Source organism: Schistocerca gregaria, chromosome 1 (genome assembly GCF_023897955.1).
Source record: "Schistocerca gregaria isolate iqSchGreg1 chromosome 1, iqSchGreg1.2, whole genome shotgun sequence".
NCBI lineage: Eukaryota > Metazoa > Arthropoda > Insecta > Orthoptera > Acrididae > Schistocerca > Schistocerca gregaria.
Genome location: NC_064920.1, coordinates 1,181,561,734 through 1,181,633,822, shown reverse-complemented (window position 1 = coordinate 1,181,633,822; position 72,089 = coordinate 1,181,561,734). Strand labels below are relative to the sequence as shown.

Here is a 72,089-nt window from a genome sequence, read left to right as displayed (position 1 = left end):
GCTGAATGCGTGATTTCTGCTGCGTGCCGCCTGTCGCTTACCGCTCTCGCGTGCCCTCAAAGGGCGCCCCGGCGCAGACTGGCTCTGGCTCTCCAGAGGCGGGTGGCCGGCGCCGCACCAGCTGACACCTGCGACGCCGTCCCACACTGCAGCCCCTGTGTCGCCCGCATTCCTAACAAGGGAACCTCCCCATCGCACCCCCCTCAGATTTAGTTGTAAGTTGCCACAGTGCATAGCCCTTGAAAAAACCAAACACAGATCAATCGAAAAAACAGGAAGAAGTTGTGTGAAACTATGAAAAAGTAAGCAAAACGTACAAATGGAGTAGTCCATGCGCAAGATTGGCAACATCAAGGTTAGACTGAACTCAAGAGCGCCGTGGTCCCGCGGCACTCTGGTTTCCCTTCAAAACGAATAAATCTTTCGCCTTTTACTAAAGATTTCCGTGGAGGGGAACATGAAATGAGTCTGTAAGGTATTTTTTGTAGTGCTCGGCTATTGCTGAGCCATACGACAAATTTTGAAGTTAAGTGAGGGTAGAAACAAAATTGAAACGAAATTCCCAAATTGTGACTGGAAAGCTGTATGGCGGAACATCAACTATTCCGGGCTATCTACAGACGCTATTTCCGCATGGTACAAAACAGTTAATAATGTCATCAGTACCAATGAGAGACTCTATGGGAACATGCGATCTGGTGGATACACTCAGCCACAGATTCACCTGTGGTGGCAATGTGCATAACTGGAATTGGATCAGGCAACAAATCGCCTTTCTCACCAGATCCTCTACCGAATATATAACGCCATCGCTCCTCCTGAGACCAGACATGACATACTTTCCGAAATTAAAAACCAACGCCATTAGCTGGTTACTGGGAAAATATGTTGGTTATGTCATCCAAAAACTTGGGTCGGACAACGAGATAGAATTCCGCGTTTACATGAAGCGTGAATATGCAAAAATCAGCACGTATCGCAACCACAAGAAGCACTACGGCAACATGCTGAAGATCATTTTTGAAAGAATGGGTGTTGGTTAAATATGTCGAACCACTACAACACCTTGAACGAAAACGAACAGAAGAAAATTAAAAGTCACTTTGTTTCTTATTATTATTTACTATTACCTTGCTTCCGGTACTTTTTTTTTCAAAACATTTTGTTTAAAATTACTCGCGTTCGATTTCCAAAGTGTTTGTGTGATTCGAGAAGAATTGTTAAGTTTTTATCAGTGTTCAGTTTCTACTCACAGAAGTGGTTTCTTTGTCTTTCTTACATCAGAGAATGGGAATTTTGTGTTAAGATTTCTGCACACCTAGTGCTATGACCCAACAGGGAACATGAAAATGGGGTGGGAGGGGTTTGGACCTCGACGCACTGGCAGTGCCGTGAAGAGACCCCAACGCTAGTGTGGCGTGTACCACTCCCTGACCATCCTAAAAATAAAATAAATAAATAAATAAAAAATAAAAAATAAATAAAAAATTAAAATAAAGTGGTTAATAAAAATTGGATTGCTGAAAAAAAAGGAGGGATGAAAAAGTGGGTAGTGAAAAAAAGAAAAAACAAAAAATATGGAAAAAAGAAAAAAGTGGTTATTATGAGCAGATGCGGAACGAGAGGTCCTAGGTTCAAGCCATTCTTCTAGCGAAAAGTTTAATTTTTTATTTTCAGACCATTATCAAAGTTCAGTCACTCACACACAATCAACTTCGCTCTCCAAAATTCCAGGCCATGTTCATATTTGCTTGGACATATGCAGGATTTGACGGTCTACACACGGAAAAATTTGAAAACGTTAGAAACATACGTTTTGACAGAGCACAGGGAAAACTGTGCGACTGTGAAACTGTTGCATTCATTTGTTGCAGTTTATGTGTGAAACCCTTATGTTTTCATCACTTTTTGGGAGTAATTTTCACATCCACAAGAAATCCTAAATCGGGCAACGTAGAAGAATCTTTTTACCCATTCGCCAAGTGTACAAGTTAGGTGGGTCGACAACATACTCCTGTCATGAGACGCACATGCCGTCACCAGTGTCGTATAGAATATATCAGACGTGTTCTCCTGTGGAGTAATCGGTTGACGTATGACCTTGCGATCAAATGTTTTCGGTTCCCATTGGAGAGGCACGTCCTTTCGTCTACTAATCGCACGGTTTTGCGGTGCGATCGCAAAACACAGACACTAAACTTATTACAGTCTCGTCTCGTCAATGAACTAATGGACAGATCATAACTGTGCGAAAATCAAGAAAACCTTTTCGCTCGAGTGGAGACTTGAACCACGAACGTCTCATTCCGCAGCTGCTCACGACAACCACGGGACCTCGGCGCTCCTGATCTCAGGTTAACCTTGATGTTGCCTATCTTCGCGTGGACTATTCAGTTTGTATATTTTGCTTATTTTTTCATAGTTCCACACAACTTCTTCCTGTTTTCTCGATTGATCTGTGTTCAGTTTTTCAAGGATTATCCACTGTGCCAACGTATTACTAAATCTGAGGGGGGTGCTATGCGGAGGTTCCCTTGTAAGAACATCTCCTAACACATCGAAAGTTTTGCTGTGACTGGGATTCGAGTGTGGAGCTCCTCCTTATTGCAGATAACAGCCCCGATTAGTGAGGTACCTAGAGCACACTTTCATAACCGGATCTGGCCTTCCACAGGCTGTATAAAAACGTGCCAGTATCAAAACAATACAAAAAAATCCGTAAGAAATGGCTCAGAGCACTATGGGACTTAACAGCTGTGGTCATCAGTCCCCTATAATTTTGAACTACTTAAACCTAACTAACCTAAGGACATCACACACATCCATGCCCGAGGCAGGATTCGAACCTGCGACCGTAGCAGTCGCACAGTTCCGGACTGCGCGCCTAGAAAAAAAAAATCCGTAAGATCATGGGTCGGAAAAACCTTCACTAAGGAGATTGTTACTGAACCTAACGATTTCACATGTAAATAAATCGACTTCTAGTTTCCTAAGGGGGGTAGGACGTGAAACGGGCCGTCTTAGAGCAGGAGAGGCACCACAGGACATTTTAATTTACACTGTCTTTACTTTTACAAATAAATTCGTAAAATTTTGTCAGCATGACCAGGAAGGATTCAGGCTTCACACTCATAGCAGAGGAAGTTCGAAAACATAACAAAACAAATTTCGTTTACATGTGAAATTTCCTCATTTTTTCACTTGGTATGGGCTGCATTTGTTGCTGTAGGTACACTTTCCTTCATAAGTAAGAGATAATCTTCGATGAATTTTGCACAGCATACAAACCATACTTACAGGTGTACGAAACTCTAGAAGTTCCTAAACCTGTTAAAAACTGTGGTAATAATTGATATAATTAACTATAAAATTCGAGTTTTCTCTAAACACTAAGTTTAAAACCTAACAGCTCATTCATTTTTCCATAGATGAAACAAATTATAGAGTTTCATACTCCTGTATGTATGGTTTGTAAGGTGTGCAAAAGTAATCGAAGAATCTCTCTTACTTATGAAGAAAAGTGTACCTATAGCAACAAATGCAACCAACAGTAAGTGAAAAAAATCATGAAATGTCACATTTAAAAAATATTATTTTTTCGTGTTTTTGGACTACCTCTGCTATGAGTGTGAATCCTGAATCCTTACTGGTCATGTTGACAAAGTTTCATGAATTTATTTCTAAAAGTATAGACAATGCAAATTAAAATGTCCTGTGGTGCCTCTCCTTCTCGAAGCCGGCCCGTTTGACCTCCTACCCCCCTTAAAGTTTTCATAGCAGGGAAAATATTTCTTTTTAACTACAAAAAAATCAGTTTCTGAGCTGTTGTAATAGCTGCGCTTTCTTTAATATGGTACAGAGTTGTAGTGGGGCAAAGAGGGTTCTGGGACACTTTTTATATCAGATTGATAAGTTAATGAATTAAATTGATTAATTAAACCACTCGTCTCCATCCCCTCAACCTATAGTTATGCTAAGTAGTTTGTGACAACCTTGGGGTTCATTTATGATCCCTTGGAGGTAATCTGTCCTTCTGAGGAACCTTCATGACCTCATCCTCTCCCACCCTACTTGGGTAAGGGACACTTTTTTTTGTCATACAGCCCAAGTTCAGTTATTAACCTCTTTTCTTCATTTCCCCTTCTCCACTTCTCCCCCTCCCCTCCTTCACTTTTTGTCCTCTCTCCCACTTCGAAATTGGAGGGAAAAAGGTGCAGTCTGTGCTGAGCTGCTGGAGAGAAAGGGTATAGATCAGTGTCTTTAATTATTTACTTTACTTTTGAGGGTGTTATACTGCTGATGCGTTATCCTACAGCTGCCCCCATAGTCCGCCCTCCCCCGACCCCACTTTGTGCCACCCCCACCCCACTTTTTCCGATCGTGCTTGTACATGTCTGCCTCAGAGGTTGAAGACCGACTGTTGTAGTCCACAACACCGCTAACAGATGGTGCTCGAAACTGTCCTACAGCCACCCAAACCCATCCCCACACTCGTGATCTCGCAGGAAAAAGACTAGGATGGAAGGTACTGTCTTTATTTTTGGCAGGAAATGTGTTCAATTGATGAGATGCTGGTGTGGATGAGTCTAAGGGAAATACTTCTCTCCAAATAACGGTGACGTAGCAGGATGAATTGAGTATGCAATTCGCAAGTCATAGACACTACTGCCTGCACAAGATCAGTTTGTGTTTTTTGAGGCAACGGGAAACAACTTCGTCCTGTTCCTCTGTCCCAGACTGAATGAACTAGAGTTGCTTGCCTTGGTTATGGGGCTCAACTCAGGATGCTTGAAATGGGTTTTTTCCCTTTCTGATTGGATGTGTGTGTATATTTTCACCTTGCTGTGTTATCTAGTCCACAATACAACTTCAATTTAGTGGGAAACTTCCTACAGCCACTGCCAGAAGAATTATCTCCTACTGATCTACAAGAGCTCGAAAATGGAACCACGGTAAGAGGGGATAGGAAAGCAAACTATCACTGAGGTGTAAGTAGAGCAGCCGCCTACCAGTCTACAAGTGCATAGCTGTTGAGGAACTTGTGTGCAGGTACACATTAAGAAGATATGGGCCAGCAAACTATCACTGAAGCGAAGGAAGGCCAATACTAACTACCACAAGCGATGGAAAACGGTACATTGCTCGAATTACACATCAAAATTGTCATGAAAAGAGAAGCAACACATGAATGGATTTCTACTAGCCCTTGTCTTTTTACCTACTTCGTCCTCTGCTGCCTTCACTACTTCATCCCTCAAAGCTACCCACTCTTCTTCTATTGTGTTTCTTTCCCCTATTCCTGTCAATTGTTCCCTTATGCTCTCCCTGGAACTCTGTACAACCTCTGGTTCTTTCAGTTTATCCAGGTCCCATCTCCTTAAATTCCCACATTTTTGCAGTTTCTTCAGTTTTAATCTACAGGTCATAACCAATAGATTGTGGTCAGAGTCCACATCTGCCCCTGGAAATGTCTTACAATTTACAACTTGGTTCCTATATCTCTGTCTTACCATTATATAATCTATCTGATACCTTTTAGTATCTCCAGGCTTCTTCCATGTATACAACCTCCTTTCATGATTCTTACACCAAGTGTTAGCTATGATTAAGTTGTGCTCTGTGCAAAATTCTACCAGGCGGCTTCCTCTTTCATTTCTTAACCCCAATCCATATTCACCTACTACGTTTCCTTCTCTCCTTTTTCCTAAACTCGAATTCCAGTCATCCATGACAATTAAATGTTTGTCTCCCTTCACTATCTGAATAATTTCTTTTATTTTACCATACAATTCTTCAATTTCTTCGTTATCTGCATAGCTAGTTGGCATATAAACTTGTACTACTGTAGTAGGTGTGGGCTTCGTATCTATCTTGTCCACAATAAGGCGTTCACTATGCTGTTGGTAGTAGCTTACCTGCATTCCTATTTTCCTATTCATTATTAAACCTACTCCTGCATTACCCCTATTTGATATTGTGTTTATAACCCTGTAGTCACCTGACCAGAAGTCTTGTTCCTCCTGCCACCGAACTTCATTAATTCCCACTATATCTAACTTTAACCTATCCATTTCCCTTTTTAAATTTTCTAACCTACCTGCCCGATTAAGGGATCTGACATTCCACGCTCCGATCCGTAGAACGCCAGTTTTCTTTCTCCTGATAACGACATCCTCCTGAGTAGTCCCCGCCCGGAGATCCGAATGGGGGACTATTTTACCTCCGGAATATTTTACCCAAGAGGACGCCATCATCATTTAATCATACAGTAAAATTGCATGCCCTCGGGAAAAATTACGGCCGTAGTTTCCCCATGCTTTCAGCCGTTCGCAGTACCAGCACGCCAAGGCCGTTTTGGTTATTGTTACAAGGCCAAATCAGTCAATCATCCAGACTGTTGCCCCTGCAACTACTGAAAAGGCTGTTGCCCTCTTCAGGAACCACACGTTTGTCTGGCCTCTCAACAGATACCCCTCCGTTGTGGTTGCACCTACGGTACGGCTATTTGTATCGCTGAGGCACGCAAGCCTCCCCACCATGGCAAGGTTCATGGTTCTTGGGGGGAGGTTGTTACATATGTCTCTTCAGAATTGGTTAATTTGTCGAAATCGCGATGGTGATGCAAATCAATACGTTAAACTCCGTCCTGGATGGCCCTGCGGCATCGACCGACCGCCGTGTCATCCTCCGCCGTGAGGCATCCCTTGATGCAGAGACGGAGGGGAATATGGTCAGCCCACCGTTTTCCCAGCTGTTGTCACTTTTCTATACAATACATTGAAAACAGTCTAAAATACTGAGGTAAGATAAAATACTGAGGTAACAGAAAGTAACAAGCGTCATTGACCTTCTCTACGAACGCTCTCTATCTCTAATGCTACAGAAAGAAATCCAGCTTTGCATTTTTATAAAAGGTGGTGTTATAATTTGACAGCTGTAAACATTAACAATGACAAGCATGCATCAGAAAATTTGCCACACTTATGCTACAGGTTAACGAATATTTAGATACTAGCAGTGAAATATCCTTTGACTGACAGTAGATACGATCCACATGAGGCCTCTACAGCTCTCCCCTTCCTTCCACCCCCTACCACCGCCCCCAGGCATGGGTACATCGAACCGTGAGTTGACCGTAAAGCGCCATCATAGTGCCGATCGACAAGTCTTAAATCCTGCAGCAGTCTTTACGATGTTGTCTGTTGTATGGCTACCAGTTTCTCCAACCATCATACACCATCGTTGTTGCTAGTAGTCTGCGAAAATCTATTCATAGACGTTTGCCGGAACTGAGTCCGGTATACGATTGGAGTCAACCCCCTGAGCGTCAGTTAAGAAGATGGCGCACTGAAGTACCGAAGCTGGTAGCCGTATAATCAATAACATCGTAAGGACGGCTGCAGGTGTTCCATTTTATTACACTACTGGCCATTAAAATTGCTACACCAAGAAGAAATACACATGATAAAAGTGTATACATTGGACAAATATATTATGCTAGAACTGACATGTGTTTACATTTTCACGAAATGTGGGTGCATAGATACTGAGAAATCAGTATCCAGAACTACCACCACTGGCCGTAATAACGGTCTTGATACGCCTGGGCATTGAGTCAAAGTGAGCTTGGATGGCGTGTACAGGATCCAGAAAGGCCAGTACAGGACCTGCAACATGCGGCCGTGCATTATCCTGGCGAAATGTAGGCTTTTGCAGGGATCAAATGAAGGGTGGAGCCACGGTTCGTAACTCATCTGAAATGTAACGTCGACTGTTCAAAGTGCCATCAAAGCGAACAAGAGGTGACCGAGACGTGTAACCAATGGCACCCCATACCATCACGCCGGGTGGTACGCCAATGTGGCGATGACGAATACACGCTTCCAAAGTGCCTTCACCGCGATGTCCCCAAACACGGATGCGACCATCAAGATGCTGTAAACAGAACTTTGATTCATTTGAAAAAATGACGTTTTGCCATTCGTGCACCCAGTTTCGTCGTTGAGTACACCATCGCAGGTGCTCCTGTCTCACGTAGCGTCAAGGGTAACCGCAGCTATGGTCTGCGAGCTGATAGTCCGTGCTGCTGCAAACGTAGTCGAACTGTTCGTGCAGATGGTAGTTGTCTTACAAACGCCCCCATCTGTTGACTCAGGGATCGAGACGTGGCTTCACGACCCTTTACAGCCATGCGGATAAGATGCCTGTCATCTAACTGCTAGTTCCGTATTACCCTCCTGAACCCACCGATTCCATATTCTGCTAACAGTTATTGGATCTAGACCAACGCGAGTTGCAATGTCGCGATACGATTAAACGCAATCGCTATGGCTACAATCCGACGTGTATCAAAGTCGGAAAAGTGATGGTACGCATTTCTCCTCCTTACACGAGGCATCACAACAACGTTTCGCCAGGCAACGCCGGTCAACTGCTGTTTGTGTATGAGAAATCAGTTGGAAACTTTCCTCATGTCAACAGTCGCCACCGGCGCCAACTTTGTGTGAATGATCTGAAAAACTTATCATTTGCATATCACAGCATCTTCTTCCTGTCGGTTAAATTTCGCGTCTGGAGCACGTCATCTTCGTGGTGTAGCAATTTTAATGGCCAGTAGTATAAATACTAGCAGTGAAATATTCTTTGACGGAGAGTGGATACGATCCACATGAGGCCTCTACGGCCCCTCTCCTCTTCCACCCTTTACCACCGCCTCCACGCATGAGCACATCGGACGTTTATGAATGTAAAGCGCCTGCACTGTACCAATCGACAAGTTTTAAATCCTGCAGCAGTCCTTACGGTGTTGTCTGTTATATGGCTATCAGTTTGTCCAAGCATCACACAACATTGTTGTTGCAGGTAATCTACGAAAACCATTTCATAGGCGTTTGGCGCTACTGAGTCGGGTATCCCTGGGCGGATTAACGACGACGGCCGGTGTGCCATCCAGCCTGAATGTGGTTTTTAGGTTGTTTTCCACATCCTGCTAGGTGAATACCGTGGTGGTCCCCACATTCCGCAGACAATTGTAAACACGTTTGCACTATTTCACGATTTACACTAGACACAGACCGTGGGGGTACACTAATTCCATCCTGGGGGGGGGGGGTACAGGGTGGCGGCAGGAAGGGTATCTGGCCACCCCATTTACCATGGCCGACCCTGCGTAACCGCGGGACAAGGCGCAAGCGATTGATAGAATCAGTTTTGCTGAAATGTTACGTGTTCCTGGCCTCCAAAGGAGCTCTGGTCATCAGCCAGCATCTTATATTGGAGAAATGAAATTGAAGTGGTTGCAACAGGGGCCGCGAAGAATGACGCAATCGCGACAGCCATAAGAGGTTTGTACATCACAATCCTCAGCGGAGATTGTTTCATTCTTCGCGGCCTCCGATGCGTCCCCATCAGGTTCATTTCCCCTGTGCAAGACGCTAACTGATGGCCAGAGGATCTTTGGAAACCAGAAACATGAAACGCTTTTGAAACTTCCTGACAGATTAAAACTGTGTGCCGGACCGAGACTCGAACTCGGGACCTTTGCCTTTCGCGGGCACGTGCTCTACCAACTGAGCTACCCAAGCACGACTCACTACACGTCCTCACAGCTTCAATTCTGCCAGTACCTCGTCTGTTACCTTCCAAACTTCACAGAAGTTCTTCTGCGAACTTTGCAGAACTAGCACTCCTGAAACACTTCAATTGCACTGATATAAATTTAAGTTGACAAACCAGAAAAACTCGAAAAATAACCTTCACACGAAAAAATGTGTAGAATCCTAAGCTGCTTATTTTTGAGGGGACATGTGCTAGTGCTGGTACTAAAATTAGCCCGCCACCCCAGCTCCTTGGGAGTGGGGCGGGAGGCAACCTTAAATTTTCAACTGGGAACGCCAATTTTTTATTGCAGAATGAGCATTTACATACAAAACTACGTAAATTTTGTCTTAAACATTTTTTTTCATTCTTGGTAGTTGGCACTGTAATTCAAGAATATCCATGTTCTCATTTTTGAGTGGAAAATGGTTGTTGTTGTTGTTGTTGTTGTTGTTGTCTTCAGTCCTGACACTGGTTTGATGCAGCTCTCCATGCTACTCTATCCTGTGCAAGCTTCTTCATCTCCCAGTACCTACTGCAACCTACATCCTTCTGAATCTGCTTAGTGTATTCCTACGATTTTTACCCTCCTCGCTGCCCTCCAATGCTGAATTGGTGATCACTTGATGCCTCAGAACATGTCCTACCAACCGGTCCCTTCTTCTTGTCAGGTTGTGCCACAAACTCCTCCCCAATTCTATTCAATACCTCCTCATTAGTGATGTGATTTACCCATCTAATCTTCAGCATTCATCTGTAGCACCACATTTCGAAAGCTTCTATTCTCTTCTTGTCCAAACTATTTATCGTCCATGTTTCACTTCCATACATGGCTACACTGTATACACATACTTTCAGAAACGACTTCCTGACACTTATATCTATACTCGATGTTAACAAATGCTTACGGATAAATAAAAAATACTTATTTAGTTAGTAAATTTTGATTCGCTTAAACTAAAACTCTCTCTCTCTCCCCATAGGGTGGGGTTTGAGTTAGAGGACTTAGTTTTGCAAATGTTGACTACAATAAAAAATGGGGGTTCCCAGTTGAAATTTTGAAGTTGCCTCCCGCCCCATCCCGAAGCGCTGGGATGGCGGGCAAATTTTAGCACCAGCAGATGTCCTCCTCGAAAATAATAAACTTTGGATTCTAAACATTTTTTCGTGTGAAGCTTTTTCGGGTTCTTCTTGTTTGTCGACTTAAAATTTACATGTTTTTTCGTGTGAAGCTTTTTTGAGTTATTGTGGTTTGTCAGCCCTGTCGGATCAGGGAAGGATTGGGAAGGAAGTCAGCCGTGCCCTTGCAAAGGACCCATCCCAGCATTTGCCTGAATCGATTTAGAGAAATCACGGAAACCTTAATCAGGATGGCCGGACGCGGGTTTGAAGTGTCGTCCTCCGGAAAGCGAGTCCATTATGCTAACCACGGCGCCACCTCGCTCGGTAGAGACAGAGGGAAAGGGAGGGAGAGAGACAGAGAGAGAAAGAGAGAGTTAACATTATATATTATGTTTTAAGTGAGCCATTCGTTGTTTCATGTCGAAATTGGACTCACGAATTTCCTTGTGCCAGGGAGCAATTTATTTCTTCACAGGGTGAAATGAAGAACTCAGCAGAGTATCAGATAGGCGAAAGAAAAGATCACAGCGGAAATCTTTCAATAACACGGGAGATACTGAATGTAACTGACGAAAGGAAAAAAATAGAAGAATGCAGCAATGCAGTTACACCGTTGTCGATGATTAGATTGACGGAAATGTCAAAATAGCTGTGCAGGAATGGCTACAGGACAAATGTAAAGCTGCAGAAGTACGCGTAACTAGTTGAAAGACAAATACCACCTACAGAAAACTTAAAGGCATCTTTGGACAAAACGGAAGCAGCTGGTTAAATATCAAGAGCTCAGACTGCAAGACGGTAATCAGCAAAGAAAGGATGAAGAAAGGTGGAAAGAATATACAGGGTGATCCCATCACGATGTTACAAACTTTCAGGGATGTTAAAGAAGCGTAAATCTGTTAATTTGAGGTAAGGGACTGTAGTCTGGAAAACAAAGCTACAAGCGAAAATCGTTCTCGCATCTCTGGTTGTGGAATACATTTACCGGTCCAGTTGTTACTTAGACGCCAGGGTAGACAACTTTCAGATGTGGAAGTATGAACCAAAACAAGAAACCAAGTCTGGCAAACAAGGGCTCTGAAATGCATACCGAAAGTGCTGTGAGCACTTGTTCATCTTCGATACTGTGAAACACATCTACTGTAAGCTCTTTGGTTTTGAAATGGACCAAATCAAGAAAAAAAGTCTAGTGACAGGGCTTTAAAATGCATACCTTAAGAGCTATTAGCATTCATTCAGTATAAGAAACTGAATGATACTTGTTATACTCAAAACTCAGTTTTTTTGGAAATTTGGATATGCTGAACAAAACCTGTACTTGACTAAATTTCCACAACCACTATGCAGAAAAAGAGCTTACTTTCGTTTGCTTTCGGCAAGTAACAGACGCAAACATTTAGATTGGTGGTTCAGATTACTTTCAGTACTGGTTAAATGGACTGCCGAAGAGAAACATCACTTCTGGGATCGTTATAAATATCCTCGTACTGGATACACAAGACAACGTAACAAAACTTTTCTGGTCGTTATTAATGGAAGATGAAAACGGAGTGATTTTAAGGACCCTGACCAGAAAGTGGGGCTGTGCTGTGAGATATACGAGGGCTATTCGGAAAGTAAGGTCCGATGGGGTTGTTTCAAGCAAGTTGTACCTTAACTGTCTTTTGCCCCCAAAATGGATTCAATAGGGCCGTAAATACATTGTGGAGGGAACGTCTATCAACAAGTATCTTTGGACTGGAGAAATTCTCTGCTTTCTCTCCTTGTATGATACTATTCGATATACTGTTATATCACACCATAATATGACGAAAATACACTAATGGAAGAAAAATCACAACACCAAGAAGGAGTCTGCGTCGTAAACGAAATTTGGTAGGCATGTTTCTACATTTGAAGGATTATTTCTGTTAAATGTTTGCGCCTATCGAATAAGAGTGCGCTACTATCGCCATTATGGGGCAGCAAATCAGAGTTGCTTCAAATACACGCTCTAACAGTCTTGAACGTAAGGCACCTTTTGGACTGGACGCGGTGAGTTGGTGTTAATCAAGAATGCCTTTAAGGCGACAAAGATACCATTATCAGCACCTCATTGAGTTTGAACGAGGTAGTGCCGGGAAAAGTTGGATGTTCCTTCTGCGATACTGCACAAAGACCTAGCAGGAATGGAGCCACTACACATGACTGCTGCCAGCGGCGGTCACGAGAATCTACGGTCGCAAGCAGACCGGACACCGGACGGCCAAATGGCGCTACCGAGAGGGAAGACCGCCGGCCGGTGTGGCTGAGCGGTTCCAGGCGCTACAGTCTGGAACCGCGCGACCGCCAGCGTGTGTGACGTCTTTAGGTCAGTTAGGTTTAAGTAGTTCTAAGTTCTAGGGGACTGATGACCTCAAAAGTTGAGTCCTATAGCGCTCAGAGCCATTTGAACCTGTACAACACAGTGCACGCACGTCTGCATGCTTGCGTTCAATATTCTGGACATTACGCCGCTTATTAATGTACTAGCATCTCAGTTTTGGAATGGCTTATCTCGCGCTTACGTTAGCCTGTTATCTTTCCGTGTTAATTACTTAAATATGTTACCTAGACAAACATATTCCTCGAAGTTTTATCACGCTACATTAAATATATTTTGGTGTTGCAACTTTATCCATCAGTGTACAGTGGCCACCTCCTATTCTTCTAGAAAATCATCTTGACACTCCTTTGTTCCACTAATTATAATCTCTTATGTACTCCACTTGTTACTAAGTCCTGACTCACTGCTGGGGTACAATGTTTCAGGTCAGACCGCTGTCCGGTAATGTCTCAATTTTGCATTGGTCAATATGCTCGCCTGGTTGTAGATCTAGTATATTGCGTATACTCGTCTTATTGGTTCAAAGTTGCCTAGAACTTAGAACTATTAAACCTAACTAACCTAAGGACATCACACACATCCATGCCCGAAGCAGGATTCGAACCTGTGACCGTAGAGGTGAAGCGGTTCGAGACTGAAGCGCCTAGAACCGCACGGCCACAACGGCCGGCGCTCGCCGTTTTGTAGTAGGAATTAAAATCCATGGAAAAGAAATGAAAACTTTTACGTTTGCGGATGACATTGGAATTTTGTCAGAGACAGCGAAGGACCTGGAAGAGCAGTTGAAGGGAATGGACAGTGACTCGAAAGGAGGATATAAGATGAACATCAACAAAAGCAAAACGAGGGTAATGGAATGTAGTCGAATTAAATCGAGTGATGCTGAGGAAATTAGACTAGGAAATGAGACGCTAAAAGTAGTAAATGCGTTTTGCTATTTGGGGAGCAAAATAATTAATGATAGTCGAAGTTGGGAGGATATAAAATGTAGACTGGCAATGGCAAGGAAAGCGTTCCTGAAGAAGAGAAATTTGTTAACATCGAATCTACATTTAAGTGTCAGGAAGTACTTTCTCAAAGTATTTGTATGGAGTGTAGCCATGTTTGGAAATGAAACATGGACGATAAATAGTTTGGACAAGAAGAGAATAGAGCTTTCGAAATGTGGTGCTACAGAAGAATGCTGAAGATTAGATGGGTAGATCACATAACAAATGACGAGGTATTGAATAGAACTGTAGAGAAGAGGAGTTTGTGGCACAACTTGACTAGAAGGATTGATGGGTTGGTAGGACATGTTCTGAGGCATCAAGTGATCAGCAATTTAGTATTGGAGGGCAGCTTGGAGGGTAAAAATCGTAGACGGAGACTAAGAGATGAATACACTAAGCAGATTCACAATATCGTGTATGAATGGCAGACAACCTAGTCATCTTATTTTTGTCTTGCACCATGGTCGTATTCCAACCACTCCTCTCATTTCTCGTCAACACTCCCTGGTCACCTTTGTGCCTTGCAACTGAATTAAGCGGCACTGTTGCCTTCCTTACTTCCCATCCTGCTGCTCTGGCGCTAATTTTTCGGTGTATCGTTAAGAGTGTGTGGAGTTGAACGTTCGCCTAGAATTGCAACGAGGTAAGGAGAATTTACACACGGCTGGACACTAGCCGGCCCAGGGCAAAGGACGTGCCATGGCCAGCCCGGCTAGTTGATGAGCGTTTCCGGTCATAGAGGCGCAGAGACAATGAGCACATCGCCGGAAACGGGTAAATCCGAGAGCTGGGAATCTGGATGGCTGGTGCTCGTATTGCCTTTGGGCAGAATAAGTTCCGTGGAATAGTGGAATGTCAGACACTCTTAATGATGTCCAAGTTACAGCTCTTTAAGCTTCGACAATAACTAACATCAAATATTAATGCAAATCTGAATACTTCTGCGATCTCAGAAAGTTAGACGCATCCAATGACAACAATATCTCTATATCTTAAAACTTCAGAAGTTAATATCTCACAGCGAATAAACATTTTCACACTGACCCTCTGAATTAACAAATTTAAATCGCTTAATGCGATTTCAACCAACGACAGCATTGCTCTGTAGCTATCATCCAAGAAGGTTATGTATCTATATCTAATTCGTTTATCGATATACGACGTCCTTACATCTTCGCGTTTGAAAAGTCCGCGCAAAAATAAATAAATACTTACGTGTCTGGGATAAACCTTTTTTATTTTTCGACATAGTCTCCTTTTAGACGCTGTTTTAATTTGCTGATCCCTTCCAAATAATAGGAATTGTTCAAGTCTGCAAAATAGCTATTAGTTGGTGCAATCACCTCCTAGTCTGAATAAAATCTTTGTCCCGCCAGCCATTTCTTCATATTTAAGAAGAAATAATTGTCCGAGGGAGCCAAGTCTGGAGAATAGAGGGGATGTGAAACGTGTTGGAATCCGTTTTCCAATAATTTTGCAACCATAACTGCTGAGGTGTGTGCTGGTGCCTTGTAGTGATAGAAATGGACTTTCTTGCGGTCCAGTCACCAGCGTTTTTCTTGCAGCTTGGTTTTCAAACGGTCCAATAACGATGAATAATCTGCACCTGTGATAGTTTTACCCTTTTTCAGATAGTCGATGACAATTACCCCTTGCAAATCCCAAAAGACAGCCGGCCAGTGTGGCCGAGCGGTTCTAGGCCCTCCGGTAAGTCGTCAACTTGAATGAGATCATTTCTGTAGAGCTTAAGGACGACGCGGTTTGGCGGGGATGGCCTTCAGCCAATGGAAGCTGGACAGGGGCGGAACACTCCCGGAGTCAAGTGGAGATAGGGGACATCCGGAGTGACGAGTTCAAGCGAGCAGTTTTTGACAGTTCGAAAATGGCTCTGAGCACTATGGGACTCAACTGCTGTGGTCATTAGTCCCCTAGAACTTAGAACTACCTAAACCTAACTAACCTAAGGACATCACACACATCCATGCCCGAGGCAGGATTCGAACCTGCGACCGTAGCAGTCGCACGGTTCCGGACTGCGCGCCTAGAACCGCTAGGCCACCGCGGCCGGCCTGACAGTTCATGTCGAGCTCTTGAAGAATGTAGACCTGCCTGAGTTAAAGAGCGTGTTTTCGTTTTTATTTATTCTTTACATTTGGGATGCATACATAGCTATAAAATGTCCTGATGATGACACAGTGGTGCCGAAACATGTTTGGGTACTGAGAAAAACAGTGTTTTGCATAACTGGCGGACCTTAAATCCAAAAAATTTTAACTGCAAACACGGCCAATACAAGGAGCTGGAAATCAAAAAGGTGGGTATTAAAGAGTGTGAATATACACTCCTGGAAATTGAAATAAGAACACCGTGAATTCATTGTCCCAGGAAGGGGAAACTTTATTGACACATTCCTGGGGTCAGATACATCACATGATCACACTGACAGAACCACAGGCACATAGACACAGGCAACAGAGCATGCACAATGTCGGCACTAGTACAGTGTATATCCACCTTTCGCAGCAATTCAGGCTGCTATTCTCCCATGGAGACGATCGTAGAGATGCTGGATGTAGTCCTGTGGAACGGATTGCTATGCCATTTCCACCTGGCGCCTCAGTTGGACCAGCGTTCGTGCTGGACGTGCAGACAGCGTGAGACGACGCTTCATCCAGTCCCAAACATGCTCAATGGGGGACAGATCGGGAGATGTTGCTGGACAGGGTAGTTGACTTACACCTTCTAGAGCACGTTGGGTGGAACGGGATACATGCGGACGTGCATTGTCCTGTTGGAACAGCAAGTTCCCTTGCCGGTCTAGGAATGGTAGAACGATGGGTTCGATGACGGTTTGGATGTACCGTGCACTATTCAGTGTCCCCTCGACGATCACCAGAGCTGTACGGGCAGTGTAGGAGATCGCTCCCCACACCATGATGCCGGGTGTTGGCCCTGTGTGCCTCGGTCGTATGCAGTCCTGATTGTGGCGCTCACCTGCACGGCGCCAAACACGCATACGACCATCATTGGCACCAAGACAGAAGCGACTCTCATCGCTGAAGACGACACGTCTCCATTCATCCCTGCATTCACGCCTGTCGCGACACCACTGGAGGCGGGCTGCACGATGTTGGGGCGTGAGCGGAAGACAGCCTAACGGTGTGCGGGACCGTAGCCCAGCTTCATGGAGACGGTTGCGAATGGTCCTCGCCGATACCCCAGGAGCAACAGTGTCCCTCATTTGCTGGGAAGTGGCGGTGCGGTCCCCTACGGCACTGCGTAGGATCCTACGGTCTTGGCGTGCATCCGTGCGTCGCTGCGGTCCGGTCCCAGGTCGACGGGCACGTGCACCTTCCGCCGACCACTGGCGACAACATCGATGTACTGTGGAGACCTCACGCCCCACGTGTTGAGCAATTCGGCGGTACGTCCACCCGGCCTCCCGCATGCCCACTGTACGCCCTCGCTCAAAGTCCGTCAGCTGCACATACGGTTCACGTCCACGCTGTCGCGGCATGCTACCAGTGTTAAAGACTGCGATGGAGCTCCGTATGCCACGGCAAACTGGCTGACACTGACGGCGGCGGTGCACGAATGCTGCGCAGCTAGCGCCATTCTATGGCCAACACCGCGGTTCCTGGTGTGTCCGCTGTGCCGTGCGTGTGATCATTGCTTGTACAGCCCTCTCGCAGTGTCCGGAGCAAGTATGGTGGGTCTGACACACCGGTGTCAATGTGTTCTTTTTTCCATTTCCAGGAGTGTATAAGATGATGATTGACTTTGAGCGGTGAACGACCACTAACATACCTTAGCTTCTGAAGGAACGTTATATCTCGAGAGGTCTGAATGTGTTCTAGAATAGGACTCTCACGTTCGCGCTTGATTCACGGAACTGAGGACACACCCACTATCAGTTACTATTCTGGGTCTCACTTGTGTTAATTTGTGAATCTTCGTGTTGGATTCTGAACTATTTTGAGCTGATGAATCTCTCATGTATTGTGATCATCAAATGAACTTGGTTTTCGCGAGTCTTTGATGACAATTTGGGGATTTTGCTACTTTCCTCTTATCACTTTCAACGTAACTCTACTGTATTTGACTAGAGCATTTTGTGTCTCCATTGTAAATGAATATTGTAGGACCACTCCCATTTATTTGAGGTATCATTTCTTGAATAAGCATTGTATAACATAATCCTCTATCGTCTACGTCACTTACGGACGTTAGAACCGAACCCTTGATGTCAGCCGGCCTCTGTGGCCGAGCGGCCTGGGCGCTTCAGTCTGGAACTGCGCTACCGCTACGGTCGCAGGTTCGAATCCTGCCTAGGGCATGGATGTATGTGATGTCCTTAGGTTACCTAGGTTTAAGGATTTATAAGTTCTAGGGGACTGATGACCTCCGATATTAAGGCCCATAGTGCTCAAAGCCATTTGAAACTTGTTATCAAGATAATCATTTAACTTCTATTTTTTTATTTTTGTGTAATTTATTGAATCGCATTTCTAGCCAATCCATAGACTATTTGACTGCAGCATCACAGCTACAAGTTATTATTTGCAGCGAATTAGCGGTGGGGCGTGAAAGCAGACATGCATGGCTCGACCATATGACTACATCGAGCTACGAAACTTCCTACCAGATTAAAACTTTGTGCCGGACCTAGTCTCGAACTCGGGACCTTTGCCATTCGAAAGGCAAAGATCCCGAGTTCGAGTCTCGGTCCGACACATAGTTTTAATCTACCAAGAAGTTTCATATCAGCGCACACTCCACTGCAGACTGAAAATCTCATTCTGGAAACATCCCCGAGGCTGTGGCTAAGCCATGTCTCCGCAATATCCTTTCTTTCGGGATTGGTAGTTCTGCAAAGTTCGCAGGAGAGCTTCTGTAAAGTTCGGAAGGTAGGAGACGAGGTACTGTCAGAAGTAAAGCTGTGAGTACCGGGCGTGAGTCGTGCTTCGGTAGCTCAGATGTTAGAGCACTTGCCGGCGAAAGGCAAAGGTCCCTAGTTCGAGTATCGGTCAGGCTCACAGTTTTAACCTGCCAGGAAGTTTCATATCAGCGCACACTCCGCTGCAGAGTGAAAATCTCATTCTACATCGAGCTTCACTTTTTAAACAGAGCTGTTCATAACCCCAGTAAGTGCAGGTGCAGGTAAACACGCAGCTGGTTTGCTCGTATGGACGGCTGTTTAGAAGAGCACCACAGCAGCAATGTAAAAAATGGAAGTCAGCGTATGACATCGTTGGCCGAGAGGCCCCTAGTGGGGGAAGTTAGGCCGCCTAGTGCAAGTCTTATTTCATTCGATACCACTTTGGGAGACTGGCGTGCCGGTCATGAGGATGAAATGATGATGAGGACAACACAACACCCAGTCCCCGAGCGGAGAAAGTCTCCGAATCTGCCGGGAATTGAATACGGGCCTGCTTGCATCGGAAGCGAAAACGTTACCACCCAGCTAAGCAGCGGACAGCAGGTGATCGGTAGGTACCGTCGAATCGGCCAGAGGACACGGTTGGAGGCGTTTGTGCCACGGCAGCGCCGTTCATAGCCGAGATGGGGCGGCGCGACAAGGGAGAGGAGTAAGCTTCTGCCAAGTGGAACCAACATCTTCTGGGGGTAGAGCGACGGCGTGGAAGCGGCAGACGGTTCTGTGGGCCGCAGCCGGGAATCGGACTGGCGCAGCGGCCGAGTTGTCCCTGACAGTGAGCTGCGACTGGTGTTGGAGTGAAGGGTAATCCAGCTGCACTGAGTGGTAACAACAACATCATCTGTAGGCCAGTGCCGCCCCTACAGTGGAAGCAGAAGACAAGCCGGCAGCATATCACTGTGGCCAAGGATCGGTGTGGCGACCAAGGTTGTTCGTATCCGTCTGGCCGTGGATTTGTCAGTCAGTGAAACAAAGAGATCCGATGACTTTAACCTCAGACATCACTAGAGGCCTCAGTGGTTAGTGGTGGGCAAGTCACGGAGAAATACTGGTCTGACTGCAGCGTGCTGTCTGGTTTTGTTTTCGGTATGGCTTGATGCGCTCAGGTTGTTGCCATGGGATACAGTTGGAGCAGACCAGAGATTTCGTGGATGGCCAGCAACCGAGACGGAAGTTCAGCTCGAACGTGATTTCCCAAAGAGCCGAGCAGCCTCTGAAGTCAAATCTGTGCATGGCCAATCTGTTGTGGACATCAATTACCTGGAGATCAAAAATGGTTCAAATGGCTCTGAGCACTATGGGACTTAACATCTGTGGTCTTCAGTCCCCTAGAACTTAGAACTACTTCAACCTAACTAACCCAAGGACATCACACAAAGCCATGCCCGAGGCAGGATTCGAACCTGCGACCGTAGCAGTCGCGCGGTTCCGGACTGAGCGCCTACAACCGCTAGACCACCGCGGCCGGCACCTGGAGATCGGATGTGCATTTATCCAGTTTTCAGAGAAGACAGCAGTCACCACCAGCTACGGAGAGGAGCTGTTCTGTTACGCCCGTGAGATACGGAGAAAGTCAAAGAAGCCTTCGGTGAAATTAAAAGCAAGAGTGGTATCATTTAGAATGATAACGGATCTGATGGCTAAATTTGGGAGAGGGGACCAAACAGCGAAATCATCAGTCCCGATATCGGATTTCCACTGTTAAATGCCGAGGAACGGATAGGTGGGGACAGTACAGCGAAGGCCTCTAGGTGGGGGATGACTTCCTTGATGACGTAATAGAGTAAGGAGTTCATATGGAAGTCATAGGTTTTCAATGGTGTGGGGTTTGGGCTAGGGTTGTTCCAGCGTGGGTTTATTTTATAAAAGCATTTGTTAACGTTGTTGTTACACACAAGCTCAATGATGTGCAATGGATGTTAGCATTTAATAAAAGGGGTGACTCCAAAATGCACACTATTTTTGTAAAAATACAGTTTTCATTCTGCATGTGTGAACGTTTCACAGTGTGTAGACACAAAAAAAAAGTTCAAATGTGTGTGAAATCTTATGGGACTTAACATCTAAGGGTGTAGATACATCCTTCCTGCTTGTTTTCAAACTTAGTCCAACCTGTTACTGTGAATGGCACCGTCACAGTGTGTCTTCAAGATGGTTGCTACACTTGACGTTCGTCAGAACCAACGTGCTGTCATAGAATTCCTGTGCTGTGAAAACGAGATACTGGTAAACATCGACAAGAGGTTGAAAAAGATGCATGGAGATTGTAACATTATGTGATTGCCTTATCACTTTAAATCATTCACTAATCGAGCAGTCGCTCGTCAACAGCTACAGTTAGCAAATAATGTTGCGAGAATGTAAAAGGTGAACAACCTGTGACGTAACTTGTTTATTGTCGAAGCGCCGTCAGAGATGCAGTGAGTTATTGACTTTGAAAACCGCGGCGCGAAAAACGGACAGAAGAAGAACACTTTTACACATTTTCTTATTTTATTTACAAGATATTCTCGATGAGCAGTTACTCATTCTTCTCTTGTCTCTTGTAACTTGTGTCGGACGCGCATGTCTTGCCGCCGTAATATTATCGTTAAAAATAACATTATTTTAGTGTAAAGTAAAGTGCAATACTAAAAGTGCAATACTGCATAGCAGTAAATTTATTGTGCGACGTGTATGTGAAAACGTAAAAGGAATTTTTGTCATTTCCAGAAGAGAAGTGCCGGTCAAAACGGCATCCATGTTAAATCTTTCATTGCAATGTAAGTTCTGCTATTAATTGCCATAAATTCAGATTTAAATGGAATTGGTGTATGGACTATTTATTTAGTGTAGAATCTATGGCTCACTCCTTCATGAAGTTATTTAATTTTCTGTATGTTTCTGCCAAATAGAGTTCACAGTCACGAATTCTTTCGTCGAAATCGGACGGAAGTTGTATGCGGCGAAATATTTTCTCCGCGCCACATTCTACTGGTAAATGCATCATAAACTACGGTCCCTTAGAAAATTCATGTTGAGCTATCCAAAAATAATTATATTTTGAATAAGTATTTACTCTCCACCGCGGATTATGGCTATATGTTGCAGCTTAAAAGAAACATATTGTTATAATTAGCGACTACGAACGGGGACGTTTATAACGTGTGTTTATGTATACACATTACGTAAACATATCGTTATAAGATGCTGCTGTCGATCGCAGTACAGTTAGTCGGTGGGCAAGCAGGTTACGTGATGAAAGCGGGCCCGGCAATATTGAGGATTGTCCTCGCAGCGGCACGCCTCGTACTGCACACACTCCAGACAATGTGCAGAGAGTTGACGAATTGGTGACTGCTGACAGACGCATCACAATGAATGAATTGTCACTCTACTTTGGGATAGGGGAAGGAAGTGTTTGCAGAATATTGAAAGTGTTGGCTTTCAAAAAGATTTGTTCGAGGTGGGTTCCAGGATGTTGACACTGGCTCAAAGAAGAAAAATGGTATGCAGCGAACTTTTAGAACAGTACGAAAATGGTGGAGATGAATTTCTTGGGAGAATTGTGACAGGTGATGACACATGGCTCCATCATTTTTCGCCAGAGACGAAGAGGCAATCAATGGAGTGGCAGCATGAAAATTCACCCAAGAAAAAAAAATCGAAACTACATCTTCTGCTGGAAAAGTTATGGCTACGGTGTTTTTCAATTCCGAAGGACTCTTGCTTGTGGACATCAAGCCAAGTGGAACCACCATAAATTCTGATGCATATGTGACGACATTGAACAAACTTCAAGCTCGACTGAGTCGTGTTCGTAAACATCGGCAAAAGCAGGATGTTTTGCTGTTGCACGACAATGCACGGCCACAAGTCAGTCAGAAAACCATGGAAGCGATCACAAAATTCGGATGGACAACACTGAAACACCCGCCTTACAGTCCTGACCTGGCTCTATGTGACTATTATCTCTATGGGAAACTGAAAGACTCTCTTCGGGGAACAAGGTGATGATGACTCCCTTGAATACGTTGCCAAACAGTGGCTCCAACAGGTTGGTCCAGAATTTTACCGTGCGGTTATACCGGCGCTGGTTGCAAGATGGCGTAAGGCAGTTGAGAGGGATGGATATAATGTGGAGAAATGAAAATATTGTTCCTAAAGGATGTATCTACACACTGTAAAACTTTCAGACATGTAGAATAACAGATGTATTTAAAAGAATAGTGTGCATTTCTTTTGGAGTGACCCTCGTAATAAACAAACAACATTCTCGCTCGAGCTAATGAATGTGTACGAACGGGCATAACACAAAAATAAAATAAACAAATACTTTCTAAGCAATATAATATATTAGGTTGGTGCAAAAGTTTGTAGCGTTTTTCGAAAAGTTTGATAACACAACAGATACACATAAGACAGACTTTTGTCATTAATAATCTGTTTTCCTTCACTATTTACAACAGTCTGCCAATACCGGGGTTACTTCGCATTTCCGCGACTGTACAAACCACGTCGTTTTGAGGCGAAGACGTCGAGCCATGTTCTGAGTGCATTTTCAGCCAAAATAGATGAAAACCTGAGGGAGTAAGATCAGTGGATTGTCACATGCTCATCTCTACTAGGTTGTCATCAACTGCATTGTTGCTGGTGAAGAGAAATCGTGTCTTAATGCTAACGTAACGAAAAGAAAGAAATGGTTGAGCCCAAACAGTGCAGCAACTCCCTGTACAAAGAACTTCTGCATAGATTTTTTGTCAGTCTACCCGAATGAGGGCGGCTGTTGTTGTGTAGTGACGTCACTTCAAGCAGTTTTCATGGCCGTTGTTCTTAGATTGCCTCGGGAAGTTGTCTCAGTTATTGACAATAAATGTCTGCAGCGAGAGTTACATCTCGGGGAAGTAAATGTTAGTCACCACACCGTCGTTGTTCCACCATGGACAAAACGTTAGCTTTTGTGAATGCGCCCAGTTCTTTGTACAGGGAGTTGCTGCACTGTTTGGGCTCAACCATTTCTTTCTTTTCCTTACGTTAGCATTAAGACACGATTTCTCTTCACCAGCAACAGTGCAGTTGATGACAAGCTAGTGACAATCCACTGACTTTTTAGAATTTGGCTTAGAGCATACGGTACCCAAACACCCGATTATTGAACCTTCCCTGTCGCAAGCGAATGCCACACGATGGTGCAACGAGACCAATTCATCTCTCTTGCCAGTTCTCGGTACAGTGACATGGATCATTATGGATTAATGCGGTTAAATGATTTCCATCGAATACCGAAGGACTTCCTGCACAAAGCGAGCCAGTAATGTCAAAATGGTCCTCTTTAAAACGAGAAAACCATTTTTTTGTCATGCTCTGTCCCGTAATATTATCTCCAAGCACGGCGCCAATGTAGTTTGTTCCCTCCGCTGTCGTCAGCTTTTTAGTGAATTCAAACCGGAGATTATGTCGGAAATATTCTGATTTTTCCACTTGGTACTACATTTTCTAGCATCCACAGATCCACTCAGTATCTACAAATGACAAAGTGATATTATGTAAATTCAGGTAGCAACTGTGTACAAATAGAAAAAGGCAGTTGATAAAGAGACCCATAGTAACCGGAATAACAAAATGCAAATCAAAAACGCTACGAACTTATGCACCAAACTAATACGAGCGTTTAAATCCCGGTTAGACATAAGCAGACAACAGTCAAGGACAACAAACAGAAAGAAAAGTATTTACACTGTCAATAAAATGAACACAATCTCTACTGCGTACTACAAAAACGGCTGTTCTTCGCGAAAAATGTTCTCAAAAATTACACATTCACACTATCAATCTGAATTCCGTTCCAATCGGTCAGTCATATACAGTACAACAAATAAATGAAATGCTTTTGATAATATGTCAATAGGTCACAAGTACTAACGATATTCTTCTGCATTTCCCAGGTACGGCTTATCTCCACTTTTGTGCTGAGGCTGTAGCAGCTGTTACGTGCGGCTGCCATCGAGTATCAGTAGTCTTGTTATAGTGAACGATGGTGAGTAAGTAATGTAATCTGTATAGCACACAGCAACCAATGAAAACATTTTCACAAATATGAATTAGGCCGAAAACCAAGAAATAAATCCCTTTTTCAAAGAGTAATTATTTTTCCTAAACGCCATAATATTCTTCAAATCGGCAAGTATCTTGTACTACACATTTTCTAAAGCACGCATGTGCTCTCCCTCACAGTTCAAGCTGTTTCCATATAAAATTTCACCGAAATCGAAAGTACCGACTGAGCTACCGCACTATTCAAGACTCGCCCTCACAGCGTTATTTCAGCCAGCATCTCGTCTCCTGCCTTTCAAATTTCACAGAAGCACTTCTGCGAAACTTGCTGAACTTGCACTCCTGGAAGAATGGATATTACGGAGTCATGGATTAGCCACAGCCACAGCCTGGGGGATGTTTCCAGAATGAAATTTTCATCTTACTGCGAGTGTCCACTAACGTCAGTTTTCCGAGCACATTGAAACTGTGTGTAAAACCGAGACTCGAACTCGGAACTTTGCCTTTCGCGATCCAGTTCGAGTCTCGGTTCGGCACACAGTTTCAATCTGCCCGGAAGATTCATATTAGCGGACACTCCAAAACAGAGTGAAAATTTCATTCTAGATTCGTCAAAATCTGTTCAGTGGCCACGCGGGGTAGTCGCGCGGGCTTGGATGCCTTGCCACGGTTTGCGCCGCTCCCACCGTCGGAGATTCCAGTTCTCCCTTGGCCATGGATGTGTGTGTTGTCCTTAGCGTAACTTGGTTTAAGTTAGATTAAATAGCCGGTCGGGGTGGCCGAGCGGTTCTAAGCAGTTCTAGGCGCTACAGTCTGGAACCGCTCGACCTCTACGGTCGTAGGTTCAAATCCTGCCTCGGGCATGGGTGTGTGATGTCCTTAGGTTAGTTAGGTTTAAGTAGTTCTAAGTTCTAGGGGACTGATGACCTCAGATGTTAAGTCCCATAGTGCTCAGAGCCATTTGAACAATTCTTTTTAGATTAAGTAGTGTGTAAGCCTAGGGACCTATGACCTCAGCAGTTTGGTCCCACAGGAACTTACCAAAAATTTCGAATTTCTGTTCAGTGGGTTAGTCGTGAAAACGTAAGGGATAGAGTTACTTCCTCATTTATAGTATTAGTATCGATCAGTGCCAACGATCACCCTTCTGGAAGTTGCCGTCCTTCCCAAATCTTACTTACAGTATGTGTAAGTTCGCTGAAGGTATCCTCGTTACTATAATTCAAGAATTTTTCCCCAAGTGTTTTATGAATCTTCACTCTTTTTGTGATGCTCCTAACTTCTTCTACAGCTGTTGGGTCTGAGACGAAATTTGGTTCTTACTGGCTGCAGCTGAGAATGTCTGGTGGCACTTCACACTTTTGGAGCTCTGGAAAGTATTTGGCGAAGATCGGACTGTTTTTCATGTCACCGTTTACTACCTTCTCTTCTTTGTTCTTACATCTGAGGTCTGGAGTATAATATTTACTCAAGGCAATCTTGAATGTTCTGTAAAGTCTCGCGTATTGTTTTGTCGGAAATCCTCTTAGTGTTTCTTCATCAGTTTACTCTTCAGATCCCTGAAAGTCTTGGAATTGTTTTTCCCCGAGAAAAGAGAGAGGACGCTGTTGTTAAAAATCGAAAGCATGTAATATTGATTACTTTTTCTCTTTCCTCTCAGTAGAGTAACTTTATTTAAAATAACAGTATATAAAATTCAGGACAACTTTTATTCCGTTACCAAAAAGTGAACCCTGTTTGGAAACGTGCCACTAGAACTCACGCATACGAAATGTCGACTCTAAAGAGACAGGCCACATTAGCAGCCACTAGTAGCTTATGTCAGTCACAGCTCGAAGTCCTTTGCCCCTTGATTAATAAAACACAAAAATAATTTTTTTCTATTTTTTACGATTCCTTAATTTGCGAAACACAAAAATAAAATTTCCGAATTTCTTATGATTCTAACGATTAAAGCTTGCTCGAAATGTATCCTACGTCACCACCTTTCACCTCATCTCCTTTACAGGAAATACTTGCGTATCGTCCTAGGCTAGTATACCGAAGCTCTTAGTAATCGATGAGTCACGGGGTGTAGCCTCTCCTTGATTGCCTGATCAAATGCTAGTTTCAGTTGCACAGAATACAAACGAAGACGACTACGAGCTTCATAATTTCAATAGTAATTAAGTACAGAAACTAACGTCTATTTTTATGGTCAAATTCACAGCCCAAGCGTAAGGCATCGGGAAGACAGTACACTGACTGCAACTAATTGTTATGTGCGCTTCCTCTTCTTCTGCACTTTCCGTGTTAGGCCAGTTGTGGCCTGTTACGGTTGCCATCTTTTCCTCGGTCTGCCAGGATCTCTTTCTCCCTTTTGATTAAAAATTCTTTATCTGATGTGGTAGCCTCTCTGGACCCATTTGTTAAAGATGTTCATTCCATTTCTTTTTGTTTTCTTCCAGTTTTCCTTTCACAGTCTTAATCTTCGACTTCTTACAATATCTAATTTTCGGACTTTATCTGTTCTTTTACATTCCTCTACTGCTCTAAGAAGTCTCATTTCTACTCCTTGTATCTGTTTTTCCGTCTTTTAGTCAACGCCCACGATTCACTTCCATTTCATAGGTTTGGCCAAACAACATTTTATAAAATTACAGTCATTTCTTCTTTTATGCGTTAGAGTTCTGTTAATTGTTCCATGTTGTTGTTGTTGTAGTCTTCAGTCCTGAGGCAGGTTTGGTGCAGCTCCCCATGCTACTCTATCCTGTGCAAGCTTCTTCATCTCCCAGTACGTACTGCAACTTACATTCTTCTGAATCTGCATAGTGAATTTATCGGCTAGTCTCCTTCTACGACTTTTACCCTCCACGCTTCCCTCCATTACTAAACAGGTGATCCCTTCATGCCTCAGAACATGTCCTACCAACCGATTCCTTCTTCTAGTCAAGGCCTGCCACAAACTCCTCTTCTCCCCAATTCCATTCAGTACCTCCTCATTAGTTATGCGATCTACCCATCTAATCTTCAGCATTCTTCTGTAGCACCACATTTCGAAAGCTTCTATTCTCTTCTTGTCCAATCTATTTATCGTCCACGTTTCATTTCCATACACGGCTACACTCCATACAAATACTCTCATAAATGACTTCCTGACACTTAAATCTATACTCGATGTTAAGAAATTTCTCTTCTTCACAAACGCTTTCCTTGCCATTGCCAGTATACATTTTATATCCTCTCTACTTCGACCACCGTCAGTTATTTTGCTCCACAAATGGCAAAACCCCCATACTACTTTAAGTGTCTCATTTCCTAATCTAATTCCCTCAGCATCACCCGACTTAATTCGACTACATTCAACTATCCTCGTTTTGCTTTTGTTGATGTTCATCTTATATCCTTCTTTCGAGGCACTGTCAATTCCATTCAACAGCTCTTCGAAGTCCTTTGCTGTCTCTGGCATAATTACAATGTCATCGGTGAACCTCAAAATTTTTGCTTCTTCTCCATGGATTTTAATACTTACTCTGAATTTTCCTTTTGTTTCCTTTACTGCTTGCTCAATATACAGATTGCATAACATCGGGGAGAGGCTACAATCCTGTCTCACTCCCTTCCCAACCACTGCTTCCCTTTCTTGCCCCTCGACTCTTATAACTGCCATTTGGTTTCTGTACAAATTGTGAATAACCCTTCGCTCCCTGTATTTTACCCCTACCACCTTCAGAACATTTAGAAAAGCTTTATATAAGTCCACAAATGCTAGAAACGTAGCTTTGCTTCTTCTTAATCTATCTTCTAAGATAAGTCGTAATGTAAGTATTGCCTCACGTGTTCAAACGTTTCTGCGCAATTCAAACTGATCTTCCCCGATGTCGGCTTCTACCAGTTTTTCCATTAGTCTGTAAGGGACTCGCGTTAGTATTTTGCAGCTGCGACTTATTAAACATTTGCTCGAAGATATTTCCATGTTATGTTCTTTACATATTGTTTTGGTTCATAAATTCCTTTTTGTAAATCGACTTCTCTCAAAAAAATCATCGTAAGGTCAGTGCGTAGAGGAGTGATTTTAGGTTTACCAAATTTTTACCCCAGTTTTTATGTTTAAATTCCATCTGTGAATTACATCGTCAGTGTAATTATTAAAACAGCTTTTGGGATAAACTACTGATGTTTTTTATTGTGGACTTTTGATGTCTGATATCAGTTTCGAAGGGTAGCCCCTGATACTCCACAATTCTCTATAACTTTACTCTAACCACATTTTTAAAAAGCTTTCTTAAGGTCTCTAAAATCAGTTTGTGTCTCTTCGTTAAACTTGTTCAGCTTTTCAGTGAGCTGTCGTAAAATAGAAAATGCATCACTCGTTGATCGCCCCTTTCTAAATCCGACTTGTTCCTTCTCAAGCAAATACTCTGCTGTTCTGTTTAGACTTGTGTTTAAAATTCTTGCATGAAGATTCTCACTGTGTCAAGGAAGCTTGTTCCCCTGTAGTTTTCACTTTTTTTTGTTTATGTTTTCTCGGTTCTTATATATTGATATTACCTCTGGTTTACTCCAACGTCCTGGTACATCTTTTTGCTTGCAGCGTATGTTAGAAACAAGAGTAGCAATGTAAGGTATAGTGATAACATTCCATTATTAACTAACCATTAATTCCTTCTTAACCTGTTCCTTTTGATTTTCTGTGGCTTTCAAAGCTGCTGTGATTCTTTTACTGTTCTTTCATCTAAGTCTTTTTTCTTCTACTCGTAGACCTTTTTCTTTCTTCTGTCCCATGTTAGTGTCAGTAATATTATTCAAGCGAATTGTATTCTTTTCTGTTCTATTTCACGTTCTCGAAGTCTTACCCACTGTCTGCTGATGGCCATGAATATCATGCTCCATTCTACTAATGTATTTGTCTCAGGCTGACTGGTGGGCTCTTTTCACTATTCTTTTTTTTTTTGTAAAGCCTTTTCTGGTCATAGATCTCTCTTCTAGGACAGCCTTTCAAACTTATTTTTATATGCTCTTTGTTTTTCTTGTATTTCTTTCTTAATTCCTGTTGACCCAGTTTTTACCCCCGGATTTGGCGATTTTTTCCTTACCTAATGTCCCATTTACAGCTGTTTTATGGCTTTTTCAATATTTGTCCATTCTTCTCCAATAGTGTCCGTAGAAGATAATTATTCTAATTATTTTTCTAATTTATTTTGATAAAGACCCTTGACACATAAACCTGTGGAAAATGTACTTTATAGACCTCTTCTTGCTTCTGTGTGGTAAAGGTTCTCTTCTACATCCATTTAGCCAAAGCGTTACTAATCAGCCCTTGGCACGTTCATACAAAAACATGCTACGTAACGCAGATTTTAAAAACATATAAAATACATAAACCTTAGGTGAATGAAGTATCGGATTGCTAAACCTGATCGTAAACCCAATGAAGTACGTAAACAGAACGGAATCTGCCCCATGTTTGTCATAACCGCAAAAATCGCTCCGCTTTTGTTTCGACCTTAGTGCCTAAGAAATCGCAGTGCTCCAACATGGTTCGTCAAGCTTATAGTAGTACAAAAATGTCAACTTGGGTTCCAGAGTTCCATGGAAAGAGCTGTATATAATTCTGATTTGATATAACTTCATCAATGGAAACCCACTACTGCTGTCGTACGTAGCAGTAGATCTTTCCGAAGATAATCCAATGCAAACACGTTCATCAACACACCGTATCACTTACAGGCAAAAGCACACCTCCACTCAAGAACAACCTCTAACGGAAGAGAACTGAAGAAGAACGCTTTGTTTACTTTCAAAATTCACAATCCATGTGGAATGTCTCAGAGCCTCACTTCTGTCTCTCGAGGCCGCACTCACCACAAAAATTTTAGGCAGAGAAATTGATGCAGCAGACGTAGGAGTGGGTATACGGAAGTGGATCACTGGGAGAATATATGGTGACAAAAATTGCTTACGATTAGTAGATACGTAATAAACTTAATACATGGAAATTGGTACATATAACAGACGAGTTTCGAAGTGTACCTGTTCTTTTTTTTAACTGCGGTTGTTCCTTCGCTTTTCCAGTTCACATTCATATCGCCAGCAGTCAACCTGAGCAGCTTTAGAATCGTAGAAATGTCTGTGATGGATTTGTTATTCAGCTGACATCCAGTGGCTACTCCTCATTCGAGGTCGCTTAGCTCTCCTGACTGACTGCTTCTACCGTGACACCCCAGCACTCCCTCACTGCGTTTACACTGCCAGGTCAGACACTGATGACATCTAGTGGTCAATTCTGCTTTCTGTAGCAGTGTTCGGATAATTTGTATCAGACAGTGCATATCCACAGTACTGGCCATTAAAATTGCTATAGCCTGAAGATGACTCACTACAGAGGCCAAATTTAACCGACAGGAAGAAGATGCTGTGATATGTAAATGATTATCTTTTCAGAGCATTCACACTAGGTTGGCACCGGTGGCGACACCTACAACGTGCTGACATGAGGAAAGTTTCCAACCGACTTCTCAAACACAAACAGCAGTTGACCGGCGTTGCCTGGTGAAACTTTGTTGTGATGCCTCGTGTAAGGGCCGGCGGCGGTGGCCGTGCGGTTCTGGCGCTGCAGTCCGAAACCGCGGGACTGCTACGGTCTCAGGTTCAAATCCTGCCTCGGGCATAGATGTTTGTGACATCCGTAGGTTAGTTAGGTTTAAGTAGTTCTAAGTTCTAGGGGACTTATGACCTAAGATGTTGAGTCCCATAGTGCTCAGAGTCATTTGAACCATTTAAACCTCGTGTAAGGAGGAGAAATGCGTACCATCACGTTTCCGACTTCGATAAAGGTCGGAACCTATCACTTACCTAAGTACTTAATTCCATTTCAATTATAGTCATATTCAATAATTCAATTTACAATATCAATATTCTATAATCAACTGAGAAGTTCCACATTTTCCCACTATCAGCGTGGTGTTCCTTTATGACCTAGCACCTTCACCCCCCCCCCCCTCCCCTTGAACGCTGCACTCCTGTTGGCCACGTGATTCGACTTCATATAGGTATGAAAAGGTGTTCACTATACTTTCAACTATCTAGTTTCAACTACTTTTCAAGATCCAGACCGCCACTTGTTCCTAGGAACGGGCGCCGAAAGGAATTCTGGCAGTAAAGAAAGGTCACTTGCACTTTCACCATCAACCTAAGAAAATTGTTGCAAACAAAGCTCACCACCACTAACCTAAGCCTCAAGGGCGCAACCTATTCATAGGGGTTGCTGGTAAAAGGACTCATCCCGCACTAGGCTGATGGAGAGGGCAAGGAATGTACTTTATTTATTTGGGAGCAACTTATTTAGGGATCGAGTATATGTATCACAGAATACACGCTCTGATATCCACAACATCATACAGACCTGCTAACTAGTCCTACAAAACGCATCTATAACGCTATACACACACGCTTGCTAATTGTAAAACATCACAATTAACACATTGCACAACCTACAGCCATGCGAACCACTCATAGATAATGCAAAGCATTTACGTCTAGATAGCCAAACAGCTCGTAAATTGTCAAAATAATAATCCATCTAAAAGACTCTGCTTGCTAATTGTCAAGTGTCGAAATCATACACCAGTCTTTATTTAAACAATTAAAGGCAGCGCCACCACCAAGTGTATTCGCCACTGAGTCCATAGCCCAAGTGACTTAGTCCATATCTATACCACTAGAGGACGCTGTAGTGAGTGTCAGGTGATGGCGCCACCTAGTGGGTTCCCCACGAGTTCCAGACCACAATTGTCTTAGCACATTTCGCCGCCTCCAGAGGACGCCTCTGTGACACCAGCTGATGATGAAGTACAGTTATCCACGATGGCGGTAAACCGTGTGTTTTCAGTGAGGTCTAATACTAAGTATCACCAGCAGAGGACGCTCTCACCCGTTTCGTGACATAAACCAAGATGGTGGGGAAACGACTCAGCCTACTCTAGGCGGCTGGGGAGAGTAAGGTTGGAGTGCACTCTATTTAGTTTCAAACAACTTATTTAATGGTAGAGTGTATCTATCACATTGATACAAAAGATCCACACAGATAAGTAGGATTCTCAGCCACGTGTGTAATACCTCTTTGGAGCAGGGTGTTTTCCCCGATGGACTGAAATATGCCATTGTAAAACCATTGCATAAAAAGGGGGATACGTCGGATGTCATCAACTATCGCCCAATCTCTCTTATGACAGCTCTATCAAAAATTTTTGAGAAAGTAATGTATTCAAGAGTAGCCTCCCATATTTGTAAAAATAAAGTACTAACAAAATGTCAGTTTGGTTTTCAGAAAAGCTTTTCAACAGAAAATGCTACATATGCTTTCACTGATCAAATATTAAATGCTCTGAATAACCGTAAATCACCCATTGGCATTTTTTGTGATCTTTCAAAGGCCTTTGACTGTGTAAATCATGGAATTCTTTTAGATAAGCTAAATCATTAAGGTTTGAGGGGGGCAGTGCACAAATGGTTTAATTCGTACTTAATTGGAAGAATGCAGAAGGTTGAAATAAGTGGTTCACGTAATGTTAATACAACAGCTGATTTCTCAAACTGGGGGGGGGGGGGGGGGGCTATCAAGTACGGGGTCCCAAAGGGTTTGGTCTTAGGTCCTTTACTGTTCTTGATATACATTAATGACTTACCATTCCATATCGATGAAGATGCAAAGTTAGTTCTTTTTGCCGATGATACAAGTATAGTAATAACATCCCAAAACCAAGAACTAAGTGATGTAATTGTAAATGATGTTTTTCACAAAATTATTAAGTGGTTCTCAGCAAACGGACTCTCTTTAGATTTTGATAAAACACAGTATATACAGTTCCATACAGCAAATGGCACAACTCCAGTAATAATTATAGACTTTGAACAGAAGTCTGTAGCTAAGGTAGAATTTTCAAAATTTTTAGGTGTGTCCACTGATGAGAGGCTAAACTGGAAGCAACATATTGATTGTCTGCTGAAACGTCTGAGTTCAGCTACGTATGCTATTAGGGTTATTGCAAATTTTGGTGATACGAATCTCAGTAAATTAGCTTACTATGCCTACTTTCATTCACTGCTTTCGTATGGTATCATATTCTGTTGTAATTCATCGTTGAGCAGAAAAGTATTCATTGCTCAAAAACGTGTAATCAGAATAATTGCTGGAGCCCACCCACGGTCATCCTGTAGACATCTATTTAAGGATCTAGGGATCCTCACAGTAACCCCCCAGTATATATATTCACTTATGAAATTTGTTGTTAATAATCCAGCCCAGTTCAGAAGTAATAGCAGTGTGCATAACTATAATACCAGGACAAAGGATGATCTTCACTATGCAGGGTTAAATCTGACTTTGGCACAGAAAGGGGTAAATTATGTTGCCACAAAAGTCTTGGGTCACCTACCGAACAGCATCAAAAGCCGACAGATAGTCAACCAACATTTAAAAATAAATTAAAAGAATTTCTAGATGACAACTCCTTCTACTCATTGGCTGAATATTTAGATGTAAATTAAGGGAGGGATAAAAAACTAACTTAAGCATTAGTGTCATGGAATATATTGTGTAATGTAATATCTTGTACAGACATCTTTCATTAACCTGGCACGTTCCACATCATTACGAAGTGTCGTATTCATGATCTATGGAACAAGTATTAATCTAATCTAATCTACTCGTAATTTCAGTCCACAATACCAAACTGCTCCAGAATAATTCTTCACGCTGATGGGTAGACACGCTCAGTACTCGTAAACTGTCCAAATAGCAGGGCTACAAAGCCGCTCCCGAAATAATGCATCAACGTGTGCAAGCACCCTGTCCAGTAGAGTACACAGGAGGTAGCGATAAGTGACGCATCACTCAGATGTCAAACCATGCACAGTCCCTGCTCGGCTTCCACAAGCATGAGGTGGCGGGACACCTATTCATACTTAAAACCTGAGAAATTCTTATCCACTTGACGCCAATGATGACGCGATCGCACCTACAATCGACGCAGCCGTCAGCTGCTAAGGCACTCACAGATCTCCATTTAGGGCTGCCGCCACAACACCCATGAATTGAGGCAGCCGCAGGTCGGGTACCGCGGCTTCGTCGAACACCGGTGAAATTTGCATACTTCTATACAGTCACCGTTATACTGTCATAGCACTCCAAAGCGCGTTTACGCCAGTCACATATTCGAAGCATTTCAAGCCATCACTTATCTATACCATTGAAGGCACAATAGTACAGAGCTTGTTGACACATGCATTCAACTGCACGTACCCTCCCCAGCCTGACTGATACATCGTCATTTAACGCCACATGGCTTTTATATATATATATATATATATATATATATATATATATATATATATATATATATATATATATATCAGCCAAGTCCAGCTCTGTAATTTTTTACTGCATCAGAAATAGTTAATCTTCACTCTCTGCCCTAACAGAACCTGTTTATCAAAATATCGCCCAATCCATTCTTTCTCCCGGATATAAAGTGATAGCCTTCGTGTTCTCAACATACGCAGATGTTTTCACCGCTCCTATATTCCGCCACAATCAATCGATTATTTTCTTTGTGGGGTTGTCTGTCGTTATTTTGCAAAGATCGCTAAATTGCACAGACAGTTCCCTCAATACATACACCTCTAACCTGTTCTTTCTTTCTACAGACGCTACACTCAGTGGTAATAAACAATTTTACACTGATCACCATATCGCACCGAGAACTAAACATCGCAAAGTTGTCTGAAGGTCATCAAATACATACGACGCCCGCAAGAATATTGGAGCGTCAAACCGATCTCCAACCAGGGAATACATCACCGTGTACTGTCTCCATCTAGTAAACATGCAGTTCATATCCCCTGCCATACAAATCATCCCCTTTACATCAGCGAACTGAAGTCACTCTCTGAACCGATGTGCAAAGACAGGCTCATTCCGACCCCTGGCACAAACGCGTTACTATTTCTGTTTTCTTGCTTGCATTTCTACAGACATCTCCAGGCTCCTCTATTAAACGAACAACCATATTTCCGGCATAATATTATACAATTTTCGCTGCACGTGTCGATATGAAGCACACAGCAGTAGCCCCCCCCCCTTCCCCCGGATCGCTAACGCAACATAATGCACAAGATATAGACTGTAAATTGTTTCTCCACAAACAACGAACTTTAGCGATGTGCAGCGTGCTGCCGACCATTGGTTAACTATAAACAAGTATAGTAAACTGATATTTGCACTCTCGAATACCGAAGTCGGCGATGTAAGTGATTTCAGATCATCAATATTGTTTACAAACCAACTACAGTCTTTCACACGTCTAGAGAACAGGCAAACGTGTGTTCAACACACCCCAGTCGATATTCCCTCAACTAAATAAATGCACCAAATGTACAGAAGCAGTCGACCGAACAATTTACATGTGAGGGTATAGCACTCCACCGCAAACGCTCCATCTTTCCAAAGTTACACTTGATCACGAAAGCCGCCCAGCACGTAGAAAGTATTAGTTCGCTATTCAGTCGTCTAGAAGATGGTAAAGTTTACTATGATACATTCCTACACCCAAACAGACCTCTGCATTCAGAAGATTGTTACTATTAACATGGGAACGCGAATCAATACCACCACAGACTTTGCATACACGAACACATTCTATAAAACCCTCACATATATCTCCTGTCATTATACTTACAATTAAATCTTACAATCGTGGTCTCAACTAAAGCATATTCGGCAATGTGCGAAGTATTGGAAATACATTCCGATGAACGATGTGGCTCTGGAAATACTTGTTTGTACCTTCCCTACCACTAGACATACTCTCCCAATCGCTATCACACTGCTCCAAGTTCACCGGATCTGAAATCCCCGGATTTCTTTCTGTGGGGGAAGTTGAAGGATATTTGCTATCGTGATCCGCCGAAAACGCCTGACAACATGCATCAGCACATTGTCAACGCATGTGCGAACATTACGGAAGGCCAACTACTCGCTGTTGAGAGTAATGTCGTTACACGTATTGTTAAATGCATTGAAGTTCTAGATATCGATTCCAGTATATGTGGAATTCCTTTAGCTGGAAATTGATTTTTCTTTTAGAATTCAGTCTGTCGGTTTCTTCACATTTCATGCTACTGTTTCGTATTCATTTCAATGGCCCGCTTTTTTGCTACATTTCCGATTCTCCCCGTACAGCTTGCCTGCGCTTCTCACGTGTGACTTCAGTAAAATTAATCCTATTTTCTAATGGTATGATTTCACCGTGCGCTTTACTGTAATGCACTTTAAAGGTTTTCTGTGTCTTTCTGCTCGCATAAGTTACGAGAGTAAGGCATGAAAATAGGTTTTTAACTCTTGTTATTTAGTTTCGTTATCTCCTATTCGTTTCGATATTTTCACGACTAATTAAATAACTGCGTGTATGTCATTGTAATTTTATCGCATGCTACAATCATTTGTTTACTAGTATAATCCGCTGCTTTCATAGACTGCCTACACGTAGCGTCTTTGCCGTAGGTATGACTCACTGCTCAAAGCCGACGAGAGGAATCGGACACTAGAATTTATCCGATTTCCGCAATTGTGGCCCGTATCTTCTCTATAATGACTGACCATTCGTCTCTCTTCTGCTTACATTATTTTTTCTAGATGCGCCACGTTCCGCAACACCACTATGAGGCATTCTGTCTCGCCGTGGACAGTGTTTTTGGCTCGTCAGTGTAAATATGTACGTCTTCACCAGTCTGAACAAGACGCAAATTTGGCGGTAGATGTTTGGAGGGATGTATTGTGATCCTATGATGCCTGGCGCCGTGAACTTCGGCGGCCAGCAATGGCTTTCAACCCGCAATGTGTGGCCGATGTAATTCGGACCATAGAAGGTTCCATTATGTTTTTCGTAGAATCACCAGTTTGTGTCACCGTGATTTAATTACAGGACGATTATTCCACCATTACCGGTATTCGGTTGTGGCCTACCTCCATATCGCCAAGTCATGAGCCACTCTATTGCGACACGTCCCGTTTTAACCAAAAATTAGTTCCTGTAGAATCACCATTGTGCCTTGTAATCTAGTGGAGTAAATATTGGTAACAAAGTCACAAGCAATTTATACTGCTCAAAAACTTGTTGTGACTGCGAGAGACGGATTATCTCTGACTAGTGATACAATGACTGTTTATATAATGTGCAACATTACGTGCACAATGGACTGATTACTTCTGGTGTAGAATTGCGGAGAGTTGGATCTCACCGAAATTGTGACTAGCGGCATTGTTGAAAACTGCCTTTTTGAATACCGAATGTAGTTTTTTTATGAATTTTGACAACATTTCATCTCATACAAGAGGATGATGTATACTGAAATGTGGCTAGGACGATCACTTACGGAAAAATATAATTTCGTAAATGGAAGAAGTATTTTCAGTTCTTTGGTTATTTTAACTTCTCCCTTGTCTGTGGCTCGGAACAATATTTGCTGTATCGTAACTCGTAGGGAAATTTGAATCCTGGGAAATCAGTGGAGCCTGCACTACGGTCGTTTATGCTCTATTTTAAGAGGTTAAATTTTGGACTTTATCAAAATTGACTCACGACTTGGACAGTGAATCGCAAGCTGGACAGTGAGAACGTCATAGCACGAAATACGTATTTTCCCACGGCGCACGATTGTGCGTCTGATTATTTTAAGATCGCCGCAATTCCGTAGAGCCACAGAGATTTTATTCCAGGTGCTAACTTGGACAACGAGAGTCAAAGTATGATTATGAGCTGTAACTTGTAATCATTTTGCTTTATAGACTTCGGAATTCAAAGCAGTAACCAAATTCTACCTGTGTGGGATCGTTTAAAATTAGTTGGGAAGCTACTTCTCTCGCCCATAAGTTTCCATTAAAATAACTAGACATTATTCAGTCATATTAATTTTTACTTCAGTTTATGGGGGGGGGGGGGGGGGGGGAGGCGAGAAGCTTAAGTACTATACCACACCTTGACAGCACATTTCAATCGCACAAACTTTATCTCATACAAACATTGTGGGAACATACTAAAATGTAGACTTTCGCGGCCGGAAATATCACGTCCATCATAAGAAGAGGAGAAACGGAACGATCAGCTGGGAGGCAATCGAAATTGCTAAACACCTTCATAATTTCAATCGAAAGGAGGAGGGCGTGAAATTAAGCGGTATATGGATGCCGGTGTTAAAGAAGATGTGTACCACCCGTCCACTACTGGGTGATGGCAACGGCGATCGACGGCGACGGACAGCGGCCAATTGCACTGACGTTTTCAAAACACGTGACGTCACGCCGCGGCGCGGGAGCGCGCGGTCACGGAATTTAGCGGCAGTCAGTAGCGAACCAGCGGGTGTGTTGGACCTTCTATCGAGCTACGGACCCCCTTGAAGATGTCTCCCGCAGTCGGAGACGAAACGTTGGCAATTGACACAGAATTCATCAACCGACCACGGCATATCAGCCCGGATAATTATAATGGACATGACTGGGAACAGCGAGTAAAGCGCTGCAGTCAGCACTTCCTAAATTTGAGAGTTCTATGAGGGCTTGTCAACAGCGATTGAATTCATCTGCATAATTTGTGCTGGGTCAGAATGATTTCGCATGTTATTGAGATGTAATTTTCTTAGGTTTCTCTTCAATCTACTGAAACAGCAAGAGACAAATAAACCATTGGTAAAGGGACATGTAAAATTTTGCAACTTTTTATGTGTAATGTATGTTGCGCATTTGTGGAGTAGTAGAATACCTTGTACAGCTTTGTTGGGGAGATGGCGGCAGAGATCATCCGTCAGCCCAGAGAAAACAGCAGAGCGCTGGAACCAGAGACCATCACGCACCAGCTGGCCGCTAGAAGAACAACTGACTGTTTTACACTGATTGCCCAGATAATTGAGACCACTTCTGTAATAGCCGGTATTTACAGGTTTGGCACGGATAACAGCGGCGACGCTTCGGGGCACGGAAGCGATTAGGCCTTCGTAGGTCGCTGCAAGGAGTTGGCATCACATCTGCACACAAATCACTTACTCCCCTTAAATTCCGGGGAGAGGGCGATGAACTCTGACGCCGCATTCTGTCACATCCCATATGTATTCGATTGGTTTCAGATCTGGCGAGTTGGGGGCCGCCAAATCAATTGTGGAACTCGCAACTGTTTTTCTCGGACCAATCCATCACACTCCTGGCCTTCTGACATGACGCATTATCTTACTGAAAAATGCCACTGCCATCGGGAAACATTATCGTCGTGAAAGGGAGCACGTGGTCTGTAACCAGTGTTCGATACTCCTTGGCCGTTGTGGTGCATTGCACGAGCGCTACTGGACTCATGAATGCCCACTTGAATGTTCTCCAGAGCACAAAAGAGCCGCCGCCAGCTTGTCTCCGTCACGCAGTTCAGGTGCCCAGGTGCTCTTCCCCTGGGAGACGACGGATTCGAGCCCTCACACCGGAATCATGAAGAAGCTACATCTACATTTATACCCCGCAAGGCCCCCAACGGTGTGTGGCGGAGGACACTTTACGTGCCATTGTCGTTACCTCCCATTCCTGTTCCACTCGTGTATGATTCGCGGGAAAAGCGACTACAGGAAACCCTCCGTGCGCGCTCGAATCTCTCTAATTTTACATTCGTGATCTCCTCGGGAGGTATAAGTAGGGGGAAGCAATATATTCGATACCTCATCGAGAAACGCGCCCTCTCGAAACCTGGACAGCAAGCTACACCGCGATGCAGAGCGCCTCTCTTGAAGAGTCTGCCACTTGAGTTTTCTAAACATCTCTGTAACGCTATCACGCTTACCAAATAACCCTGTGAAGAAACGCGCCGCTCTTCTTTGGATCTTCTCTATCTCCTCTGTCAACCAGCCCTAGTACGAATCCGACACTGATGAGCAATACTCAATTATAGGCCGAATGGGTGTTTGTAGGCCACCTCCTTTGTTGATGGACTACATTTTCTAAAGACTCTTCCAATGAATCTCAGACTTTTACCCGCTTTACCAACAATTAATTTTATATGATCAATCTACTACAAATCGTTACGTACTCATAATCCCAGATAGTTTACAGAAGTAACTGCTACCGATGTGTGTTCCGCTATCATATAATCATACAATAAAGGATCCTTCTTTTTATGTATCCGCAATACATTACATTTGTCTGTGTTAAGGGTCAGTTGCCACTCCCTGCACCAAGTGCCTATCCGCTGCAGATCTTCCTGCATTTCGCTGCAATTTTCTAGTGCTGCAACTTCTCTGTATACTACAGCATCATCCGCGGAAAGCCGCATGGAATCTCCGACACTATCTACTAGGTCATTTATATATATTGTGCAAAGCAATGGTTCCTTAACACTCCCCTGTGTCACGCCAGAGGTTACTTTAACGTATGTGGATGTCTCTCCATTGAGAACAACATGCTGTGTTCTGTTTGCTATAAACTCTTCATTCCAGCCACACAGCTGGTCTGATATTCCGTAGGCTCTTACTTTGTTTATCAGGCGACAGTGCGGAACTGTATCGAACGCCTTCCGGAATTTAAGGAAAATGGCATCTACCTGGGAGCATGTATCTAATACTTTCTGGGTCTCGTGAACAAATACAGCGAGTTGGGTCTCACACGATCGCTTTTTGCGGAATCCATGTTGATTCCTACAGAGTAGATTCTGCGCTTCCACAAATGACGTGATACGCGAGCAAAGAGCATGTTCTAAAATTCTACAACAGTTCGATGTCATAGGCCTATAGTTTTGCGCATCTGCTCGACGACCCTTCTTGAAAACTGGAACTACCTGTGCTCTTTTCCAGTCAATTGGAACCTTCCGTTCCTGTGGAGACTTGCGGTACACGGTTGTTAGAAGGGGGACAAGTCCTTTCGCGTACTCTGTGTAGAATCGTATTGGTATCCCGTCAGGTACAGTGGACTTTCCTCTGTTGAGTGATTTCAGTTGCTTTTATATTCCTTGGGCACTTATTCCTGTGTCAACCATTTTTTAGTTGGTGCGAGGATTTAGAGAAAGAACTACAGTGCGATCTTCCTGTGTGAAACAGCTTTGGAAAAAGTTGGTTAGTATTTCAGTGTGTGTCATCCTCTGTTTCAATGCCATCATCATCCCAGAGTGTCTGGATACGCTGTTTGGGGATTTATCAGACCGTGAAAAGTTCTGCCACTGCGGTAACGTCAAGTATCGATGGACAGGTGTCCATTACAGTTGTAACTGTCGATGTCACGGTGTTAACATTGAGACATGCATGGGGCGTCGGCTGAGGAGGCCCCATCGTTAGGAATATTCGGTGTCCTCCGTGTTCAGACATACTTGTACTCTGCCTAGCATTGAAGTCCAATGTCAGTTCCGCCACCTGTTCTGTTTTATTCGTCTACCCAGCCTGTGACGTCCGACAACTGCAATTAGTGGTGGACGCCCAACTCGACGACGTCCGGACGTGGTTTAATATTGGTTTCGCCACGTGTTGAAGACATTCAACACAGCACCCCTCGAACACCCAACAAGTTGTCCAGTTTCCAAAATGCTCTTACCGAGCCTCAGAGCCGGCCCCAATGGCGGGGCGGTTCTAGGCGCTACAGTCTGGAACCGCACGACCGCCACGATCGCAGGTTCGAATCCTGCCTCGGGCATGGATGTATGTCATGTCCTTAAGTTAGTTAGGTTTACGTAGTTTTAAGTTCTAGGGGACTGATGATCTCAGAGTCATTTGAATCATTTGAACCGAGCCTCAGAGGTTTTAAAAATGTGCCTTCGGTCAGATTTAGGTAGATCGCCCGCCTTCCCCATTCTACACACAGACAGCATACATGCACATGTAATACATGCACCATGTTTGTGTCTGACTGGCAGTCATTCCTCGCCTGGACGGCTTTATGTCGACAGTTGGTTGGTGGACATAATGTTCTGGCTGATCATTGTATAAAGGCTGTTAATACCGCTATTTGCATTCTCTGGCAGTCAAAACAAATTGTTCCTCCTCAGCGATCGCTTTCCGAAGTGCTGACGATTGCTTAGTGGTATGGAGGAAATCGTGGAAAGTAGTTCATTGCATCTGTTAGCAGTGAGACGCGAGAATATGAACACTATGTGAAAGGATACGAAATGAAGTAAATAAACTAACGAGCTTCATAAGCATTCGTCTTTCTTCACTATAGCTTCAACCTACGTTTATTGTCATGCAGTCATCGTCATGAAATCTCTCGTTCCAATGGATACATTTAAAACTACTGCAGCTGCACATTCGTCCTCGCTGTTCTGAGCCGTTGCAGCAGTGGACTCCAATTTGACGTTTAGGATTCAGCAAGTAGCTGCAGTCGTTTACGTATTCCGCGCTGACGTGGATCCAGCAGCAAACGTCGTAGTGACTAGCTCTCACGTTACATTTACTTTAATTTTTATTGTAGGTCCGTCCGGGGCAGCACCCCTCAAAACTTCCAGAGATACTCTTTGAAATCCTCGATAAATTCAGTACTTCAAAAACAGAAAAAAACAATTACTTTTCAGTTAGGCAAACGCAACATATGCAGCGGCTAATGATGCCTGTCTGGAGATTACAATTTCTGAATGTCCTCTCACTGCCCATGCAGCTCCCTCGCCATTGAGAGACAACTTCGTGGGTCTGTGGGAGGAGTGGTTAGCGTTGGAGAAAAAGCTGAGGCCCGCGAAACCGACGACACGACCGCGGCGCATCTCCTTACGGCGACAGCGACGGCAGCAACTACTTTTAACGCACCTCCGGATAGGAAACTGTCCTTTGACGCATGGGTCCCTCCTTCGGCAGGACGACCAACTTGTGTACAGTTCTTGTAGTGCAAACCTTTTCCTACGCCAAACTGTAACTAAATGCGCTTTATACCAAGCAATTAGGGCCGCAACCCACTGACCAGTTGACCTCTGTTTTAGATGAAGAACTGAATGTGTTTCGTGTGTTAAGATTCTATTTTATGACTGGTCTCGTCGATAGTGGCTTAGGTAGAAGAATTTACTTTGTTTGCAAGATGGTTGCTACATCGTTTCATTTCCTGTGGACCCTGAAGACACACTTTCATGTTGCACTATTTTGACTTTGTGTCTTTACAGTCAATGTATTTTACTCACACACTGCCCTGACTTGTCCCTCGTTTGCTGTTTGTGAACAAATGTGAGGAAGACAACCCCAAGATGGTTGTAGATTCCAATTTTATAATTTACGTTTTGTTGGTTGCTGCTAGCAATTAATAACCACTGTTGTGTTCATTTTGTTAAGTGTGGGTGCTGACGAAATAGCAGCTTAGCGCAATATACAAGCCAGTAGCATCACAAAAACAGTCATTCAAAGAAATAAAAGCAAAAAAAAATTATCTTCCTCGCTGTATTGCTACAACAACTGAGTAAATAAAGCAAACGAATGTTCACTTTAAATTTTGATTTATTCGAAACATTTGCAAATTCATTTCAAACAATTTCTAAAAAGCGTACATTAAAATTTTCTTCATGACAAGGCTACAATCAAGAATGAACCAATTTTTAAGGGCACTTCACATTGTTAGTCACATCAAAACCAGAGACTTGAGTTTTACTGGGTACAAGAAATTTACAAGTGAATGCCTTCTTCTTCGGTGGTTCAGTAACACAAAAGGACGTTTTAATGGGACAGACCTTCTTTGGAGTAAATGCTCTTATCTTTGGAGGGCCTGTGACTATGAAGGCTGCCTTAATAGGACACACCTTCCGTTCAGTAAAGGCCCTCTTCTTCGGTGGGCCTGTAACGATAAAGGCTGTTTTGATCGGAAATGGTCCTGTTTTTAAGGGCGCTAGTTTCATAAGGCCAACACTAAGAGATGCTCTCAAACGACAATATTCTGCAAAAATAGAGGTGGTTGCCAAACATTGCATATTGGAGGGCTCATCATGTATATCCAACTTCTCATTAGAGGGCTCATCAGGCCAAGGTGCAGTACTTTCTAATGAGTCTGGTGGTGGCTCAGAATCTCTTTCCCATTTCTCATTAGAGGGCTCATTAGGCCATTGTGCAGTACCTTCTACTGAGTCTGGTGATGGCTCAAAATTTCTATCCAACTTCTCATTAGAGGGCTCATCAGGCCATTGTGCAGTACTTTCTACTGAGTCTGGTGGTGGCTCAGAATCTCTTTCCAACTTCTCATTATAGGGCTCATCAGGCCATTGTGCAGTACTTTCTACTGAGTCTGGTGGTGGCTCAGAATCTCTTTCCAACTTCTTATTATACGGCTCATCAGGCCATTGTGCAGTACTTTCTACTGAGTCTGGTGGTGGCTCAGAATCTCTTTCTAACTTCTCCTTATAGGGCTCATCAGGCCATTGTGCAGTACTTTCTACTGAGTCTGGCGGTGGCTCAGAATCTCTTTCCAACTTCTCATTATAGGGCTCATCAGGCCATTGTGCAGTACTTTCTACTGAGTCTGGTGGTGGCTCAGAATCTCTTTCCAACTTCTCATTATACGGCTCATCAGGCCATTGTGCAGTACTTTCTACTGAGTCTGGTTGTGGCTCAGAATGTCTATCAAACTTTTCATTAGAGGGCCCATCAGGCCATAGTGCAGTACTTTCTACTGAGTCTGGTGGTGGCTCAGAATCTCTTTCCAACTTCTCATTATACGGCTCATCAGGCCATTGTGCAGTACTTTCTACTGAGTCTGGTGGTGGCTCAGAATCTCTTTCCAACTTCTCATTATAGGGCTCATCAGGCCATTGTGCAGTACTTTCTACTGAGTCTGGTGGTGGCTCAAAATATCTTTCCAACTTCTCATTACAGGGCTCATCAGGCCATTGTGCAGTACTTTCTACTGAGTCTGGTGGTGGCTCAGAATCTCTTTCCAACTTCTCAGTACAGGGCCCATCAGGCCATTGTGCAGTACTTTCTACTGTGTCTGGTTGTGGCTCAGAATATCTATCGAACTTTTCATTAGAGGGCCCATCAGGCCATTGTGGAGTACTTTCTACTGAGTCTGGTGGTGGCTCAGAATCTCTTTCCAACTTCTCATTATAGGGCTCATCAGGCCATTGTGCAGTACTTTCTACTGAGACTGGTGGTGGCTCAGAATCTCTTTCCCACTTCTCATTATAGGGCTCATCAGGCCATTGTGCAGTACTTTCTACTGTGTCTGGTGGTGGCTCAGAAACTCTTTCGAACTTCTTATTATAGGGCTCATCAGGCCATTGTGCAGTACTTTCTACTGTGTCTGGTTGTGGCTCAGAATATCTATCGAACTTTTCATTAGAGGGCCCATCAGGCCATTGTGGAGTACTTTCTACTGAGTCTGGTGGTGGCTCAGAATCTCTTTCCAACTTCTCATTATAGGGCTCATCAGGCCATTGTGCAGTACTTTCTACAGAGTCTGGTGGTGGCTCAGAATCTCTTTCCAACTTCTCATTGTAGGGCTCATCGGGCCATTGTGCAGTACTTTCTTCTGAGTCTGGTGGTGGCTCAGAATCTCTTTCCAACTTCTCATTATAGGGCTCATCAGGCCATTGTGCAGTACTTTCTACTGAGTCTGGTGGTGGCTCAGAATCTCTTTCCAACTTCTCATTATAGGGCTCATCAGGCCATTGTGCAGTACTTTCTACTGAGTCTGGTGGTGGCTCAGAATCTCTTTCCAACTTCTCATTATACGGCTCATCAGGCCATTGTGCAGTACTTTCTACTGAGTCTGGTGGTGGCTCAGAATATCTATCCAACCTCTCATTAGGGGGTGCATCAGGCCATTGTGCAGTACTTTCTACTGAGGCTGGTGGTGGCTCAGCATAACTCTCTAATTCCTCATCCGCTGGCTTGTCCTGCCAGTCTGCAAGAGATGCCACTGAGGGTGCTGGTGGTCTAGCATCCATCTCTAACTGCATATCGGGGGGCTGAGATAGGGATTCGGCAGTAGTCGCGGGTTCTGATGCTGGAGGCACGGCAATTGTCTCGAGCTGATCTGTTTTCTCATCTAGTCTTCTTCTGTGAGCGGGATGGTGTTGGCGAGTCCACTCCTGTTGGCAGAATACAGAAAGCTCGGTAAGAGACATGGAACACAAAATCATATATGTGTATTCAATGTACATAACGAGAATAATTCTGTAACTATCAGTTTGTTGCTTTTAACTATGATAGAAGGAGAACAATTTTAAAAATAATTGATGTCTGATTATTAACGTTCGTTTGGCACAGCTGTAATATGCGGTTGTGTGTACTTATTTGCGTTTAATGTTTCAGTACGAATTTTTCAGTTGCGTGTGAGTTCAAGTAATAATGGAGATGACGGCAAACGCGATGCAAAATATAATTCCGATTTACGTGTATATTTAATACTGTTTATCCCAGCAGTTACAGATGTGTCCACTTTTTATGTAATGGTCATGTATACGTACATGTTCCGGTTATGTGGGCAAGTTCAGTATATTAAATCTATTGACCCTCACAGCTCGCACTTTTTATGGGGCGATACCTGCTTGAATGGTTCACCGGCGTTGCATCTGATTTTGTGGTGTAACTAGCTCGGCATTTTTACGAGGGAAACGCTCGTCGTCTTCTGGGACACCACCTAAATCTTCAGTGGCTACTTGGTAATACTGTGACTCTACAAATACCATCCGACACCGATTGTGGTTGTTCTCGTGAAGCATATGAAATAACTTGGGAGGCACTTGCCCTCTGAAAGTAGTGCACGCTATTCCAATGAAGTCCAACTATTACAAAGAAGAAGCTGCAGTGGTTTGTGACATACAGTAACGGGACCGCCCAATTGTTTGGTGGACCCAAACATATTCGAAGGTGACAGCGTGAATCCAATGTGCATTGACAGGATACCGGAAAAGGCAAACTCAAAGGGCGTTTCTCACTTGTAAACGGATATGCACGGAAGTAAATAGAACACAGAAACGACAGAGAAAAATTGCACGTGAAGTGAGTTTGTAACTCCCTGAGAAAAGACATACTGCTTAGCGCCGCATTAAGTTAAAAGTTCTCGGAAGAGGGAAATTGTTTGTACTGGAAGCGGTGTAACCATCCGCTGAAAGGACTTCCACCACCAACTGTTAGTGATAAGCCTTGGTCTTCGTCAGACTATTCCACCACCAGCTCTAAGTAACAAACATAGGACTTTTAGAGAGGACTGTAAAGATGATAATGATTTACAATGTAAGGGCATTATTATGCTGTTATATCAGTCACTAACAGTTCATCAGGCAAAGCCAATAAACACTAACCGATAATCTAAAACTACTCTCCATCTTCCTCAACTAGTTCTCTTAAAATTTACCTGCGTATTATTTGTGCAGGAGAAACCTGAAACATGGAAACCTCAAATTACTACATCTTTACCTAAGCAAGGATTAAATCATTACCCCGAAACAGAGCAAAACAGCTATATAAGCCACTAAGTGTGAAACAGGAATTCCAATATTAAACGCTGGGCAGAGTGAGCGAATGGGTGGAAAGAGTTCATTGAAAGTCTCTACGAGGGATAGAAATGGATGTTGAGATGATAGACGTAGGGGTACAGTAATGGCACTTATCAGAGTTTCGACGCACTTACTGTCAAATAAATCTACAGACATCGACTGCATATCTACATTTCTAAAATCATGAGTGAAAGTGAAAACCAAACGACTTTTCAACTTCGATTGAAGGATTTTTTAGTCTACAAACTACACAAAATTCCGAAGGGTTATAAGAGCGAGAACTACCGCAAAATCGACTGACAAGTATAACACACCGAAGAATGGAAAAGACAGCTTTGATTGAGGAAAGGTGCTGCGAATACACAGAAAGAAAGATCCCATATCACTTAGCTACAATATAGCAGGTCAGCAACTGGAAGCAGGTAATTCCATAAATTATCTGGGAGTACGCATTAGGAGTGATTTAAAATGGAATCGTCGGTAAAGCAGATGCTAGACTGAGATTCATTGGAAGAATCCTAAGGAAATGCAATCAGAAAACAAAGGAAGTAGGTTACAGTAGGCTTGTTCGCCCACTGCTTGAATACTGCTGAGCAGTGTGGGATGCGTACCGGTTGATAGAAGAGGTAGAGAAGATCCAATGGAGAGCAGCGTGCTTCGTTACAGGATCATTTAGTAATCGCGAAACCATTACGGATATGATAGATAAACACCGGTGGAAGATGCTGCAGGAGAGACGCTCAGTAGCTCGGTACGGGCTTTTGTTAAAGTTTCGAGATCATACCTTCACCGAGTATATTGCTCCCTCCTACATATATCTCGCGAAGAGAGCATGAGGATAAAATCAGAGAGATTAGAGCCCACACAGAGGCATACCGACAATCCTTCTTTCCACGAACAATACGAGACTGGAATAGAAGGGAGAACCGGTAGAGGTACTCAAGGTACGCTCCGTCACACACCGTGAGGTGACTTGCGGAATATGGATGTAGATGTAGGAAAAGGCACCAGAGAGGCGCCTCTGACGTCGCTCATTATTGTAGAAGCAAGACTGCAAAAAGAGTTCCACGATGTAAAATAGTGGAATATGTTTCAGTTTCTCGGTCTTTCGCCCATACTATTCAGTCTGCCCATCAGCGAAATGATGACGAAAGTAAATGAAAGGATCATGTGTGGGTTTAAATTCAGGATGGAAGGATGTCAGTGATAAGATTCAGTGGTGGCACTGCTGTCATCAGTAAAAGTGAAGGGAAATGTTACACTGGGCTGTTATATTGAATCAGAAACAGTGTTGCAGAAAGTAGCAATTACACGAGAGACGGTTCCTGAATATAGTATGGCGGTATGCTTCATTTCTTCTTTTGGTGAGCTCAGTGGTAGAGCCACTTGAAAAACTAACTAAATTTCTTAACATTGTTTAGAATCTAGTCGCACAGATAAAGCAATCTTTGTTTGTAAGCTGTTGCTAGCCTCGAGTGGTGTGATTACTTCTATTTACTTCATTTTGTGAGAAGTTTCCATGGATGTGTTATGGGTGTGTTAATGAAGAAAGTATTTTTCGCTGCACTGGGTGATGTAATTGATCAGTGATTGTCAGATCAGAGCAATTTCTGATCCTATTATTGTGGGAGGCGTGTTTTTGAACAGTACTGCGTATTCAAGGATCACACAGGTAATGTTTTTGCTTTCAGCACGTTCAGCAGTGGATGTGACGTTTTTATGTACTCCGGTGAAAGTTTTTCATTTGGTGTTTTCAGCCAGAAGACCGTTTTGATGCATCTGACCACAGTTGTCTCTACTCAACAGCTAACTCCTCAATTTGTGTACGACTACTGCAAGCTACACCTATTTGAGCCACCTCACCGTCGTGACGCTTTGGAAACAAAGTGATGATTGCTTGATACCACATGAAGTGTCCCGTTAAAAGATATCCCTTTTAGTAAGTTGTGCCATAAATCTCATTTCTGTCCAGTTCGTTTCAGTACCTCCTCAGCAATTATCGAATCTATCCAGTTGTGTAAGGCAGGTAAAAAATGAGCTGACAAAACATATCCCATGTTTCATTACTGCTTGGGGATGCAGAGTATTAGACATTTACGAGAGTCAGCTTAAGATAAGTGCTGTACGCCACTCACCAGATCATCACGAAAGAGCCCAGTGCACTCTCCAGCTGCCGCCTGGGAATGCAGATGTTCGACCCACTGCATCTGTACAAAAAGGAAAGAAAAAAATTTTGTAGTTAACGTATGTACCCACAGGAACACTACAGACTACATCTATAGCTGAAACCATTTAACACCAACATAAAATAGACTGGAAAGTGCTACAGAATCGATCCTGATGTCGAACCAATTAAATTTGAAGTGAGGAGGGCCCTAGTGTGATGACTGACTTTTCCAGTGCATACAGCTTATTGAGTATGAGTACTTCAAGGCTAGTAAATACAGATGTAGGAATAAATAATTGAAATGAAGGTAATTCACCGGTCATATCACATAGTTAAATAGAGAGCTGTGTAAAGTTAAAGAAAGCGGCCGTCAGCAATAATCCAAAACTCAGTGGAAGTAAGTATCTTGGTGTTAGTGGGTACAGTGTCGCAATCTCCCACATAACAATGAAAAAGTAGAGACAAGATCAATAGCGAAGAAAACAGGAAAAGCGATGCTTGGAAATAATCACATTCAGAACAAAGAATTGACAGCCTTATAGGTCAATATAGAAATTTGATTCCTGAACATCTAAAGGCAGAAAAAGACAGGTTTGAAGACAGCGGAGAGAGATCTTTATATTGTTGTTGTTGTTGTTGTTGTTGTGGTCTTCAGTCCTGAGACTGGTTTGATACAGCTCTCCATGCTACTCTATCCTGTGCAAGCTTCTTCATCTCCCAGCACCTACTGCAGCCTACGTCCTTCTGAATCTGCTTATTGTATTCATCTCTTGGTCTGCCTCTACGATTTTTGCTCTCCAAGCTGCCCTCCAGTACTAAATTGGTGATCCCTTGATGCCTCAGAACATGTCCTACCAACCGATCCCTTCTTCTAGTCAATTTGTGCCACAGACTCCTCTTCTCCCCAGTTCTATTCATTACTTCCTCATTAGTTATGTGATCTACCCATCTAATCTTCAGCATTCTTCTGTGGCACCACATTTCGAAAGCTTCTATTCTCTTGTTGTCCAAACTATACATCGTCCATATTTCACTTCCATACATGGCTACACTCCATACAAATACTTTCGAAACGACTTCCTGACACTTAAACCTATACTCGATGTTAACAAATTTCTCTTCTTCAGAAACGCTTTCCTTGCCATTGCCAGTCTACATTTTATATCCTCTCTACTTCGACCATCATCAGTTATTTTGCTCCTCAAATAGCAGAACTCCTTTACTACTTTGTCTCATTTTATTATCTTATTCCCTCAGCATCACCCGACTTAATTCGACTACATTCCATTATCCTCGTTTTGCTTTTGTTGATGTTCATCTAAATTTTCGTAAGTGAGTGACGTCCGTTAGTGAGCACATGGTGTGTGTGTGTGTGTGTGTGTGTGTGTGTGTGTGTGTGTGTGTGTGCAACTGCTGTGTTGTACGTCGTCAGGAAACGGAGTGGTGCTCACCTTCGGAGCTTTGGTGACCTGCTCCAACTCGACCAGCCGTCGATGCCCCTGCATCGTCTTCCTTCGGCCGAAACAAGGACAGCACGCTGTCCAGTATCTCCTCCAACCCATCTGCAGCAGAGAAGAGCCTGTTCCACAAGCTGCCGAATGGTTTACGGTATAGTAATTGCTGCACTGTGCTGCACAGTAGAATCTTTCCTGTTATCACCATACTGTGAAATAGATGGCGTGTTCAGCACCGCAAAAAACCAGTTTGTAGCAATATGGAGTAGTTCCAAAAGAAGGGAAAGTTTTCAGATAGAGAAATAGTCTTAGCAGTTGTTAAACTGCTCTGGTATTGTCACGTAGAAACCACAGTCAAGTTCTTAAGTTAGGTTGGTCAATGAAGTACTATATTTAGACTTGAAACACGTTAATTACTGAAAACAGCTCGCAGCCAGAACAGAACTGCCTTCCTGAACGAAGATTGCAGATATCGACACTGACGGAGAAAAATCGCAACTCCAAAAAATAATTAACGTAGAATATTGAAATTTAGGGAATACATTTGCCTAGGTCACATATTTAAGTGCTCAGTATTGCAAGATCTCAGGGTAAATTAAAGTGCAAGGTGGCCATCGCAAATGTGAAATTCTGATACATTAATAATCGGCGTAGCAGCCAGAACGTTGATTGGAAGGATGCAAAGGTGCGTGCGTTGCGCTCTACAGCTGCCGGATGGCTGTTTGTTTGACAGAATTCGGTGCCTATTGCACTTGTTCGGACAACACAGGGACAGTTAATGCTAGTTATAGATGACGTCCCATTGCGACGTAACGCTCTCTTTCGCACATAGACGGCGGTTCTGCAACATAAATTGTTCACCTATCTCGAAACTGCTGCAGATCCGCAAACGTAACTCCTGACTGCAGCTACTTAAGGGGGTAGGACGTCAAACGGGGCGACTTGGATCAGGAGAGGTATCACAGGACATTTTAATTTCTACTGTCTATACTTCTTCAAATAAATTCATAAAACTTTGTCAACATCACCAGGAAGGATTCAAGATTCACACTCGTTGCAGTGGAAGATCGAAAACATAACAAAATAAATTTTTTTACGTGTGAAATTTCATCATTCTTTCACTTACCAATGGCTGCATTTGTTGCTATAGGTACACTTTTCTTCATAAGTTAGAGAGATTCTTCGATTAATTTTGCACAGCATACAAACCATACTTACAGGTGTATGAAACTCTAGAATTTATTTAATTTATGAAAAAACGAATGAGCTGTTATATTTTAAACTTCATGTTTAGAAAAAAACACAAATTTTCTAGTTAATTACCTCAATTTTCAGCACAGTTTTTAATAGATTTGTAAAATTATAGAGTTTCGTACACCTTTGAGTATGTTTTGCATGCTGTGGAAAATTCATCGAAAAATCTCTCTTACTCATGAAGAAAAGTGTACCTATAGCAACAAATGCTGCCTTTAGTAAGTGAAAAAAAGATGAACTTTTACGTGTAAAAAAATTTATTTTGTTATGTTTTCGAACTTCCACTGCTATGAGTGTTTATTCTGAATCTTTCCTGGTCATGCTGACAAAGTTTTATGAATTTATTTGTAAAAGTATAGACAGTGGAAATTAAAATGTCCTGTGACGCTTCTCCTCCTGCAAGTCGGCCTGTTTGACGTCCTACCCCCCCTTAAGAGATCTCAGGAAAGCAATGTTGAAGAAACTGAGATTTCGTAACTACACGTCGAAGGCCGCTATAAGTACAAAAAGCTGAATATAGTCTTGTTAACTCCAAAGAATAAATCGGAAATGGGTTGCTGTTAAAATTTCTAATTTCAAAGGTCCTTTTAAACTTCCATTAAGATTTTTTTATTGACATTAAGCAAGATCATCAGCCCAATGTGTTCAAATCACTGATGTTACTGTTCACAGTCCTCGCCACACTCGAACAGCCAGAACTTTTCCTATCCAATTCCGAAATCATTTACGAGAGTAACACAGGCAATAAACTGCTATATACTTTTGCATTCGGCACTCAGTGGTTGTCTTTAAATAAAGTTTTTGCTCGTCATAAATACTCAGTAAAAAAAATTTACTTTGTAGTGCCACACTTTTAGTTCAAAGTTTACACACGCGATTTTCTCCAGAACAAAACATCTCTCGACTCTTAAAATTTCACAAATAGTTAATGGTAAACACCAGCTACATTCATCACTGTACCGAAACGCGGAAGTCACAATATCACTTCATTTTGCACATAGTGCGTTCGGACACTTTCAGCATGACCAGCTCCTTCGAAAATTAGTCCACCACTCCCTTCTTCTCTCTGCCTCTACAAGCACCTCTATCTCATACGTTAGGTGGCAAACCGTCTCCCTTCTTATTGGCTGTACAGAATTACGGCCAATCAGAGCTGACTTTCAGGGCGCGGCTCGCTCCAAAATCTAGAAAGAACCAACCACTGCTCTCAGCTCATTGACATCATTAAAATAAACAACTCAAAACTCCCTTTTTAAACAAATGAAATGAAACAAATTTTAAGCTGCACTTAACGTTCAGGAATTTAACTATATAATCGCGAACGTTCTGGCTGTCTCTTACATATTCAAACATGCTTGGACATCCGCCATCCACTAGTACGGAAACCACTGGTGGATTCGTTCCCACGATACAAAGCTGGAACACTTGCAAGTTCGTATAGAGAACTACAAACTGAAAATTTAATATTGGCGAATGTCCCACATACACTCACACAAGTATTCTCTTTCACACCCGCCCTAACACAAAACATAAATATCTACTTGAAATTCTTGAAGCTATTAGTAGAGCAAAATTACGAAAGGTTTTCTAAAATGAGAACTTTCCAAATTTGAAACTAAGCACTGAAGGTGTTCATATCTTTTCAAATAGTCACAGTTAGTGATTTTGAAACATCCCCTTAGAAAAATTTGTGAATTACTATGCTGATAAACCTCTTACGTTATTTGATTTTTAAACAGCTGAGCAGAACTGAACTTACTCAGACATTTCTCCCTTTACTTATTCTGATCAACACTAAAATGTCACACAATATTTTTAGTGCAACGCAATCTGACTTTTAATAGTCCCTACAAAAGAATGGCCCTGACTAACATTAACCTATGCCTTTCATGAATCACTTACCTCAAAAAATCTTCATTACTCGAACTACTGCAATACAGTGAGCGCCAATGCTGCCAGCTGAATAAAAGATTCTAACTACTGAAGGCACTGACTACTGATGGGCATGGTTAGCAAATGAAAGATTTTGATAGAGAACAAACAATGTATTTACCTTAATAATATTCAAAAGTCATCATATATATATATATATATATATATATATATATATATATATCATTTCATGAAACACAGTATTACAAATTTACTCTTTCCGGTGGAAACATGTCCAGATCGTCCGCTCTCAAAATTCCGCCCTTTCTCTCCCCACATCCACTACTGCTGGCGGCTCACATCCAACTGCCCAACACTACAATAGCGAATAATTCAACAATGCAAACCAGCCACAGACTGATCATAGCACAGTTAGTGTTTTCATACAGAGCGCTACGTGGCGTTACCAATATAAAAACCTAAATAGCGTACTAACAATTTAGTTTTTTAAATGTTGGATAATTACGTTTTTTAATGACTTTTTTTTGTAACTTCCAAATTATGACCGTTATTGACTTCAGATTTTGACAGATTGTTCCTTTACACAACAGAAGGCTATGTACCTAATATGAAGTTTGTCGGACTATTTCTAGACCAGTTATTAATTTTAATAGTTCCAGAGAATGTAACTACACTGTAAGCGCTCTCCGCCACTTTCAGACGCTGCAGTCACGCCTTGTGGTCACGAAGCACGTCTGCAGGACACAGGTCGCACGTTGCAGATGGTATAAGATTCTGACTGCTTACGCTGGAGCGCACATACATTCATACAAGAAAGCTCTAATAGACAAATTGGCGATCGCGCCCTAACCGCGACACCTCAGCACGTGTACTCAAATGGAGACACAATAGACCGAGAGAGTGAGTGGGCACTGTATAGCATGTTGGGTTACAACAGCCGTAAGTGAGCGAGCAGCATCATGTTGGAAAACTCCCCCTGGGACACTGTTCACGAATGGCAGCGCAACAGGTCGAAACTACAGATTGACGCACAAATTTTGCAGTAAGGGTGTATGGGATAACCACACGAGTGCTCCTGTTATGACACGAAATTGCATTCCACACCGTAGCTCCAGGTGTAGGTCCCGTGTGTCCAGCACGATAACTGGTTGGTCGCTTGCCCTCAACTGGCCTTCTCCTAATCAACACACGGCTATCACCGGCACAGAATCAGAACCGGCTAACACAATGAACACTCTCTTGACACCACTGAAGTCCCAAATGCCGGTGGAAGGGCTGTAAGACGTTGTGGTCTCCTGACCTTCATTGCTTACATATTCCGCCCTCACAATCATATTCTCCACATCAAGACGCTTCATTCAAACCCAAACTCGATAAGATGAAGTCAATGTTGTATGAATTCATGTAAATGATACGCAAATAACAAGTGCGCACTGGGGTTGAGATACTCGAAGCTGGCATACACACACACACATTCAAGACACAACAGTCACAAAAGCTTTTAGTTTGGGAGAGGCAAACACCGCACGTCAGGAGGCTGGTCCCTTCCGAGGTTTCCACAGGGGACTACCTACATCAGCCGGTGGCCGCCCGTGAAGCGGACAGCGTTTGCCCGAGTGAAAGGAAGAACGACCCCGTGTTCGGATTAAAAGCAAATTCCACTACACTGTGTGGGAGCGCCCAGCCTACGCATTCTTTACAAACATAGCACACAAGTTTCAGAGGTTTTTCACAAGGAGACAGCAAACGCCAAACGCCGATGCTACAGATTTCCGGATTGGTCGTCTTAAACGAAACGACATTCTCCCGTTTTAGAAGAGCCATGCTGATTGGCGGACGATATTCATGACGCCTTGAGCTGAAGGAGTAATGGAAGAGACTGACATGTCTGGCGTGGAGAGGGGCCGTTCCGTTGCCGCTCTAGAAGAGAGAACACGTAACGAGAGCGTGCGCTCTCGTACGTGTAGTGAAAAGAGCGAGGAACAAGTCTCTCCTCAGTACTTCATTGGGAGAGCACCTCTGTCGAGAGTGAATTGGACTGTGACTCTACACTGAGTCCTTGCGATTAAGTGTAGTTCACTGTGTTGGCTGCCACGCTTATTGCGCAGTGTGAACAGAGTTATAGATAGTTAAACGCCTGCGAGCGAATTTTTGAGTGGCATCGCGGTGGACTGGTTATCTGACCGGTGTACCACGCCAATAGTTAGACTAGGGGCGAATATGAGACCTTGACCTCATCAACGCATAGGGTGAGTTTGATTGGTGAAGGTAAATCCAGATAGAACGAGAGTTATCTTATTTGTCAGCAGCGAGCGGCGCAGAGAGCAGACATTGCAGCTTACGGTATTGTACGCTACAGCTCTTGCGAGCCCCATATTTCCTCCACAACAGTACACTTCACTGCATTTCACACGTGACCTCATCGACCGTACCTAGCAACATTCTAACGGTTGACTATTCAAGTTGAGTAGGCGCGGCTCTCAGCCATTCTGCCAACTCAAAAACAATCTTAAACTTTGTATAGAAATTTCATTAGCGAATCCTATCCTTAAGAGGTAGCTTCACATTCCGAAAAGATACCGGAAATAAGTGCCATTGTGATTTCACAGAATTTTTGCAAAATAAATAATAATATTCGTTAGTTTCATGTTTTTCTTACACTAACTAGCACTACTCCAGTTCCCAAGTATCCCACTAGTTACATAAGAAATTATGTGAATTTTTGTCATTTCCTTACAGCGGGCGACTGCAGAAGATACTTATCGCTGAAAGTTTTTCAGGCATTTCTCTTTAGAACGTTAGCAGCGACTGTCTGACTTATGTAGTAGTGTGGGGGTGGAAATTGCATCTTGCAGGAGCCACAGGGTAAAGGGTACATCTCAGATTAATCCGTTTTGCAGAATGATAGAACAGCACCCACAGACTGACAGGTGTTAGTGGAATGTTCGCAACAGGGAGTCTGGCTTGGACCTGTTATTGAAGTAACCGATTTTTAACCGTTCACTGTGTCGCTGTGGTGCCAACAGGTGCTCAGATTCCTATTTAAAAAACGCAGTTGATATCCGTCCGACCTATGGCAGCGCCATCTAGCGGGCCAACCATAGAGCCATTTGGTTTTCCCCTTCAAGCTAGACGAGTTTCGTTGTTTGTAGTTTTATCGTTTGACGTTTGTCTCGTGAAATATTTGGCCCGGTCACTCTCAATGGACCACCGTATACGTCTCAACTTAAAAGATAGCTCTTAATACTAGAAGCCATAAACTGATACAGATACATAATACCAAAAGTCGGTACCAGTATACAAAGGGAAAAATCGAGAAAACTGCCGAGAGGTGGTATCGAAAACAACAGTTCAGCTTCAGCTATATAGCTCGTTCTAGTATTCCGATATAATCACAGAAACCCAAAAGGCTATATGAATACGTAAAACCATAAATCGGTGTGGCTACGGAAACGCGGTATCAAAGATTTCACTTCTACATCTACATCCATCTACGCGGTATCAAAAATTTCACTTCAACTATATAGCTCAAGTGAAAATTCTGGTTCCAATGTAAGAAACTCAAATCAAAGAAATTAATTATACCTGATATGTCTTTGGTAGCAAAATAACACAGAGGTAAAAAAACACAGAAACTTCAACCACAGTATTAAAATAATGACCGTGACAAAGACCTCCAATTACGAAATTTAAGAATCGTAAGTTAGACATAAAATATTCTGTAACAAAAACAAAATGCTCTAATTTTGGCATGTAACCGAGACTTAGGCTCATGAACAGAAATAAAGTTACGCGGTAGAGAAAAGGCTGCACGCATATTAAAGTAATGCAGTTTGACAGAAAATTTAAGAAACTGAAAGAAGAGAAAAAACCGAAACAAAATCCCAGCATCTTTTGACTGCCCTATAACAGATTTCACAGCCAAATGAAATCCCTCAATAATACTTATGTAGGCCCCAATCTTATAGTCTTTAAGTTCCCAGTTGTCGTTCACAATAAGCTGGCCACAACCCTTCCCGCCCAACACCGTTAAAAAGCACACGCATCTAACGCTATAGCAGTTGCTTCTGCGACCCCGGAAATACATCAAAGGAATCACCACAGCCGCCGACCTCAACTTACGTCTCTCACCTTCTCCTCACCAGAACATGATTCGTCAGTTTCAGCTATCACCTCATGCCCCCTTATAGGTCCACTATATTTAATATACTGACCACGTAGTGCTCAACAGAAATAAAAGCAACCTATTACTGTTCGTTCACAAGCACTGCTTTCATGCATACCATGAGAGAGTTGCCCAGGAAGTAATGCACCGCATGTTTTTCTTCGATAAATCTTTATTGAACATAATGAGAATTACACACACGAAAGAATGGTGTTTTATCTAGACACCCTATTTTTCCACGTAATATACCTCCCGTTCTATGGCCTTCCACCAGCGCGAAAAAAGGGCGTGTGTGCCCTGTCGGTACTAATCCTTGTCCTGGTGGTAAAGCCAGTCCTTCACTGTGTGGATCTCCTTCTCATCCTCCTCAAAATGTCTTCCATGAATGGCATCCTTTAAAGGCCCAAAACAGTGGAAGTGAGAGGGGAATAGGTCAGGGCTGTAGGGTGAATGGAGTAAATTTGTCCAACCCTGTTTTGCGATGTGTTCAGCAGCCCTCAGACTTCTGTGGGTCCGAGTGTTATCGTGTTGCAGCAAAGTATCTGCTGGGTTGCTGTGGCGTCGAAGTCACCGGAGACGCGTCTTGAGTTTTTTTTATGTGTTGACTTACGATTCTGAATTAATGGCACACCTCTTGGCATCACATCAATGAGAATCGCACCTTGCCAGTCTCAGAACACTGCTATCACAACCTTGCCGGCGGAAGCAGTTGTCTTGAATTTGTTCTTCTGCAGGATGTGGGAATAGGGCCATTCTCCCGACTGTCGTTTTGTTTCGGGCTCAGAATAGTTGCCCCAGGTTTCATCACCTGTCACAAATCGGGACAAGAACGCCTCCCACTCAGCTTCAAAACTTTGCAACAAATCAATACAAATGTTTTTTTTCCTGTTCGATTTGTTATCCACCGTTAGACAATGCGTGGCCCATCTTAAGCACACTTTTGAATATGCAAGAGTGCGGATAACTGCATCCACATTTCCTTTGCTGATTGACAGATGCAACCCCAACTGCAGAGTCGTACTGCGCCTGTCTTCGCAAATGATAACATCAGCTCGCTGCAACGGTTCAGGTGTGACAGCCGTGGATGGTCTCCCTGACCGCTGAAAATCGTGTAGCTCCGCCGAACCGCATTCTGACGACCTCACCCTCCTTACGCAGCGACTAACTGTATTTCTGTCGACAGCAGATGTTCCAAAGGCTATGCAAAAGCATTTGTGAATGTTCCCCGCATTTTCTTTCTCGGTAGTGAGAAATTCAATGACGGCATGTTGTTTATGACGTACATCACCTACAGGCGCCATTTGAAACTCTCCTGAAGCTACGGTATCTGTCGGAAGGAACGGAGACTTCGCGCTCTCACTCAGGAGACTGCAAATAATACATACATAACTTTTCACATTCGTAGCGTTGTTTGCGGCTGAGGAAAAAAAATGGCACATTACTTTCTGGGCAACCGTCGTATATCACAGAGAACTCGTAAGAAAAATATTAACGTCAATATAACAACGACGCTGAGTCTCCAACTCAGAAAGCTGGTACTTCGCCCGGTTCACCACAACAAATTAAGGCGGTGACACATCCACATTTAGCCACTGGATCACCGCTGAGACGAAACGTCCGGAAAACTCATTTCCTGTTTTGGACTGGTGAGGGGATAGGAACCTGTCTTTGGATTCTGCTTTGTTTTCTTCTTCGATTTCAACAAACTGAATCTTGTTCTGGTTCCTTACTCTTACTTAGAGTAAGTCCTGTCTTACTTTGCCTCTTTCCATAAGCAACAGTCTCTATTTGTGGACGCCTTCTCATTTCCATTCACCTTCAAAACGTTTTCACACGACTCCCGAGACTGCTCTACCCCCTTTGTGTCGTAAGACGTTGACAACTACGACAAAGTAATTGCAGTGCAAATAGATTAAGGTGCTTCAGAAATTTTCGGCGGAATAGGCAGGCGCGAGGCGGAATGCGCATAGAACGTGACGCGTTAAACACTTGGTAAGTCAAGCGTTTGAGTAGCAGACGCGCGGACCCAACAACCTACACTATTTACGATTACAATTTAACATTGTCTCACATATAATAACGTATTATGTCCTTAGGAAAGTTAAATAATGAAACGTATGAGCCACTGTAGGTGTACTCAAAGTTTGAGGAAGTATAAGGTGTGAAATGAGGAAGAGAGTAGGGTGACATCTGGGTGCAGTCGAGTGAAGGAACTTCTTCGAACCGATGTGAGGGAAAGAATTGGAGAGAAGCTGAGGAGGCGCTGCGCAATTGATTTCAAATAAAAAGGTTAGTATACTCGCGTTAGTACAGGGTACGAATAAAATGGTGTATAGACAGATTCACCCCACCTCACACCCCACCCCCTCCCCCCTCCCCCCCCCTCCCCCCCCTCCCGCCAATGAACCATGGACATTGCCGTTGGTGGGGAGGCTTGCGTGCCTCAGCGATACAGATAGCCGTACCGTAGGTGCAACCACAACGGAGGGGTATCTGTTGAGAGGCCAGACAAACGTGTGGTTCCTGAAGAGGGCAGCAGCCTTTTCAGTTGTTGCAGGGGCAACAGTCTAGATGATTGGCTGATATGGCCCTGTAACACAAACCAAAACGGCCTTGCTGTTGTGGTACTGCGAACGGCTGAAAGCAAGAGGAAACTACAGCCGTAATTTTTCCCGATGGAATGCAGCTTTACTACATGATTAAATGATGGTGGCGTCCTCTTCGGTAAAATATTCCGGAGGTAAAATAGTCCCCCATTCGGTTCTCCGGGGGCAGACTATTCAAGAGGATGTCGTTATCAGGAGAAAGAAACTCGGGTTCTACGGGTCGGAGCATGGAATGTCAGATTTCTTAATTGGGCAGGTAGGTTAGAAAACTTAAAAAGGGAAATGGATAGGTTAAAGTTAGATATAGTGGGAATTAGTGAAGTTCGGTGGCAGCAGGAACAAGACTTTTGGTCACGCGAATATAGGGTTATAAATACAAAATCAAATAGGGGTAATGCAGGAGTAGGTTTAATAATGAATAAAAAATAGGAGTGCGGGTAAGCTACTACCAACAGCATAGTGAACGCATTACTGTGGCCAAGATAGACGCGAAGCCCAAACCTACTAAAATAGTACAAGTTTATATGCCAACTAGCTCTGCAGATGCTGAAGAAATTGATGCAATGTATGATGAGATAAAAGAAATTATTCAGGTAGTGAAGGAAGACGAAAATTTAATAGTCATGGGTGACTGGAAATCGACAGTACGAAAAGGAAGAGAAGAAAACGTAGTAGGTGATTATGGATTGAGGTAAGAAATGAGAGAGGAAGCCGCATGGTAGAATTTTGCACAGAGCTAACACTTGGTTCAAGAATCATGAAAGAAGGTTGTTTACATGGAAGAACCCTAGAGTTACGAAAAGGTTTCAGATAGATTATATAATGGTAAGACAGAGATTTAGGAACCAGGTTTTAAATTGTAAGACATTTCCAGGGGCATATGTGGACTCTGACCACAATCTATTTGTTATGAACTGTAGATAAAAACAGAAGAATCTGCAAAAAGGTGGGAATTTAAGGAGATAGGACCTGGATCAACTGAAAGAACCAGAGGTTGTACAGAGTTTCAGGGAGAGCATAAGGGAACAATTGACAGGAATGGGGAAAAGAAATACAGTAGAAGAAGAATGGGTAGCTTTGAGGAATGAAATAGTGAAGGTAGCAGTGGATCACGTAGGCAAAAAGACGAGGGCTAGTAGAAATCCTTGGGTAACAGAAGAGATGCTGAATTTAATTGATGAAAGGAGAAAATACAAAAATGCAGCAAGTGAAGCAGGCAAAAAGGAATACAAACGTCTTAAAAATATGTAGAGGCTTATCTCACGAGGGGTAAGATAGATACCGACTACAGGAAAATTAAAGACACCTTATAGAAAAGAGAACCACTTGCATGAATATCAAGAGCTCAGATGAAAACCCAGTTCTAAGCAAAGACGGAAAAACGCAAAGGAAGAAGGAGTATATAGAAGGGTCTATACAGGGGCGATTTTCTTGAGGACAACGTTATGGAAATGAAAGAGGAGGTAGATGAAGATGAAATGGGAGATATGATACAGCGTGAAGAGTTTGACAGAGCACTGAAAGACCTAGGTCGAAACAAGGCCCCGGTAGTACACAGCATTCCATTAGAACTACTGACGGCCTTGGGAGAGCCAGTCCTGACAAAACTCTACCATCTAGTGAGCAAGATGTATGAGACAGGCGAAATTCCCTCAGACTTCAAGAAGAATATAATAATTCCAAAGCCAAAAAAGCAAGTGTTGACAGATGTGAAATCTACCGAACTATCAGTTTAATAAGTCACAGCTGCACTGAAAGACCTAGGTCGAAACAAGGCCCGGGAGTAGACAACATTCCATCAGAACTACTGACGGCCTTGGGAGAGCCAGTCCTGACAAAACTCTACCACATAGTAAGCAAGATGTATGAGACATTCGAAATTCCCTCAGACTTAAAGAAGAATATAACAATTCCAAAGCCAAAAAAGCAAGTGTTGACAGATGTGAAATCTACCGAAGTATCAGTTTAATAAGCCACAGCTGCAAATACTAACGCGAATTCTTTACAGACGATTGGTAAAACTGTTAGAAGCCGATCTCGGGGAAGATCGGGTTGTATTCCTTAGAAATGTTGGAACACGTGAGGCAATACTGACCCTACGACTTATCTTAGGAGAAAGATTAAGGAAAGACAAAACTACGTTTCTAGCATTTGTAGACTTAGAGAAAGCCTTTGACAATGTTGACTGGAATACTCTCTTTAAAATTCTGAAGTTGGCAGGGGTAAAATACAGGGAGCGAAAGGCTGTTTACAATTTGTACAGAAATCAGATGGCAGTTATAAGAGTCGAGGGGCATGAAAGGGAAGCAGTGGTTGGGAAGGGAGTGAGACAGGTTGTAGCCTCTCCCCGTGTTATTCAATCTGTATACTGAGCAAGCAGAAAAGGAAACAAGAGAAAAATTCGGAGTAGGTATTAAGATCCATGGAGAAGAAATAAAAAACTTTGAGGTTCGCAGATGACATTGTATTTCTTTCAGAGACAGCAAAGGACTTGGAAGTGCAGTTAAACGGAATGGACAATGTCTTGAAAGGGGGGTATAAGGTGGACATGAACCGAAGCAAAACGAGGGTAATGGAATGTAAACGAATTAAGTCGGGTGATTCTGAGGGAATTAGATTAGGAAATAAGACACTTAAAGTAGTAAAGGAGTTTTGCTATTTGGGGAGCAAAATAACTGATGATGGTCGAAGCAGAGAGGGTATAAAATGTAGACTGGCAAAGGCAAGGAAAGAGAAATTTGTTAGCATGGAGTATTGATTTAAGTGTCAGAAAATCGTTTCTGAAAGTATTTGTATGGAGTTTAGCCATGTATGGAAGTGAAACAAGGACGATAAATAGTTTAGAAAAGAAGAGACTAGAAGCTTTCGAAATGTGGTGCTACAGAAGAATGCTGAAGATTAGATGGGTAGATCACATAACGAATGATGTATTGAATAGAATTGGGGAGAAGAGGAGTTTGTCGCACCACTTGACTAGAATAAGGGATCTGCTGGTAGGACATGTTCTGAGACATCAAGGGATCACCAATTTAGTAATGGAGTGCAGCGTGGAGGGAAAAAATCGTAGAGGTAGACCAAGAGATTAGTACACTAAGCAGATTCCGAAGGATGTAAGCTGCAGTAGGTACTGGGAGATGAAGAAGCTTGCACAGGATACAGTAGCATGGAGACCTGCATCAAACTAGTCTCAGGACTGAAGACCACAACAACAACAACAACAACAACAACAATATTGACAGATTAAAGAAGGAGGTTGAGCTATGCACGAGGTTAGCTTCATTTGGGAAAGAAATAATCTGTACCACATGTTCGTAGGGAATTTCTATAAGGCACTTTTATATGGTTAAGAGTAACATCATACAACATCCACCCACAGACGGGGATGAGCAATTATGTAATGAAGCGATTTAAAGTTGTGGAACGACAATCGCTGATGCCAAAGAAGAGGTTTACTAGCTAGTTAACATAGGTATGTTTCCTATTTACAGTGTGTGGGGACATTCAACATGTCCATGCATATTAAAGCGATAATATTTGAAATTGGAATTTGTGCTCGGAATAAAGGAGGCACAGTCAATCTGTGATTCCTCTGAAACAGGAAATTGTAATGAACGTATGTATAAGAGAATATATAGCGTAAGAATCTCTTAAGTCAAATAAAATCCATCTCTTGAATGAGGTAAGTACTCAGGGAACAAGCTATACAGACCTACCGAGAGAAGATAAGCAGTTTCAAAGAACGAGTGTACACACATTGTACAAGGAAAAACTTCATGGCGTGGCGTAAAGCTTGAATATGACATGTGTTACTTGTAATTAACAATGTACGTTTTTCATCGAGTAATTTTTTTGATATGTTTGATTATGAAATGCAGTAAGAGTCTACAATCAATATATATTATAAAAGTAAATGTACAACGGGCGTGACGCTAAAATTAATAAACCAGACCCGGTACGATAAAGGGAGGTATGTCGTGTGGTAGCCCTGTATCCCCCATTCATGAAGAATGTTCCTGTTTTTACCCGAAGGGAATCCGTATGATCATATAAGGGCTATGAAGTTTCGCCCTCTAGAAATTTCTAGAACATTCCATAATATTCGAGAGTATTCGAGAGCATTCCACAACATTCCAGACTGTTTCGGTATGTTCCACAACGATCCGGAATGTTTTGGAATGTTCGGGAATAATCTGAACTATTCTGAAAAAATCCAGAATGTTTGGGAACATCCCGTAGCATCCCAGATCATTGTGGAATATTCCAGAACACTCTAGAATGTTGTTGAATTTTCTGGATCGTTGTGGACCATTCGAAGCCGTTTTCGTGTGTTCCGGAATTCACCTCTGTTAGGGCTACCCATTGGTAGAGGTGTATAAAGCAGGATTCGTCGTGTGTTAGAACGTATATTCCTTACCAATGATGAAGGGAGGAAGTAACAAAGTAGGGTAGTGAGTAAATAAAAACAAACAGTGAAGTGTGAGTAGTCAAAATATTACAGTGACTGAATATAAATCGAAAATAAAGTGTGGAAAGTGTACTTGGTGAATTTGTATATAAAAATCTGATTTTATTTATATTTTACACAACGTCCAAACGTAAAAAGAGGAGGTGATCTTTCCAGCTCTGAAGTCAATCAGCGAATTAAAAAAGAACAGCGAAAAAACGAAGCAGACGAAGAGCGCGAAGGCAGCCGGTGTGGCCGAGCGGTTCTAGGCGCTTCAGTCTGGAACCGCGTGACCGCTACGGTCGCAAGTTCGAATCCTGCCTCGGGCATGGATGTGTGTGATGTCCTTAGGTTATTTAGGTTTAAGTAGTTCTAAGTTCAAGGGGACTGATGACCTCAGACGTTAAGTCTCACAGTGCTCAGAGCCATTTGCAGCATTTTTGAACAGCGCGAAGCACGTTTAAGTTCCCAGCGTACGAGAAAGAGAACCGTGAGAAGCAGAGAAACAGAACAATAATGAATTGGACGAACTGAAGGATCAAGAATTCTGACACAATTTTACAATAAAAGACTGCGAATTCAAGCCAGCCACTAAAATATCACCCAATGAGAAGCACGGACGAGGACATGTAAACAGTACAACTTAACAAAAAAATAGTTCCGCTGTGACCCGACGAATTAATGTAACAAACACAAACAGGTCGTCATCGGAAAAATGGATAACATCTTCCAATCTTGTAAAGGGAAAAAAATTCAGCAGAGGAACACCAGAATCTTGTTGCATGAACGGAAAAATTCCATTACCCCCACAAGAAGCACTTCCGCAGGAATTGTTAAATGACCGGCGAAACTCAAGGATCAAAACACTTTCTTCAAAATATCAGAGCGCAGTGCCTGCCTATTCTTTCGGTGTCACTTCCATCAGCATTAACCGAGATGAAATCGACTTCGTTTTTTCCATCCAAAGCCAAATCTATCACAACATGGGATCATTAATACCACTACGCTACGAAGACCATAAATATCTGTAAGTATATTTCATCGGGAATGGAGAAACAGAAATGTATCAGTGATGCACAAATATCAGTTGATACTGCTGAGAAGCAGTCCGACATGTGCAGAGAATCTTATCCGAATACAATCAATTGATTCACATATTGAAAACAGCACTGGACCGAATGATTTCTGATGACTATGAAGTTATAATTCGAGCCGACAAAATACCACATAGAGAACACGACGGTCGTTTTAATGCGTCTCAAGTAGATGAAGTCACCATCGTAATAGTGGACAATGAAAACACAAGCTCGACATAACTAAAGAATGAAGAATGGAAAGAGACACACCGTTCATACAATGCCCTCCAACATCCAATAACGTTTCTGCTCGGGTCGCACGGATATTATTCTAATGTGAAACAAATCCAACCTGAAACAGTTGTAGGAACAATCAAACAAAAAAATGACTTCCAAGAGGTTCTATGCTTACCGCTTAATGACCAGAGACAATGAAACACACAATAACATTCTAAACACTTGCCGTTTATACCAATAATACCTGATGCATATGTATACAAAAATAGAAGCTACAAATGGTTCAAATGGCTCTAAGCACTACGGGACTTAACATCTGAGGTCATCAGTCCCCTAGACTTAGAATTACTTAAATGTAACTAACCTAAGGACGTCACACACATCCATGGCCAAGCAGGATTCGAACCTGTGACCGTAGTAGCAGCGCGGTTCCGGATTGAAGCGCCTAGAACCGCTCGGCCACAGCGGCCGGCCAAAAATAGATGCGGAACGGATACTTTACATAAGGCTGAATCACAAGAAACTATGCTCGGAAGAATACATCCACCTTCGTGACGCAACCATATATGACGGAATCATTGACGGCACTGTAGCAATGGTAATCTTAACCTCGTCATAGATAGGGAGTGCGAGACACATGCACGAATACGCTCAAGATTCGATGACCTACATAAGAAAATATGGACGACCTGACCTCTTCACAACATTCACATGCAACTCGTTAGGCCAGAAATAAAAGAAAACTAGTATACGGACATGCCCGCCAGGTTAGCCATGCAATCTAACTGCTTTCCGGGCGGGAAGGCGTGCCGGTCCCTGGTACGAATTCGCCCGCGTGCGCCATAACTACTCTTCCACGCAAACATTGTGGTTACACTCGTCTGGTGTGAGACCTATCCGTGGGGTGGGGGTGGGGGGGGGGGGGGAGGAGGCTGGGAGAGAGGATAGTGGGTGTTCAATTGGGGGCCAAACCTCTCAGCAACATTGGGTTCGGTGTGATGCGGTGGTGGGATGAATGGACTGCTGTTGCCTGTTGTAGGGTTGTGTACCACTATGGGCTACGGCGCGGACAAAGCCTCTCCGACGTTTCTACTTCGCCAGTTCCATACAGTACAGTACAATACAATATACGGACAAGCTCCCATGCATCCACACGACATTGCAGAAAAAAAACCCAAAACCATACTGGGAAGACGCACAAGCAGAAGTTGATGGCTATCCCAAATACAGAAGACGATCACCCAAAAATATGAATAAGAGGCAGTGACCAACTGGGAGTGTATAATCAATGTGTAGTAATATATAATATTGTTGTTGTTGTTGTTGTGGTCTTCAGTCCTGAGACTGGTTTGATGCAGCTCTCCATGCTACCCTATCCTGTGCAAGCTTCTTCATCTTCCAGTACTTACTGCAAACCACATCCTTCTGAATCTGCTTAGTGTATTGATCTCTTGGTCTCCCTCTACGATTTTTACCCTCCACGCTGCACTCCAATTCTGAATTTGTGATCCCTGATGCCTCAGAACATGTCCTACTAACCGGTCCCTTCTTTTTGTCAAGTTGTGCCACATACTTCTCTTCTCCCAAATTCTATTCAATACTTCATCATTAGTTATGTGATGTACCCATCTAATCTTCAGCATTCTTCTGTAGCACCACATTTCGAAAGATTCTATTCTCTTCTTGTCTAAACTATATATCTTTCATGTTTCACTTCCATACATGGCTACACTCCATACAAATACTTTCAGAAACGACTTCCTGACACTTAAATCGATACTCGATGTTAACAAATTTCTCTTCTTCAGAAACGCTTTCCTTGCCATTGCCAGTCTACATTTTATATCTTCTCTACTTCGACCATCATCAGTTATTTTGCTCCCCAAATAGCAAAACTACTTTACTACTTTAAGTGACTCATTTCCTAATCTTATTCCCTCAGCATCACCCGACATAATTTGAACACGTTCCATTATCCTCGTTTTGCTTTTGTTGATGTCCATCTTATATCCTCCTTTCAAGACACTGTCCATTCCGTTTAACTGCTCTTCCAAGTCCTTTGCTGTCTCTGATAGAATTACAATGTCATCGGCAAACCTCAAAGTTTTTATTTCTTCTCCATGTATTTTAATACCCACTCCGAATTTTTCTTTTGTTTCCTTTACTGCTTGCTCAGTATACAGATTGAATAACACGGGGAGAGGCTACAACCTGTCTCACTGCCTTCCCAACCGCTGCTTCCCTTTCATGCCCCTCGTCTCTTATAACTGCCATCTGGTTTCTGTACAAATTGCAAACAGCATTTCGCTCCTTGTATTTTACCCTTGCGACCTTTAGAATTTGAAATAGGGTATTCCAGTCAACATTGTCAAAGGCTTTCTCTAAGTCTACAAATGCTAGAAACCTTATTTTGCCTTTCCTTGATCTTTCTTCTAAGATAAGTCGTAAGGTCAGAATTGGCTCACGTGTTTCAACATATCTACGGAATCCAACCTGATCTTCCCCGAGATCGGCTTCTACCAGTTTTTCCATTCGTCTGTAAAGAATTCGCGTTAGTATTTGCAGCTGTGACTTATGAAACTGATAGTTCGGTAATTTTCTCATTTGTCAACACCTGCTTTCTTCCGGATTGGAATTGTTATATTCTTCTTGAAGTCTGAGGGTATTTCACCTGTCTCGTACATCTTGTCCACCAGATGGTAGAGTTTTATCAGGACTGGCTCTCCCAAGGCCGTCAGTAGTTCTAATGGAATGTTGTCTACTCCCGGGGCCTTGTTTCGATTCAGATCTCTCTGTGCTCTGTCAAACTCTCCACGCAGTATCGTATCTCTCATTTCATCTTCATCTACATCCTCTTCCATTTCCATAATATTGTCCTTAAGTATATCTATTATACATTGAACTAAACCAGAAAAATATGTCAACGACGAAAATTAGGAATGCCAGTAGATCATCCAGGAATGATAAAAACTTGCGCATGATGCCGAGTTCACAAAATGTGCCAAGTACGCATAAACGTAGAATTCTCCAGTTCAGTGAAATGCATTAAATACGTCTCTATGTGAACAAACGCATTGACATGGCGGTATTTCGATTAGGCAAAGACAGTGAACAACGAAACAGAAACGCAGAGATCCTTTGTACCAAATGGGATGGTACACCAACAGTAACGAAGCAGGGTGGCGGTTGTTTGGTTTCCCGGCACATGAACGCGAACCAACTGGGCAACATGTAGTAGTACATTCGGAGGCTTGACAGTGGGTTTACTTCGCAAAAGACACCACCAGAAAAATTGCAGGCGAACCACCTCATAAGACAACATTAGTAGCATTTTACCAACTGTGACAAACGGATCCATTCGTGGAAACATTACTGTATGTCGACGTCCCTATCTCTCATACATTGAGCTAAACAAGAACAATATGTCAACGACGAAAACTAGGAATGACAGTAGATCATCCAGGAATCATAAAAACTTGTGCACTATGCTGAGTACAAATCGTACATCCGAACAACGTCGAATGTTTCCATCTCGGGACGTTGTTACGTGAAGTGGTTTCACACACCTCAAGACTGTTGACGTTTATCCATCCCAGACCTACAGAGAAACATGCCAATTCTTAGGACTACTGGAAAACGATAACCACTTGGAATCTACCCTACAAGATGCGTCACTCACAACCTCAGCTCAACAAATGAGAGACTTAGTCACCATAATTCTAACATGTAATCAATCATATCCAAAGCAGGTATGTAACTCCTGTCTGAAGAGTATATCTGTTTATGTTATCCGGGAACCTAGAAACGACGGAGAGGCTCCGTCTCCGCCGCAGCCGCAGTTGTCCACAACCCCACGACGACTACCGCAGTCCACTTCACCCCTGCGCCACCCCACACCGAAACCAGGGCTACTGTGCGGCTCGGTCCCCAGTAAATCCCCCCCCCCCTTTCAAGGGAACGTCTCACACCAGGCGAGTGTAACCCCTATGTTTTTGTGCTAATGGTGTTGTACGCGTACGTGGAGAACTTGTTTGCCCAGCAATCGCCGACATAGTGTAGCTGAGGGGGAATAAGGGGAACAAGCCCGCATTCACCGAGGCAGGTGGAAAATCTCCTTAAAAACCATCCATTGGTTCACTGCACCCCGACACAAGTCCGCCAACGGATTCGTGCCGGGGACCAGGCGCTCCTTCCTACTCTGGAAAAGTGTATTAACTTCTCCCTAGCGTGTATGCAGCCACACTTATGAAAGGGGGAAGAGCTGCTATTTCCGCCAAACTCGTACCGCTCAA

At 43.0% G+C, this 72,089-nt stretch overlaps 1 protein-coding gene and 1 non-coding gene across 2 annotated transcripts; one reads left to right on the top strand and one right to left on the bottom strand.

Annotated features, from left to right (window-relative positions):
* The first annotated feature begins 389 nt into the window (after positions 1–389).
* On the top strand, positions 390–508 carry LOC126286265 (U5 spliceosomal RNA). Its single transcript, XR_007551680.1, has one exon. It is a non-coding gene; the product is annotated as a U5 spliceosomal RNA (small nuclear RNA).
* Positions 509–44,607: 44,099 nt separating this feature from the next.
* Positions 44,608–46,959, bottom strand: LOC126297809 (uncharacterized). The gene has a single exon (XM_049989065.1). It carries the CDS (start codon positions 46,957–46,959, stop codon positions 44,608–44,610), a length of 2,352 nt encoding a protein of 783 aa, XP_049845022.1.
* Positions 46,960–72,089: the final 25,130 nt, after the last annotated feature.

What these genes read in the sequence shown, in the direction of transcription:
- LOC126297809 (XM_049989065.1), bottom strand. Translation starts at nt 46,959, where the DNA reads ATGCAGTTAGAGATGGATGCTAGACCACCAGCACCCTCAGTGGCATCT.